At 41.9% G+C, this 72,089-nt stretch overlaps 2 protein-coding genes across 4 annotated transcripts in view; one reads left to right on the forward strand and one right to left on the reverse strand.

The window, feature by feature from the left end:
• The window catches only part of LOC140186944 (uncharacterized), a 132,940-nt gene extending 122,152 nt beyond the window's left edge, over positions 1-10,788 (forward strand). For all 3 annotated transcript variants that reach the window (XM_072241756.1, XM_072241758.1, XM_072241757.1), the window contains 2 exons: positions 7,313-7,435; positions 9,517-10,788. In XM_072241756.1, the coding sequence (XP_072097857.1) occupies positions 7,313-7,435; positions 9,517-9,620 (227 nt within the window). In that variant the 3' untranslated portion in view covers positions 9,621-10,788. The remainder of the gene's footprint in view (positions 1-7,312; positions 7,436-9,516) is intronic.
• A 7,483-nt stretch (positions 10,789-18,271) lies between these two features.
• On the reverse strand, positions 18,272-49,129 carry LOC140186900 (rab GDP dissociation inhibitor beta). The gene is made up of 11 exons (XM_072241658.1): positions 48,993-49,129; positions 35,889-35,996; positions 34,010-34,109; positions 31,520-31,654; positions 30,062-30,260; positions 26,353-26,484; positions 22,989-23,088; positions 21,826-21,997; positions 21,284-21,428; positions 19,672-19,726; positions 18,272-18,908 (listed from the first exon to the last, which is right to left on the reverse strand). Exons 1-11 carry the CDS (start codon positions 49,035-49,037, stop codon positions 18,744-18,746), a joined length of 1,356 nt encoding a protein of 451 aa, XP_072097759.1. The 5' UTR covers positions 49,038-49,129; the 3' UTR covers positions 18,272-18,743.
• Positions 49,130-72,089: the final 22,960 nt, after the last annotated feature.

Raw genomic sequence — 72,089 nt, forward strand, 5'->3', positions numbered from 1 at the left:
TTAATTATGTCTAGTTTTACGCTAAGTGTAACGCCCTTACGAGCTCTTTCAGGCTTTTCCGATACCTTAGAACTCATCTTGCTAACGGCTGCTCACAGGCACGTGTTTAAGCAATGCCGACTAGAATGCAGTTCCGGGGGAGGAGTGGCTGCTCGGGGCGTGTGCTGCCTTTTTTTCGTAACAGTGAAAACACCTTCTGTTAGCGAAAACAGGTAACTAATGTAGTCCTTCCGTAACGGCGAGGTTTCGTAAAGCAAGCGTTCAAAAAGTGCGGGACACCTGTACTATGCTGCATTGCTCTATGTATGTATGACTCTGGGTCTGCAGGAAGTGGTTCTGGTGGCTCAGGGCATCTTTCTTCTGGACGTGTTGGCATCCCGTGCAGTGCATGGAGAGCTGCTCGATCTGCTGATCTATCCCAGGCCACCAGACAAAGCTTTGAGCCAACACTTTCACTTTGACCACGCCTAGATGACTGGCATGTAGCTCCTCCAACACTTTAGCTGTCAGTTTATAGGTACAACAACTCTCAATCCCCACATAAGGCAACCCCCGTCAAGGGCAAGTTCATCCTGAAGCTGGTCAAAATGGATGAACTGGAATTTCTGCTGCACATTCCAGCCACTTTGGGTGGCCATATAGGCCTGAGAGAGTATGGGGTCTTTTCTGGTTTCCCTTCGGATCATCTCTGATGTATTAGAGAGACCTTCTATTTGCATTAGGGAGAATACATCAAGAGAAGTGTCCTCTTGTAAATTGTTCAGGTATTTCCTTTTCCAAGGGTGAATGGGACAATTCATTGACTTTTCCATAATTATTTGTCCTCTTGAATTCAACCTTGTAATTGTGTCCTCCAAGACACAAAATCCATCTCTACATTTGTGCTGTGGTTGTTAGTGGTACACTCTTCTGTAGATTGAAAATGGACATCAGTGGTTGATGATCAGTAATGAGGGTAAACTCTCCCATTCAAGTAGTAGTTGAAACGTTTTATATCCAAACCCAGACTCAAGGCCTCTCTTCCAATCTGTGCATAACTTTTCTCTGCAGCGGTAAGGGAACATGATGCAAAGACTATGGGCGGTTCACTTCCATCACTCATAACATGTGACAAGACTGTCGCTATACCATAAGGTGAGGCATCTCAGGCAAGCTTCACTGGGTGATGTGGACCATAGTGTGTGAGAACAGTGTCTGACGTCACCAATTCCTTTACCTTTTGGAAAGCCACCTCACACAGCTTTGTCCATTGCCATTTCTTCCCGATCTGTAGTAATGAATTCAAGGGGTGGAGCACAGTAGCCAGGTTTGTCAGGAACCTGTTATAATAATTGATGAATCCTGAAAATAATCGCAACTTTGACACTTTCTTTGGCCTTGGGTCATCCACCACTGCTTGGATTTTCTCAGCGCAGTTGAGTATCAATGGTGTGACCATAGTAGTGATACTTGGTTTAAAGAATTCACACTTGTTGCATCATGCTCCGAGCTCATAATCTTCTAATTTTTTTAACACTGTCTTAAGAGTTTGGAGATGTTCCTTGTCATCCTTAATGGTAACAACAATGTCATTGAAGTAACACTGAGTGTCTGGGCAGCCTTGCAGTACCTGGTCCATAGTTTTTGGCCTGAATACAGATGTTACTCCAAAAATAAGCCTGTTATAGCGATAAAGCCCTTTGTGAGTGTTTATGGTGAGAAACACTGAACTTCTCTTTCATCTCCATCTGTATGCAGGTCTCAGCTAAGTCCAGGAAGGTTTGCAAAGATATCCTCCATCCTGGGCAGAGGGTATTGACCTTAAAATCAACCCCAGATCCTGACCGACACATTCTTCTTAGCTATTTTGGCATTTCCCATGGGCTCCACTCAACCTTGGAAAGAATTCCTTCAGCTCCCTGCAATCTAGCTCACTGGTAACTTTGTCACAGATGGTGTACAGAAGTAGATGGGCTTTGAAAACCTTTGGTGTGGCATTTTCATTTAACACAATTTCACACTTGATATGTTTGAGTTTTCCAATGCTATCCTTGATCACTGGTGTGGCATCATCCAGTATCTTTCTTAATTCACTTTCAGTAGACTCAATTACAGGTGATGTTGCATGCAAATGGTGGCTGGATCTCCAAACAAGTCATAGTTGTCTCAGCCAATTATGGCCCCACAATGCTTTCCCTCCTGTTTTTACCACATACAAGCCCAATGTGGCTTGTTGATTGTTGTATTTCACTGTTGTGAATGTCATTTGCACAGGAGTTATCTTTTCTCCAGTATAAGTTTTGAGTTGGATATCTACAGGCTTCAGCTCAGAATCTTTGAAATGCTGTTCAAACCCATTTTGAGACCACTTCTATTTTAATTACAAGTACTGTGCAAAAAGTCTTAGGTACATATAGACAGCTGAACTTTTGCACATTACTGTACTTGTCAACGTGGAGCAGAGAGTGAGTTTGTAAATCTGGCGGGAACAGAAGATGTTGGGAATGGTGAGGGTGGAGAACCACGGGAGGGGTGTGGGACAGCTGGCAGAGAAGGAGCACTAGTGGTGGGGATGGCGTGGGTGCAGACACACCCAGCCCTCAGACTCTTGACAAGGCCATTTGATTCCATGCAATTTGTTTATTGATTATTACAGAATGTCTCTCTGGTGCTTTCTGCTCTCTCTTCCTCCTTTCCCGACCGTGATTCCCCTCTCCCTGTCCCCTTCCCACTCTCAGTCCACAATACAGACCCATGCCAGAATCAGGTTTATCATCACACACATACGTCATGAAATTTTGTGGGTTTTTTTTGCAGCAGTACAGTACAATACATAAAATTACTACAGTACTGTGCAAATGTCTTAGGCACCCCAGCTATGGTATATATGTGCCTAAGACTTTTGCACAGTACAGCGCAGTAATTTGCCATTCACATCTGCTGTAAGCCATATTTCTTATCTCCTGTTGATAGTTTTCACATTGTAAAATTAAAGCTACACAGTCCTGTGTCACTGTCATCATAATCAGATTTTTCATCAACAGTAATGCTCTTTTTAAAACTGCACTTGACTCTTTATATTTTTCTCTTCCCTGTGCAGTCTGTTTATTTTTGTCTGCCGACATGCTCTTTGTATTTGTCTTACTTTGTTGCATTTTCTGCAAGTTTTGCCTTTAAACCTGCACTGGTCTGATTAAGTGAGCCCATGCCACTACAGTAGCACAGTTAGTTCAGCCAGAAACAGTTTCTGTTTAGATGTTGTAATTTTGTTCACTCTCGCTTTCGTTCCGGACAGCAACTCATTTGCATCTCTGGCTGCTGTTTCCATTGATGCAGCAGTTTCAGCGACACTTTTAAATGTGAGTTGTGCTTCAGTTTGGAGCGGTTTCCTTGTAAGATTCCATAAAGGATATGATCTCTCAGAGCATCACTAAGCCCATTACTGAACTGACAGTGCTCGGGCAATTTCTTCAATTCAGCCACGTAAGCTGAAGTGGACCTTCTTCCTTTTGACTCCATTTATGAAATCTGAAGTGTTTTGCAGTTGTCCATGCTATTATTTCCTTCGAATCAATTTTAGCAATTAATTCTATCATATTATGATCACTGCACCGGCTGGTGGCGTAGTGGCATCAGTGCCAGTCTTTGGAGCGAAGGGTCTCGAGTTCAAATCCAACCGGCTCCCTTGCACGCTTTCTATCCGTGCTGGGTTGAGCGTCGAGCTAGCAACTCGGCCTCGTAAAAATAAGAAAGTCTGCTAAAAAAAAGGACGGCATCGTGATGGTGTCCCGATGACTTTACTTGGAGTTAAGGGCTTTCTTCTTCTTCTTCATGATCACTGACCCCTAAAGGTTTCTTTACTTAAGCTCCCTAATTAATTCCGGATCATTGCACAACACCCAATCCAGAATAGTTTATCCCCAGTGGACTCAACTTCGAGCTGCTCTGAAAAGCTTTCTCATAGAATGTAGTATGTTCAAACATAGAATAATACAGAGGAACAGGCCCTTCAGCCCACAATGTTGTGCCAAACCAGCTAAAAAGTAAATCAAAACACCCCAAAAACTAAACCCTTATCCCAGCACAGTGTCCATATTCACTTATCTCCCTCACATTCATGTGCCTATCTAAATGTCTTTTAAAAGCCTCTAATGTATTTGTCTCTGCCACCATACCAGGCATCCACCACTCCCTGAGTAAAAAAAAACTTAGCCACATTCCCTTTGAACCTACCTCCTCTCAGCTTCAATGCATGCCCTCTGGTACTAGACATTTCTACCCTGGGAAAGCTGTCACTGTCTGCTGTATCTATGTCTGTCATAATCTTATAAATCTCTACTAGATCTCCCTTCAGCCTCTGCTGTTCCAAAAAAAAACAACCCAAGTTTGTCCAGACTTTCATGTTAGCACATCCCCTCTAACCTTGGCAGTATCCTGGTAAACCTCTTCTGCAACCCTCTCCAAAGTCTCAACATCCTTTCTATAGTGGGGTGGCCAGAACTGTATGAAGTACTCTAGATGTGGCCTAACGAGAGTTTTATAAAGTTGCAACATAACCTCCTGACTTTTGAACTGAATGCCTTAATGAAAGCAAGCATTCCATAAGTTGCCTTAACCACCGTATCGACCTGTGTAGCTACTTTCATGGAACAATGAACTTGGACCCCAAGATCTCTCTGCTCAGCAGGATTTTGCCATTAACAGTGTACTGTCTCCTTGCATTTTCCCTACTGAGGTGCAACATTTCACATTTATCTAGGTTAAACTCCATCTGCCATTTCCCTGTCCATATCTTCAACTGATCTGTATCATGTTGTATTCTTTGCCAGTCTTCTATACTATCAACAGCTCCAGCAATCTAGATACCATCTGCAAAGTTACTAACCCACCCATCTACATTTTCATCCAGGTCATTTATAGACATCACAAACAGCAGAGGCCCCATCACAGATCCCTGCAGAACACCACTAATTACAAACCTCCAGCTGAAATACATCCCTCTGAGCACTACTCTGTGTCTTCTATGTGCTGAATCCAAACAGCCAATTTGCTGCGGACCCTATGCATCTTAATCTTCTGGATTAGTCTCTCATGAGGGACTTACAAAAAATCCACGTAGACAACATCCACTGCCCTAACTTCATCAATCTCTCTCGTCACCTTGTCAAAAACCTTAAGTTGGTAAGACACGACCTGCCCCGCACAAGGCGATGCTGGCTCTACCTAATTAGGCGATGGGTTTCCAAATGGTCTATATCCTATCCCAAAGAATTTTTTCCAGCAATTTTCCTGCAACTGATGTAAGACTCAAGATTTCCCGGGATTTTCCCTTGTTCCCTTCTTAATTATAGATGCAACATTAGCTACTCACCAGTCCTCCGGGATGTCACCTGTGCCTCAACAAGACTCGAAGACACAAGTCAAGTTGCAAGCAGTCTTACCTCTTGCCCCCTTCAGTAACCAGGGGTAATTCCTATGAGGCCATGGGGACTTAACCACCTTAATACTCATTAGGACACCCACCACTTCATCCTCCTTGATCTCGTAGGCTGAAATCACCCATGACTATCATAACATTGCCCTTTTGACATGCATTTTCTATCTCCGTTGTAAATTGTAGACCACATCTTTACTACTGTTTGGGGGTCTGTATACAACTCCCATCAGGGTGTTTTTACCCTTACAGTTTCTTAGCTCTATTCCCAATGATTCTACACCTTCAGATCCTATGTCATCTCTAATGATTTGATTTCATTTTTTTTTAAACTAACAGAGCCACCCCTACCCTCTCCTTCCTGTCTGTCCTTTTGATACAATGTGTATCCTTGGACATTAAACTCCCAGCTATAATCCTCCTTCAACCACAATTCAGTCATTCCCACAATGTCATATATGCCAACCTGTAACTGTGCTACAAGTTCATCTACCTTATTCTATATACTGCGCGTCTATACTTGCCCCATTTGTCTGCATTAAGCCTGTATCCCTCTAATCCTTTCCTGTCCAAATACTTTTTAAATGTCTTGTATTTATTTTGTTTCGCCACTTCCTCTGGCAGCTCATTCTATATAAATACCACGCACTGTGTGGAAGAACGCCCCCTCAGAACACTGCCTCACCATTCCTTATTTGCACTTCTATTTATTTTGTAATTTATAATATTGTATGACTCTAGTGCAAAAGAAAAAAATTTGAGTCTTGTAAGATGATGCGAATAATAAATTGGATTCTGAAATAGTGACTGTGCATCAGGTAATGAAGTGTCAGGTCATGCAGCAGAAGCAGGCCCTTCAGCCCGACCAGTCTTTGCTAAGATGCCCCATCTGTCTTTTAAAAGTTGAACCTGCTCAATCGTTTCCTCTAGCAGCTGATTCCACAGACACCACTTTTGTATACAAAAGCTGTCCCTGAAATTCCTTTTAAAGTTCTCCCCTTTCACTTCAAACTTAAGCCCTCTAGTTTTTGATTCCTGAATGCTGCTGAAAAAGAAAAACTGAGTGCATTTACTCTATGCCCCTCATGATTTTCTATCTCTCACTCAGTCTCCTGCGCCCTAGGGAATAAAGTCCTATTTCTTCTTATAACTCAGTCCCTTAAGTCCTGGCAGCATCCTTGTTAATCAGTTCAATAATCTTTCCAGTTTAATAACTTTTTAAAAGAGTTTTGACAAATAAATTAATATTTTGTTTAACTAACATGCTTAAGTTGCAGGATGAAGCTATCAAGGGTCAGGTAATAAGGTTAAAGTAAATATGGGTTCTCACAAGAGGTTTGATAAAGTATCACAATAACAATGCAATTACTAAGAATTAAAGGGACAAAAAAACTTTGGAAATTTCCTGAAGGTGCAGTAGTCTCAATAATCTGTAATTTCAAAGTATTGCTATAATTTCAAAAGAGAGATTAAATTGTTTTATTGTTGAGAGGGAATATTAAGGGCATGCTTGTTCTTGCAGAAACCTGGCTCCAGGACAAGCTATATACCATCAGTCTTCAGGCCGTGCAACTTAGAGATTTGTGCTAATATTACTTTAGTGACCGTACAGTATGTGCTGTGTGTGACTGTATGTACTGTGCTTTGCACCTTGGCCCTCGATGAACAATGTTTCATTTGGCTGTATACATTGAATAATCTTGAAGTACAGAACTTGTATGAACTATAGAAACAGGCAAAGGAGGACTTTAAATATAAAGTTGCAACCTAAACCTGTAGGAATTGCTCCTGTTCCTACATCAATGTGTTTCTTGCACATCTCCAGAATTTGCAAACTTTTCAAATTTATAATAATTTGTTTTTACTCATTACATTTCTCATTCTTGGCAATTTTTCCAGGTAAACCTGAAAACAAAGAAGTCTTCACCCAAAATGGAATTATAGTTTTGGATATAAATAATTTCACCAAGGAGTTAAGAAACCTGACCACTCCTTTACAGAGTACCTATGTTACAGAAAATGGTAAGATATTTATTTACTTTTTTGTCATAAGTATATGGATCTCCTTTTACAGAAGGCATTAGTCCAAAAGTGACCAATGAGTAAATTGAATACATTTAACTATTTGAAAAGTATTTGAATATTTAAATAATAAACCAATGAGCCCAGCGAAAACTAATTCACTTGTAAATATTAACTCTAATTCTCTCTCCACAGATGCTGCCTGACCTGCTGAGTATTTCTAGCATCTTCTGTTTTCAGATTTCCAGCATTTACAATCTTCTGCTTTTCATAGTAAGGGACACCAGAAATCTGAGGGTCCAGCAATTTTTTTTTATATATACAAAAATATTTTATGCTGGACATCTGAAATGTAGAAAGTAATGGTCAGCATCGCATATGTCTTTTGATCACGTTTTCTAAGTATGTTGCCACTTCAAGGGAGTTATATGCTTGTATTCTAGGTCTCATTGTTCTGCAACACTCTGCAGGGCTGGCCATTTACTTTGTATGTCATGACCTGCTTTAACTCCTCGAAAATAAATACCTCTGAGTTAACTGCTGTCTGCCATTCCATGGCCCACATTTCCAATTATAGAAACATAGAAACATAGAAAATAGGTGCAGGAGTAGGCCATTCGGCCCTTCGAGCCTGCACCGCCATTCAGTATGATCATGGCTGATCATCCAACTCAGAACCCTTTACCAGCCTTCCCTCCATACCCCCTGATCCCTTTAGCCACAAGGGCCATATCTAACTCCCTCTTAAATATAGCCAATGAACTGGCCTCAACTGTTTCCTGTGGCAGAGAATTCCACAGATTCACCACTCTCTGTGTGAAGAAGTTTTTCCTAATCTCGGTCCTAAAAGGCTTCCCCTTTATCCTCAAACTGTGACCCCTCGTTCCGGACTTCCCCAACATCAGGAACAATCTTCCTGCATCTAGCCTGTCCAATCCCTTTAGGATTTTATACGTTTCAATCAGATCCCCCCTCAATCTTCTAAATTCCAACGAGTATAAGCCTAGTTCATCCAGTCTTTCATCATATGAAAGTCCTGCCATCCCAGGAATCAATCTGGTGAACCTTCTTTGTACTCCCTCTATGGCAAGGATGTCTTTCCTCAGATTAGGGGACCAAAACTGCACACAATACTCCAGGTGTGGTCTCATCAAGGCCTTGTACAACTGCAGTAGTACCTCCCTGCTCCTGTATTGACCTAGATCATGTTGTAGCCTTAGAAGCCTTCTCCACTGTCCGCCACACCACCAGTTTTAGTGACATCCAAAAATTTACTAACTTTCTCATCCAAGTTGTTGATATGTATGACTGACAACAGGGTATTCAGCACCAACCCCTGTAGTCACAGACAAACAGCACTCCCCTACCATCCTGTGCTCCTCTCACCAAGCCAGTTTTGTATCCAGCTGGCTAACTCGCTCTAGATCCCATTGTGTTATAACCTTCCACACCAGCACACTTTTGCAGGATCTTGTCAAAGGCCTTGCTAAAGAATTGTGGAATCTCATATTTGTCATGGCAGCATTGTGGTTAGCGTGACACTATTACAGCTCAGGGTGTTAGAGTTCGGAGTGCAACTCTGACACTGAGTGTGAGGAGCTTGTATGCCCTTCCCTTCCATGCATGGGTTTCCTTCGGGTGCTCCGGTTTCCTCCCACGTTCCAAAGTAGGTTAAATGGCCATTGTAAATTGTTCTGTGATTAGTCTAGGATTAAATAGATGGGTTGTTGGGTGGTGCGGCTAGGTTAGCTGGGAGGATCTGTTCCATACTGTCTCTGAATAAATAAATAAAGTGTTCGCACCAACCCGTGAAACCAACATCAGGGTTTTTTTTCTTTTGTAGAGTGAGTTACATTTTCTTTGGGATATTCAGCTTGAGATCACTAGATTTTGTGACAAGTTATTCGAGTAAGAATCATCACTGCACTAACAATAGCTTGTTTTATTTGCCTATGTTTCTATGTGTATATCCTTCCCACATAGAAATCCTATATGTGTCAGAATGCCTTATGTGTTTCTACTATGTACCTAATAGAACATAAATCTAAACACAGGCAATATTATTTTTTGTTTTTTTTTAGCTATTCGGGCTAAAGAGCATCACGCTACTGAGACCCAGTTGGGATTGTTCTTTGGGAAAAGCACAAGAACTCAAAATTCAGAAATGGATCAAGACATGTTCTAAGTTGTAATTTAAAATTGGGATGCCAAAGCTTTAGTTGGGTGTGTGGAGGTGAGGTTGGGGGTTGGGTAAGTCTTTTTGGTCATTCCTTTTTGGTTTTTTGGAAAACCAGAGAAAAATATGTAGTCATCTTTGTTCAATTTCCCTGTATCTTGTCCATGCTTGTGTATTTTCATGTCTTTATCTTTTCAATGTCCATTGCCTTAAATGGGTTATTTTTCAGGATCTTTGCCTGATCATAGCAAACGTTTAGCTGAACAATCTTTAACAAAACTTTGCAAATACTTGTTCTGTTGTTTTGGGTACTTCACAGAAAAAATATTCCTGTTCCAAGGGTAAGAGGATTGTCTATCCATCTATCAAACTTCAGATTTCTCGATTTATCGGTTTCCCACTTGGGCAAGTATAGTTGGGGGTTCAGAGTTCAAAGTAAACCCACAATGACTTCAGATGCAAATGACAGGAGGTTCTTGGATATACAGAAATATGTTTCCATCTTCTCAGCAGGGATTTAGACGGGACTTGTCAAACTACCTGATTACAGTATTTTGATTTATTGACATTCGGTATAATATAATCCTCTGCTGATGAATAATCCACTCATTATCAAACTGCAAAACATTAGAAAAATATGCAATTGTTGAAATATTTGAAAAATATTTCGGTAAATGCTATTTGTTTTGTTTATGTTTAATACTGGTTTTAAAAAAATATTTATAATAGTGTTTTTCCTTTTGTTATCCCTGCATCAGGCAGTTTTTACGACCTAATGGTGAACTCCATGAGTTCAGTGTCCATTTATTCTTCTCTCCCCTTCTGTTAAAAATGAAATAAAGTTGGATATGTTAATTAGAAATCACTAAACTAAAACCTACTTCAGATTTCTTAACTGATTGTTGAAAAGCCTTGTCAAGAATAGAAGTAGAAAAGTAATCAATATTCTTTGGTGTTTGGTGGAAAGTACCACATTCAATCAGCTTTATTTATCAGCTGGATGTGCTTTTTTTTAACCCTTATTGGTTCACACTAATTTTACCATCACCTAAATGGCTGAATGTATTTTTATATTTATTTGTAAACATGTACATATTTAATGGGCGTCAGAATAAAAAAACTGTATTTCAAAAGTGGGAACATTGCATTTTTAGTAAATTTTGTTAAAATAAAATTCTGAACAACTAACTTTTGGAGTATTCTGCTTTGTGGAAGAGATTTCTCTGTATACAAAAGAATTCTCTGATTGTAGGTTGGATGGGAGGCCAGTCAGAATTATATTCTTCACAAATAGATCACATGAACAATCTTCTATGCAATTAAACTACTAGAATCTGCTTCCTCTCTGCGGAGTTCGCATGTTATATTTTTAGCTTCTTTCCTTCTCTGTCAATAAAATTGGGTGCCATAGCGGTTAGCACGATTCCATTGTAGGTTTTTGCAAAGGAAATGATGTGAAGCATTTTATGTTTAAGAAAAATTCTAGCGACTCATTTATTGCAATCCAAACACTGAACACAAAGTGTTTTTCACATAATTAAGTCATTACATCAGACCAGCCTCTTAAAGTGTACTCCAAAACAATGTTGGTGGCTGAGAATTATGTACGTTTCCACCAGTTACATTACTCTACACTGTTACAGCTCAGGCTGTTGGAGTTCGGAGTCCAATCCTGTCGTCCTCTGTAAGGTGTTAGTATGTCCTCCACACGGAATGTGTGGATTTCCTCTGAATACTGCAGTTTCCTCCCACAGTTCAAAGACTCACCAGTTAGTAGGTTAATTGATCATTGTAAATTGTCCTGTGATTACGCTAGGTTTAAAACGGGTTGTTGGCAGTGCGGCTCAAAGGGCCGATTCTGCACTATATCTCTAAATAAAATAAAAATAAATAGCATTTTAAAAGTTGACAGCATAAAAGAATGTCACAGTGTCATTAATAAAGGTCCATGTAACATGATTATTGCTCTGAACAAGTCCAAAATATTTCCAAGGTGACACACAAAATGCTGAAGGAACTCAACAGGTCGGAGCAGCGCCAATGGAGAGGAATAAGGAGTTGACATTTCAGGCCAAGTCCTTTTGTCAGGAAGGGTCAACTATTTATTCCTCTTCATAGATGCTGCCTGATCTGCTGAGTTTCTCCAGTATTTTCAGAGTGTTTCCAGCAACTGCAGAATCTCTTGTATTAATATTTCTGAGATGAGGTGTTTGGTCTTCAGATAATATATTTAAGTTTTGTTTTGGCTCAGCAGATCTGTACAGCTTTAGTTATGGGTATGTAATGATCCTAGAAGCAATCAAGCAGTATGTTTGTCACCGAATTAAATGGTAGAAATAGCCATCCAAGTCCAAACACTTTTGCAGTAACTTTTGGAAGCCATTCTCCAAGATACTTAGCTCAGATATAACAACTATGTGAAAAAGTGGTTAAGGCTGATAAGATCTCAGTTTTTTTTAATAGGACTGAAGGATCCTGCCCACCAAACAGGGTATACAAAGGATCTATCACCATGCAGGCAGAGATTGTATGGTACCTTCTGTATGGTGAGGTTTAAGAAATAATCTGAAGCAAAGGCTCCAGAACACATTATCTGAATTAGTACACTGCTTGGATACAAGTTTAATTCACACCAGTTTGTTTTAGTAAATTGTACGGTTCATCTAACTGTTCCTGAACAAGGCGAGATCCCTTAAATGCTTTACATATTGCAACTAAAGTATTAATTTTTAACATTTTGTAGCAATTGTAAGAACATCTGGGTTAGTGAACATGCAAGACCAAAACGCCTGAGGTGATTCATCTTTTGACAAACATTTCATGTTGAATTAATGGAATAAATATGAGTAGAATTAATGCCAAGAACAACTCTGAATTAGTGTTCAGTGTGGAAAATGTGTAATATGTGAAAAGTCATGGATAGTACTGAGCAAACGTAATAACATGGATACATGGCTAGGATAATCCAAATTAAACATTGTGCCTTTATGTAAATGTTTAAGTACAGTTTACATTACAGGCCCTCCCAGGTTCAGTTTCTGGGAACTGTTTTAAAACAATAGTTTGGGAGTCACAAATGTGGCTGTGAACCAAGTTGCAACACTGTGGAAGACCTGGAGACCCACAGCAGCCAACGAACACCCATCCCACTGATCTGGAGGGCAGTTGAATGTGTGGGTTTTACTTAAGTCGTAAATTGGGGATGACTTAAAATATAGTTGTCATTCTCATAGTTAGAGGTACCAAATTGCTCAGGAGGTTTCTGGATTATCATTTTGCTCAAATCTCTGCAATGCCAAGATTATGAAATAAAATAAATTGATTGCAAATTCAATTATTATTTAAATTGTTTAATTAGGGGCATGTTCACATTTAAGTGTAGAGCCCAGTCAGATGGCCAGACGTTTTACCCAGTGCCACAGTGAGTGCTTGACACAGTTTCAGAGCACGCATTCAAAGGATTTGTGAAGTACTTATATTTAACCAGGGATAACAACTGGTTAAATGTCAAATATTAAACATTGCTTGGAATAGGCCATTGGAGGGTTACTCTTGATCAACCACCTACATCATCAGAAAAAGAGAGGTTTAACCGTGACTGGTTAAGGGCAAATTAGGAAAGATTGCTACATCTAGCTGCCTTTGAATTAATTAGAATAATGAAAGTTGTTAGCATATAGAAGTCAAACTGAAGGCTTCGTAGTTCAGTGTGCAATGCTGTTGTGGTTCACAATCAGCCAAGCTGTCTCAGTATAGCCATAGCACTGATATTTAACACATGCGGAAAACAACTCATGTATTTAGAACATAAATGAAAGGAACAAGCCATAATGTTGAACTGAACTAATTAAACTAACAATGCCTAATTACATTAATCCCTTCATTGTCTGCATATTTGTGTGCCTAAGAAAGTCTAAAATATCGCCAGTATGTCAGTCTCCACCCCCATCCACTGTGTTAAAATAAACTTGCTTACATTTCTCTTCTGAACATTGCTCTTTTCATCTCAAATGCATGCTCTCTAGCATTAAATATTTTATCATGGAAAAGATAGACTCCCATTGCAGCTTAGCTTGTGCCCTAGCTTACTGAAGTGGATGTACTATCAAATACTGGTAATACAAATACAGCTTTAGTAAAGTTGAGGAATTTACATCTTATACTGAAAATTAATTGTTTGATCAGTTCAGCCCCATAAAATTGAGGCAGGCATTTTCCTGTCCTCCAATAGGAGCAGAAACAAGAATATTTGCTGATGATTGTATTAATTTGCAGGAGAAGGTGAGAGATGGAACATCAAGCACAATTACACTGATGAAACAGGCTCAGAAAGCACTGAGTTCCCCTTCTGATAGCACATCATGGTGACAACTACCATTTTCAAGTACCCTGCACCAAAGCTGCTTGATAATCTCTACCAAATTTACCACCGAGGATTCTGTTTCAAACCTCACTTTTCCAGCTTAAGAATGTATCACTGAATCCTAGAATCAAATAGTGAAAGCACGAGGCCAGAATAGAGTGGATGTGGAGAGGATGTTTCCTATAGTGGAAGAGTCTTAAGACCAGAGTGCACAGTCTCAGAATGTCAACACAAGGACTCACAAGGACCTTTAAAACAGATGAGGAAGAATTTCATTAGCCAGGAGTGGTGAATCTGTGGAATTCATTCACACAGATGGGTGTAGAGGCCTATCATTGGGTATATTTAAAGCAGAGATTGATAAGTTCTTGATTAGTAAGTGTGTCAAAGGCTATGGGGAGAAGGCAGGAGAATGGAGTTGAGAAGGATAATAAATCAGCCATGATGGAATGGCCTAATTCAGCTCCATTAGGTAACTTGGAAGACTTGCAATTTAGTTCTGAAACTAGCTCATTTGGCTAAATTGCTTTTATCATCTACAGCTTGAGATTTGTTTTTGAAATGTGATTTATCCTAAGTACAAGGCCTTAAGTCCTAGGAGCAGAATTGGCCCATTCAACCCATTGAGTCTACTCTGCCATTCCATTATGGCTGATTTATTATCCCTCTCAACCTCATTCTCCTGCCTTCTTCCTGAAACCTTTGATGTCCTGATTACACAAGAACCTATCAACACCTGCCTTAAATTAACCCAATGACTTGGTCCACAGATTCACCACCTTCTGGCTAACAAAATTTTTCATTATCTCTGTTCTAAATGGACATTTCTCTTTTCTGAGGCTATGCCCTCTGGTGCTAGACTCCCCAATATCTTCTCCACATCCATTCAATCCAGACCTCTCAATATTTGGTAAGTTTCAGTGAGATTCCACCCCCCACCCTTCTTCTAAACTCCAGTGAGTACAGAACCAGATACACCCTCATACATTAACCCATTCATTCCTGGGATCATTTTCATGAGCCTCCTCTCGACCCTCTCCAATGCCAGCACATCCTTCCTTTGATATGGGATCCACAACTCCTCACAATACTGCTAACTGTGGTCTAACCAATGCCTTATAAAGCCCTAGCATTACATCCTCAGTTTTGTATCCAAGTCCTCTCAATATGAATGCTAGCATCACATTTGACTTCCTTGCCAACTCAATCTGCAAGCTAACCTTTAGGGAATCTCGTTTAAGGACTCCCAAGTCCCTCTACATTCGATTTTTAAATTTCTCCCATATACAAAATAGTCCACTTCTTTATTCCTTCTGACGAAGTGCATGACCATGCACTTCCCTAGATTACATTCCATCTGTGACTTCTTTGCCCATTCCAATTGTCTTAAGCCCTTCAGCAGACACCAGATTCCTCAACACTACCTGCCCTTCCATCTATCTTCATATTATCCACAAATTCAGCTACAAAGCCATATCAATTCCTTCATCCAAATCATTGACATACAATGTGAAAAGAAGCGGTCCCAACACTGACCCTCTGACACATATTAGTCATTGGCAGCCAACCAAAAAAAGGCCCCCTTTATTCCCATTCTTTGCTGCCTGCTATTCAGTCTACTCCAGTATCTGTCTCGTAAAATCATGGGCTCTCATATTGCTAAGCAGCCACATGTGCGGCACATTGTCAAAAGCCTTCTGATAATCCAAATAAGCACCACCACTGACTCTCCTTTATCTATCCTGCCTGTTATTTTCCCAAAATTCCAACAGATTTGTCAGGCAAGGTTTCCCCTTTAGAAACTACTTTATCATGTACCTCCAAGTACCCTGAAACCTCATCCTTTATGGACTCTAACATCTTTCCAACACTGAAGTCAGGCTAACTGGCCTCTAATTTCCTTTCTTCTGCTCCCTCCCTTCTTAAAAAGTGTACAGCCATTTGCAGTTTTCCAATCCTCAGGAAACATTCTCAAATCTATTGGTTCTTGAAAGATTATTAATAATGGCTCATCAATTTCCTCAGCTACCTCTTTCAGAACCTTGGGGTGTAGTCCATCTGGTCCAGATGACTTGTCTACCTTCAAACTTTTCAACTTCCCAAGGGCCTTCTCCTTATTAATATCAACTTCTGCCCCCTGCCATTCTTGCATTTCTGGCAGTCTGCTAGTGTCTTCCACAATGAAGACTGAAGCAAAATACTTAGTAATGGCAGTGAAACTCCAGTGTCATTTTCTAGCAGTCTGATTATCTATTCTCATCTCTTTTACTGTTTATATTTCTCAAAAATCCTTATAGACTACCTTATAGACTAGCTTAACTTCATATTTCATCTTTTCTCTCTTTATGGCTTTTCTAGCTGCCTTCTGTTTGTTCTTAAAAGCTTCCTGATCATCTTACTTACACAGTAGTTTTTGCTATGTTATATAACCTCTTTTCCTTTTATTGACTTTGACTTCCCTTGTCAGCCAAAATTGCCTCAAACTCTCTCTAGAATACTTCATTTTTGGAATGCATCTTTCCTGCACCTTCCAAATTTTCCCGAGGAACACCAGCCATTGCTGGTCTGCCATCGTCCCTGCTAGTGGCCCCTTCCAAACAACTTTTGCCAGCTCCTCTCTCATTTCTCTGTAATTCCCTTTACTCCACGTAATACTGATACATCCAATTTTAGCATATCCTTCTCAAACTGCAGGGTGAATTCTATCAGATTAAGACTACTCCCTCCCAAGGGTTCAAGTTCCCTAATCAAATCTGGGTCATTACATAACATGTAATTCAGAATTGCCATGCCCTAGGCGGCTCAACAAGATGCTCTAAAAAAAAAAAAAACATTTTATGGGTATTCTACAAATTCCCTCTTGGGATCCAGCATCACTGTGAATTTCCCAATCTACCTGCACATTGAAGTCCCCCATGATTACTGCAACATTGCCTTTTTACATCATCCCATTGTAATCTGTAGCCCACGTCTTGGCTACTGTTCAGACACTTGTATACAAATCCCATCAGGCTCCTTTTACTCTTGCAGTTCAACTTTACCCATAAGGTAGATCCAATCTTATGTCACTTATAAGGATTTGATTTTTTTTAAATCAGAGCCACCCCACGCCATCCCTCTGCCTGTCCTTTCAATAAGGTGTGTACCCATGGATGTTAAGCTCCCAACTATAATATTCTTACAGCCATGATTTAGAGATGCACACATCTTAACTGCCAATCTCTTAACTACAAGTGCATCTACCTTAATGCGTATACTGTGCAGATTCAAATAAAACACCTTCAGTCCTGTATTCCCTACCCTTTTTGATTTTGGCCCCTATTATACTAAGTCATCTCACTCACATTTTGTCCTATCACCTGTCTGTCCCTCCTGACAGTCTCACTATAGATGACCTCTGCTGGTAAACTAACAGCCCTATCACTGCTGTGCCAATTTAGTTTAAATGCCCCCGAACAGCTCCAGCAAATCTGCCTGCAAGGATATAGGTCCCCGAGGTTCATGTGTAACCCGACCTTTTTGTATAGTTCATACCTTCCCAATCTAAAACCATGACCCCTGCACCAACTCTTCCGCCACACATCTACCGCCAAATCAGCCTATTCTTACTCACTGGCAAAGGCTGCAATCCAGAGATTAATACCCCGAAGGTCCTTCTTTTCAGCTTTCTACCTAACTCCATATATTCTCCCTTCAGGACCTCCTCTCCTTTTCTACCCATGTCACTAATACTAATAAGTAATATGACTTCAGGCTGTTCACCATCCTCCTTTAGACTGTTGTGGACTCAATCCAAGACATCCCTGAACCTGGCACCTGGGAGGCAAACATACCATCCAGGTGTCTCTTTCACATCTACAGAATCTGATTTCTGCTCTGCTAGCTATGGAATCTCCTACCACTACTGCTCCCCTCATCTCCCCCCTTCCCTTCTGAGCCAGAGATAGACTCAGTGCCAGAGACCTGGTTGCTGTGGCTTCCCCTGATAGGGTGCCCCCCATCCACCCCAACAGTATCAAAAGCACTATACTTATTATTGAGGGGTAACAGTCACAGAGATATTCTGCACCGGCTGCCTAGTGCCTTTTACTCTCCTGCCAGTCACCTACCCCCTGCAACTTAGGGGTGACTACCTTCCTCTGGCTCCTCATTCCCCCGTATGAGCTGAAGATCATCAAGCTGCAACTCCAGTTCCTTATATAGTCTCTAGGGAGCTGCATGTACCCCAAATTATTTGAATCCAAGAAGTGAAAATGATGAACAATCATACAAGGTTCTATAATATTTAGAAATGGCAGGTGGTACATACAACTTTATTGTGAAGTCGCAGTTCTAAACAGAATCAATCCATCATGAACAGTTAGTCAATTATGTAAGTGAAATTTTAAACCATTACATGTTCCAGCTGATGTTAAAGCAAGTGGCAGTAAATACTTCCACATACAGTTATGGAATATCAATTTAGCATTTTTACACCTTTCCATTTTACAGTAAAGAATGCATCCAAATTTAGTCACTACTTTGCCCTCAGCAACCCTTCTCCAAAACCTTTGATCAGAACAAGAGACACAAGCTAACTGTCATCTTTTTGAATAGCACCCCTTAGATATCAGCAAAATTTACACATGATGCCAAAGACAAATGATGGGGTTACCATCTACAATCAGTGCAATACTTGTCAGGATCTTGAAGATGCAATTTAAAATTAAGCAGCCCCCACATTACAAACTTTGCCTGCAGACCTCCTCGACACCAGCTGATCATCAGGTTTAGTTTGATTCTTTCTGCTCATCTTCTCCAAAGATGTCATTCTGCTTGCGCTTCATTTCTTCAAAGTCAAAATCGACCCCCGTCATCCTCCTGTAAATATCCTTGATATCATCACAGGTGGTCTCAAAGTGGGTGGTTGCATCATAAGTTCTTGAAATGAAGATCTATTAAAAACCAAAAGTAACCATTAGTAGAAACAAGAATGCTTCAGCACTTTAATGACAGATTAGCAGAAAACAATCTACTTCCCCCAAACTAGTGAGCTCCTCTGGTTCAGTGTGCTTTCAGTTATCGTGATCAGCACCAGAACATTCTGTACCATTACCTGAAATCCACCTCGCAAGAACCTAAACAAAGAGCCCCCATCCTGATTATTAGCCTAACAGCTTGTAGAATATGACTACTAGTCTACTTGCTTGAACCATTCCCGCATATAAATGATCAACTACTCATGATATTTGACCATCATTGGCAAATCTAACATTTGTCATTCATCAAAACATACAAAATGCTGGAGGAACTCAGTAGGTCAGGCAGCACCCATGGAAATGAACAGTTGATATTTCAGGCCAAGATCCTCCTTCAGGACTGCAAAGGAAGGGGGAAGATGCCAGAAGAAAAAAAAAGTGAAGGGAGGAGGAGGACAGCTAGAAGATGATAGATGAAGTCATCCTCCTTCCCCTCTGTTCTGGTGTTTGAACTGTGGGAGGAAACCGGACCACCCAGAGAAAACCCACACATTCCACGGGGAGGACATACTCCTTACCAAAGACTTTGGGATTGAACTCTAAACTGTTTAACAACCCAAGCTACAAGTGTCACAATAACCACTATGCTATCATGGCACCCAATTGTTATGATTCAAATGACAGTTCCATTGATAGAATTTTCAAGAATGATCAGTAACTTACAGCAACACCCTCTTACCTGTGTTTCAGTACCCAAATCAACTGGAACATACATATCACTGATGCAAACAAATCTGAAAGAGATTAAAAATTTTGTTTCATATGAATGATCCCAGAAAGAATACGCAGACCAGTGCAATCCAGTCTAAAGGCTCAAGGACATTATTTAAAAAGAGACAAGGCTACATAGTTGTGCATCTAATAATAAAACCATCTTAACTGTCTAAATTATTTTGCAATTTTAACATCTCTTCAGACACAAAGCCTACAGACGACGTGCATGTTATTAGACATTGCCCCTAATTCTCCTCCTCACCCTCTTCTCAAAATAAAGGAAATGGCTTGCCAGCAAAGAGGCAACACAACTACAAGACCTACCTCATCTGTCTTTTCAAAGATTCGATAAAAATAAATATTTAGGTTCAACACCTGAACATCAGGCCAAGGTACTGATGCACCATTCAACTCCAGCATCTGATAAAAGTAATTATGTACCATGAAATCAGTGATACAGATCTGATGGGTGGAAGAAACCATCTCATGGGTACATCATTCATTCAGGTGCCTTGCCGTTCGGCGTGGGCGATCATGTCTCTCCATCCATCACGGTCCCTGATCCTCTGAATTGTAGTTGTTGCCTCCCCTGTTTCTAACCATGATGTTATTCCATCTATCATTTTCATTCTCTGTCTGCCTCTGCTTCTTTTTCCTTCCAGCTTTCCAGTTGTAACTAAATGTTCTAATGTCTCTCTTTGCATGATGTGTCCAAAGAATTTTGATTGCCGTTTTCTGATTTTTTAAAATAATGTACATTTTGTTTTCCTTCTCTGTCGAACTTCTTTGTTAGTTATCCTGTCCATATATGATATGCATAGCATTCTTCTGAGGAACCACATCTCTGCTGCATTGATTCTTTTTCCCCATTGCATTTGTGATGGTCCATGACTCGCGGCCATACATCAATATAGGAAGAATGTAGCAGCTGAGAGTTCTAAGGCAGATGTCAATTGCTATTTTCTTGTTCGTTAGGATGCTTCTCATTTCTGTAAGTGCTGTTCTTGCCATTGCTATTCTTGTTTTTATGTCTGTTTCGTGCCATCAGATGTTACCCATGATCCAAGGTACTTGAAGTTGTGAACTTGTGTACATGGGTACATGCTGTTTGCAATTTAAAGTGTAGATTCCACAATTTGACAAAGTTTCAATTCAAGTGTTCCAATGGGTGTGCTGATTTAGTGATTTTAATGCTAATTATCTCTGAATTTTATCATAATAGTCTTTTTTTTTGTGCCCTAATCATGACAGCTCAAGCAAGTTTTTGATATTATGTAACAGCCTAATAGTTAGACATGCATATGTAAATAAAATAACTCTACACATCCCACAGTAGACGTTCTACAGTGCTTCTGTATAATTTGAGTCTCATCATTATATTAAGACCAACAAAGAGTGGCAAAATAAACTCGAGGTTATGAAAAGAATTTTGTGCCATATTTGGAGTTGGCCTCTTTACTGAATCAGATCATTAAAAGTGAATGAAAGATCCTTCCTTCAAACTACTTGCCATATATTTTTAATCAAGATTTATAAACATTTTTCCCAGGTTTAAGAGCAAAATATTATAAACTTACTTTTGATCCACAGGCTCCAAAAGATCCAATGCTGGTTGAATTTCATTTTCAGGATCACTGGTCTCCACTGTTGTGCTAATGATGGCAATGAACTTTCCTTGAGCAGCCACATTGTGTGCATGGGATATCATGCAGATGTAGATGTCTAGGGAATGTTTGAAAGATTGAGACCAAACAAATTAATGTAACTTGTAACATTTCAAACTCTTCAATTGATTACAAAGTATTACTGCTCTAGAAATCTCAGTCTTTACATTTTCTAGTCCTGATATTTAATGGCCATTAATACCGCAAAAATCTTCTGCTGGTAATGAGAACCCCACCGATACTGTAAACCAGGTAAAGGGGCATAAATGTATTATAATTCCAAGACCAAGAAAAAACCTTTTTAATTGGCTTGTTCAGTGAACTACTGCAGCTGTAAGGTGTTGGCACAGACTTTCCTTGGGAGGACAAATACACAAACAAAATTGTCCACTGCAGGCCTTTGCACTCGCTTCCCAAACTGCAGATTGAAATGCAGATTTGTGCAAACTACTCACCAGATTTTCTGTTGACCTGATTTTGTGGAATGATGATCTGACAGGAATTTACATCTGCTATGGTCTTAATGGGGTGGTTCAAGATACAGATGATTCGAATCACCTGGCCAATTTTCTTCACACGGTCAGGCACATAACTTGGGTCACAGATCAGTTGCTTACAGCGTGCAATCTGTAAACAGAATCTATTTTAATCAAGTCTGTTTTACAGAAAATGGTCTCAGCCAGCAAGCAGTGGTTTATGGACAACTTCCAAAATAAGGATTTCTTGTAGAAAAGCACCAATTTCTCAAAATGCACTAAAAAAAAATCCCTAAATACTCAAAAGATTTCATGCATTCTAGATGGAGGACTGATCTTTTACTTATTGGTAACCAATCACAGCATCTCAAATAAAATTATGTTGGTTAAGGTGTGCACTTTATTCAAATTGGCTTTGTTGGAATTCAAAGTTTTAAACACCTTTGAGAGGCAATGTCAAATGCCAACAAAGGTGAAGCTTCAAGATCAAAGCATCAGATTTTTTTAAAAAACTCATTTGAACTCATTTCAGCTATGATTGGAATGATGAAAGTAATTTCTTCTGAAGTCAACACCAACTTCTGAAACTTGCACATGCTTGGTTAAAAGTAGAAATTCAGATGTTGCTCTGAAGAACGGGTGATTCTTTGGTAAAATAGGTTGATGGAGTGAGGATTATAATCTGTGGCATGCTTGCTTTCATAGGTGAAGGCTTAGACTATAAAAATCAGGACATTATGCTAAAACCACAAGTTGGAACAAATTTATAGAATTTGGGTTTGGAGGAGGGAGTTCATGGAGAGAATGGAATTGCTCTGTGAGGTAGCAGAAGTGGCCACTTCCGCCTATTAAACCTACAGCAAATCAAAAATTTAGCCAGCCAGCACTGGATTTGAGGCAAATGGTCCCGAGTTTGAATCCGGCCGGCTCCTTAAATACTTTTCAGTGTCGAGCTAGCAACTCTGCCTCGTTTAAAAAAAATCAAGCACTACAAAAAAGGCAAAAAAATGCTGCTCCATGTGTGCAAGGAACAACATCTCAAAATTGTGCTAAAACAAATATCCAAACTAGTTGAACTCAAGTTTTAGTATTTGGGAGTCCTGATTAAACCAGATTTAAGCTAGCAAAGCTTAAGTTCTCACCTCTCCTTCAGACTTCACTCCAACCACACGCCCATTTTCCATTACGATCTCTTCAATAGGCTTGTTTAACATATAGGTCCCACCGTAAATGGCACTCAACCTAGGAAAGGAAAACCTTGTTTTCAACAAGTCTTCTCAATACGCATGTATCTAGAGGCAGTATCAAGCTCTTAATAGCAATCCTTAAGTGATCACTGTTCTACCTCAGCAAAAAAATTGAGAAATAATGTAGATTTGAACATTTTAATCCAAGCATACAAATTAAATTAATTTCATTATGATTAATGAATTTTATAAGTCATTATCATTTCCTGACACTCAGCTTGGGCCTACACAGGCAAAACCATTAGTGTTTCTCTTATACTCATTGTGTATTTAGATACTTGAGAAATGTTTCCTCCATCTTAAAAATAACTAAGCATAGAATCCAAAACTTGCAGAGAAACCTATAAGCAGAATAAATATTGAATACACGCGATTCTGCAGATGCTGGAAATCCAGAGCAACATTAACTTTAACTCCAATCCCCATTCATAGTCTGACATGTCAGTCCATGGCCTTCTCCACTGCCATGATGAGGCCACTCTCAGGTTGGGGGAAAAACACCTCATACTCTGTCTAGGTAGCCTCCAACCTGATGGCATGAACATCAATTTCTCTTTCTGGTAATTTTCCTTCTTTGCCCCTCCCCCTTCTATTTCCCACATTGGCCTCTTATCTCTTCTCCTCACCTACCTATCACCTCCCCCAGTGCCCCTCCTCCTTCCCTTTCTCCCATGGTCCACTCTCCCCTCCTATCAGATTCCTCCTTCACTCGCCCTTTACCATCCACCACTTCTCACCTTCTTGGTGCATCCCCCACCCCCACACACCTGGCTTCATCCATCACCACCTAGCTGGTGGTACTTCCCCTCCCCCACCTTCTTATTCTGGCTTATTCCCCCTTCCCTTCCCATCCTGAGGAAGGGTCTTGGCCCAAAACATTGATTGTTTATTCATTTTCATAGATGCTGCCTGACCTGCTGAGTTCCCCTAGCATTGTGTGCGCTACTCTGGTAAATAACTGAAATTTCATTATGTAATTACACTACTGAAAGCTTCATTTCACACTACTGGGACGTAAACAAAATGTGACACAGCTGTCATATGCAAAGTAAAATTTAAAATGCTACCATAAGTATAATATGAATCAAAGGTAATTAGTACAATACCACCAGACTTCTGTCACATATTTTACTTAACCAAAGTCCTGGAGAAATTTTCCTCAATTCCACAAAGAATCTTTTAACATTAATATTGCTATAATGAAAGACCATTCATATTTTGCTAAGCTATTAATATTGTGGTAGCTTAGCAAAGCATGGTGGGTCCTAAAAATCATCTAATCATATGGCATTTGAAAACAACTAATCTTTCCGTTTATTGGTTTCTGGGATACAGGTATTGTTGGTAAAGCCACCCTTTATTGTTCATTCCTGGTTCTCCTCTCCAGAGTTGTATGCAAAACAATTTCAGAAGGCAGTGTTACATAAATGCCAGACGGTCTCTCTGTAGACGACACACAGGAATTATATACGTATACAGTACCTTCATTTGTTTGGGCAGTTTTGTAAATGTTACGCAAAGATTAAGGGATACAACCAACAAGCAAGACTAGCTGGAAGACAAGGAATGGGTGAAATGTTTGAAAGGAACAAAGATCTATACATTGGGCACCAGGCTGCAGTGGCAAAACTATTAACCTGAGTATTGGAAGCAGCCAGAGATGCAGACACCAAAAGACAAAAGGCACTTGAGCACTTGCCTGACAATGTGTTAGAGTTCTTCAAGGAAGTAACAAGCAGGGTGGACAAAGAAGAGGCAATGGATGCCATTTACTTGGATCTTCAGAAGGCATTTGATAAGGTACCACATGAGGCTGCTTAAAAAGATAAAGCCCTTTGGTGTTTCAGGAAAGAAATCAGCGTGGATAGAGGAATGGTTGACAGCCAGGAAGCAACGAGTGGGAATAAAAGGGGCCTTTTCTGGTTGGTTGCCAGTGACTAGTGCTGTTCCTTGGGAGTCAGTAATGGACCACTACTTTTCATATTGTTTGTCTATGATTTGGATAATGGAATTGATGGCTTTGTGGCAAAGTTTGCAGATGAAATGAAGATAGGTCGAGGGTAGGTAGTGCTGAGGAAGCAATGTGATTGCAGCAGGACTTAAACAAATTGGAAGAATGGGCAAAAAGATGGCAGATGGAATACAGTGCTGGGAAATACACAATAATGCATTTTGGTAAAATAACAAAATTACAGACTATTAGCTAAACAGGGAGAAGGTTCAGACATCAGGTGCAGAGGAACTTAAGAGTCCTCATGCAAGATTCCCAGAAGGTTAATTTACAGGTTAAGTCTGTGGTAAAGGAGGCAAATGCAATGTTGGCATTTATTTTAAGGGGAATAGAATGTAAAAGCAAAGAATTAATGCTGAGCCTTTATAAGACAATAGGCCAGCCGAATTTGCAGCATTGTCAAAAGTTTTGAAACCCATATCTTAGAAATAATGTGTTGTCATTGGAGAGAGTCCAGAGGAGGCTCATGAGGATGATTCTGGGAATGAAGGGGTTGACATACAAGGAGCATTTGGTACCTTTGAGCCTGTACTTACTGGAATTTAGAAGAATGTGGGGGGGGGGGGGATCTCATTGAAACCTACGGAATGTTGAATGGATTAGGTAGGGTGGATATGGAGAGGATGTTTCCTAGGGCAAGGGTATCCAGAACTAGAGGGCACAGCCTCAAAACTGAGAAGGCAGGTATACGGGGTGGAGTGGAATCTGAGATCAGCCATGATGGAATAGCCCAATACTGCTCTTATGTTTTATAGTCTCCAATCCAGTAAAAAAAATTATGTGGAAGTATTCTCTGAAGTGGATTTCTTTTGTTTTGGGATACAGGGACAAGAAAAAAATATTAAGATGGTATAAGCTACTTAGATAACTCTTCAAAGAGGTGGTGTTTACTTTGTTTCTCAAACAGGAATGGGCCATACAAAAAAAAAGGTACCAAAATTTGCAACCCTCAAGTGTATCTATTGAAGCAAAACCTTTAGAAGTCACTATAGGCTAGTGTGGACTTGGCACTGTACATAAGCCTCTAGTAGATGCTTAGTATCTTCCAAGTGGCAAAGAAAAATGTTTGAGATTGGGCTACAATTCAATGCTCATTATTACAGTATAAAGACAATACTCAAATTACCTATAAATGCATTTACTGTGGCCTTTCTAGAGTACTTCACAGAATGTTCCACTTTGCTAAAGATGACAATTAATAGTTCATTTATTAATTTCATAGACAAACAGCTCAGTTAGAATTCTCACCTGGCAAAACCTTGAGGCAACTCTCCAAGGCCATAAAGTGGATAAAGGTATGGACTTTTCCCATAGCGAGCTAGCGATTCACTATAAAGTTTAATCCTGTTTATCGTCTCAAGGCAAGGCTGGTCAAGGTAACTGAAAAAGGGATGAAAATTATTTTCAGAAAACATTAAAAAATAATCACAGGGTCAGAGTATAACAGGTGTCAGACAACACCAGCAGATTTACAACCTCACTCACAGGAAGTGGCAGCAGCATTGAAGCCTGCTTCTCCCAAAGGGCAGAGATTAAAATACATATTCCTAATATGGCAGATGTCTCACAGTAATTAAGTAAATGATGCACAGAGTCTAAACCACAGAACTGTAGCTTCGGTAGGCATTGGTAAATGAAAAATTCCCAAACCACCAGATTAAGTCGAAGAGATGGACATTGTTCAATCAAGAAAAATTGAATAGATGTAGAAAAAAGCAAAGACATCAAATACAAATCGGAAACTTGCACTGAATACAATCAAATGGGGGAGGAAAGAAAAAGCACAAATGCTTCAAAACCGACTGCACTCACTGGAGACAGGGATTGTCCTGGCCAGGGCTTTGGTAATGTTCAGGACTGAGACACCTTATCCCAGCATGAAATTTAACCAATCTGGGAATATAATCCTGCAAATTCAAAATGGACCAAATTTAATGAAAACACTTTGGTAGTCAAGTAGAAGACAATCCCAAGCCTGGAAGACAATGGCACCCCTTCGTGGCATTTTGTGCTACGTTTCACAAGTCCAGTTACTGGGATGGTGGGTCTATTATAGACAAACTGGTCATCTAGGTCTGCTTTCATTAAAACAAATTGGAGAGACAATATTTAAATAACATTCTGACAGCTTTAAAGGCCAGATGCCATGAGGAGATTTCTTTTGGCAAAAGGGGGATTTAAAACTAGAGTCAAGAGTCTCAAGATACAAGGCAAAACATTTAGGGCAGAAGGAGGTGAATTTGTGGAATTCACTTGTGCAAGCCATAATATTCAATATAACTAGAGGCACAGATTTCAAAATACATCAATGTTTATGGGAAGAGAGCAGGTACTTGGTATGCAGGCAGATGTTCAGCCACAATCATAAGGAAACGTGCATCAGCTTTTTTTGCTACTATTAACTGCTAAAATGATAAAGCACGAGACTAAATTAGATCAATTAGGAATAACATACAGGGCTTGTACAGTGTCTATAAAAAGTTCACCCTCCAGAAGTTTTCATTATTTATTGCTTTACAACATTGAATCAGTTGAATAATTTAAATGTTTTTTTCCAGTTGATCAGTGTCAAAAAAAAGACTTGTCAAAGTGAAACAGATCTCTACAAAGTGATCTAAATTAATTACAAATTATAATACAAAATAATTGATTGCATAAGTATTCAGCCTCTTTAATGTGACATACCAATCACCACCAGTGCAGCTAACTGGTTTTAGAAGTCACATAATTAGTGAAATGGAGATCACTGTGTGCAGTCAAGGTGTTTCAACTGACTGCAGTAAAAATACACCTGCATCTGGAAGGTCCAACTGCTGGTGAGTCAGTATCCTGGCAAAAATTACACCATGAAGACAAAAGAACCTCCAAGTAACTCTGCAAAAAGGTTATTGAAAACCACAGGTCAGGAAACGGATACAAGAAAATTTCTAAGACACTGAATATCCTTTGGAGTAAAGTTAAGTCAGTCATTAAGAAATGGAAAGAATATGGCGCAGCTGTACATCTGCCTAGAGCAGGCCATCCTCAAACACTGAGTGACCATGCAAGAAGGGGACTAGTGAGGGAGGCCACCTAGAGACTTATGACAGCTCTGGAGCAGTTACAAGCTTCAGTGGCCGAGGTGGGAAAGACTGCCCATACAACAACTGTTGCCCAGGTGCTTCAGTCGCAGCTTTATGGGAGAGTGGCAATGAGAAAGCCACTGTTGGAAAAAAAAACAAATCTCAGCTAGAGTTTTCCAGAAAACACGTGGGAAAGTCTGAAGTCAGCTGGAAGAAGGTCCTATGAGCTTTTTGGCCATCAAACTAAATGCTATGTTTGGCATAAGCCAAACACTGCACATCATCAAAAACACACCAGCACTACTGTGAAGCATGGTGGTGGCTGCATCATGCTGTGGGAGTGCTTCATTGTAGCAGGCCCTGGAAAGCTTGTGAAGGTGGCGGATAAAATGAATGCACAAAATACAGGGAAATCTTGGAGGAAAACCTGATGCAGCCTGCAAGAGAACTGTAACTTGAGATTTGTTTTCCAACAAGACGATGAACCCAAGCAAAAAGCCAAAGCTACACAGGAATGGCTTAAAAACAAAGTTAATGTCCTGGAGTGGCCATGTCAGAGTCCAGACCTCAATCCAATTGAGAATTTGCAGCTGGACTTGAAAAGGACTGTTCAGTCACGATCCCCATTCAATCTGACAGAGCTTGAGCAGTTTTATAAAGAATGGTGAAAAACTGCAGTGTCCAGATGTGCAAAACTGATAGACCTATCCATACAGACTCAAGGCTATAATTGTTGCCAAAGGCGCATCTACTAAATACTGACTTGAAGGGAATGAGTAATTATGCAATTATTTTGTATTTGACAATTGCCACGAGCCTCACCCAGGGGCCGTACACTTGGCAGCATAACCAAGTTCTCAGACAGCTGGTATCAATCTTGGAACAGAGGCGAATCACCACAAATGCTCTCCCACAAACATCGGCAAGAAATGTCCACATCACACAATTTGTACCAGCAGGCCAACCTCCAGAGCACCATATAACATAAAAAGATGTTGCATTCTGCAAGTTGCTCGAGATTGGAAAATGGACATGGACTTGGAAAAAAAGCTCGTGTTTCCCCCAGACATTGCGGCTACAACACTCCGGCCAGACATGGTCCTGTGGTCCACAACAGCCAAGATGGCATATGTTGTGGAATTGACAGTACCATGGGAAGATGGTGTCAAAGAAGCTGATGAGAGGAAAAAGACCAAGTACTCTGAATTGGCAACTGAAGCTGCCCAGAATGGCTGGAAGACCAAGATTTTCCCTGTAGAAGTGGGATGCAGGGGATTCGTTGCTACATCTATGACCAGTCTATTGAAGAAGATGGGGGTGAGGGGTCACTCCCTCCAACAAGCAATCAAGTCCTTGTCAAATGCAGCAGAAGAAAGCAGCAATTGGATTTGGATTAAAAGGAAAGCCAACAACTGGGCTGCAAGATGAAGACAGGAGGGTATGGAACTGAGGGGGGTTATCTAGATGCCAGGTAGCACCGTTGAGCCCTCTGGAGACGTCATAGGCTTATCAACGAAACATCAAAGGAGGGTGCCCACCTGATGACCCCGATGACATACCTATCCTCCCACCTTGTCGCCACTCCAAGCCCACTGCCAACATCGAGAGTGCCAACTTACCATAGAGTTTGAAACATCGTCCTGGTAACTCTACTGTAGTAAATTTAGACTAATTTGCAATCTGTTTTCACTTTGACACAAAAGAGTATTTTCTGTTGATCAGTGTTAAAAAGTCAAATTAAATCCACTGTGATCCAATGTTGTAAAACAATAAAACATGAAAACTTCCGAAGATAATACATTTTATAGGCACTGTATGTCAAACAAGTTACATTGCAGTAGTTAAATCAATCAGAAATAACAAGATAGACAGAATCATTCATGTTTAACACTTACTCATCAGTCCTATATAAAGCCAGGGCATGGCCCGTGAAATCCATGACATCTTTCCCCAAATTACATTTCTCAAATACGCTTCTCATGGTTGTCTCTTTGGGGTGATAACCATCCCAAGTTGAGGGGTCATTTTCATCATAAAGAAAAACACGCTGTAAAAACTTCCTATATCTATTCTTGTCCATAAGGCCAAGCATACCTACAGAACAAAAAGTTCACATTTCAGCCAAATATATTGTGGAGACAATTCTACAGCTCAGAAACGCTAAACAATGGTAACACCCTTTGCCACCATTCAAAAAGATTAGAAACCAAATACCTACTCAATTGTTATTGCTGCTGCACTATAAATTTTGCTGAGCCAGTGGGAAAGTTATCAGTGGAATAGACAGGAAGCAGCAGTATATTAATACATATTAAGCATTAATATCTAGGTTACTGAGACTCAGAATTAATGCCTTAGTGGAGTTTCATTACATAAGCAAAGTTGTTAATTCACTGGTTAAAAAGTAACAGCAATTCACTGAATTTAAAAACTTTGATTAAACTTCTAACAATTGAAAATAGTTTTTCAGTTTGTCATGTGTTAGAATCAGTAAATCTGCAATCAAGCGTGGCTCATTTTAAAAGATGCAGACCAATAAACAACCCTATCCAAAAACAGAAAATGAGCTATCTTTTAAGATTAATACACACAAAATGCTGAAGGAGCTCAGCAGGTCAGGCAGCATCTATGGAATGATGCTATCTTCACTAACATTAAGGTCAACTGATATCTAACTTTAAGGTTAACTTTTTGCTATCTTCACTAACATTAAGGTCAACTGATATCTAACTTTAAGGTTAACTTTTTGCAGGACACATTTTAGTCTATGTTGGCTCTCAAAACACCCCAATCAGTTCATTCCCATATCCTGTTCTCTATAACCTTTTCGCTTACCATCAACACCCACATACAGATTCTCCTGCATCAACATTAGGGATATTTTACAGTAACCAATTAACCCAAGGCACATTAAGCATCTAAAGAAATATACACAGTCAGCACAAGGCCTGGATGGAACTTGCATCACTAGAGCTGCATAGCAGCAGCTCCAACTCCTGTGCTAATTTACCGACCTAAGACACAACTACTTGTATTTCCCTTGTCACAGATACCAACTGACCTGCTCAGAGCTTTTCATTTCAGGTTTCAAGTTTTCATTTATCATTTACAAAATGATGCAATTTATCCACAATTATGGCCAATAGTCCCAAAGCTGATTTGCAAAACTAAAGCGTTAATTCATTCTCTGGTAACACCAAGATTCCACACTCCATCCCACAAAGAAGTTTCTGAACAAAACAAAACATGATTTTCAATTGGGTCAAGTGTTCTGCAGAAACTAACTTTCTGAATTATATCGACAACATACGCCAGTTATCCCCCATATTCTTTAACAATTTTTTTTTACTCACTGGAACCCACAGCTTCTTTCTCAGTGGATGGGACTTTGTAGATTTTGCCTTTTTTGTAAACATAGCTGCCTTCAACAACCTTAAAATCAAGGTAACGGGTGACCTCTGTATACAGCAGCATCTTCACAAGTTGACCTGCAAAGAGAACATTATATATTTTGAATCCATGTCAAATTTTAGTAAAAAAAAAAGGGAAAAAAAGAAAAGAAATGGAGAAAATTGAGCTCTTTGCTTTTCCTTTAGACAGGGTTGAACCCAGGATTACAGAACACCTAGTCATGGTTAATATGCCAGTCATTCAGCTGCTTGTGTATTATTAGTGGTGTAACAATCTGCACCCAAGTTACAATCTGCCCTACGAAGATTTAAAGATTAGCTTTGTCACATGTACTTCAAAACATACGAGTTGTTTCCGTCAAATCAAATCAGCCAAGATTGTGCTGAGTAGCGTGCATGTGTCGCCAAATATCAACACCAACACAATTTATCCACAACTCACTAACCTAAATATACATCTTTAGAATGTGGGAGAAGCTGAAGCACCCAGAGGAAATGTGCCTGGTCACGGACAGAATGTACAAACTCCTTACAAATAGCAGTGGGAATCGAACCCCGATCGGTGATTACTGTTACAAGATTGCGCTAAGTGCTAGGTTACCATGCTGCCCTATGCAACATGGCAATTTATAGGGGTCAAGAATAATTTGCATCCACACTAGTTCTATGGTTTCAGAAGAGGCTGTACGAGACCTGCCCCCAAGAGATACTTTTCAGGGCAAAGTGTTTAATTAGGAATATTGCATGCTAAACTTGCACATGGCCTTCATGTGCTTTAGTCATATAGACAGACTCATGATCCTAAGTGCTTTATTGAAGTCAAGGACCTGGAATGTCAGTGAATCTGTGAGGATGTTATATTTCTCTGCCCCACCCCCACCATCCAACACCCCTCATTCACAAAAGAGACCGAACACCTTATGAAAAAATGTTGTTAAATCAGTACTAATTTCACAATTAATTAATATCAGGTATTTAGCATGCCAATAAAACAGACCATCCACTGCTTGGAGGTGTGTTATCGGAACTCTCAGGATGCAGATGCTGTACAGAGAGGAAGGACAATGATATTAGTCAATGTTCTGCCATTCCGTTGAAGGTTCTGGCAGATCATGGATGCCTCTGTTTGTCCATGTCGCCAATGTACATAAAAGCTGATCAACACACAGACTGGTGGAAATGTGAAGGCCTGGTCTTAGAATACTTTTTAGTAGGAAAAAGTGGTTATAAATTCTATCAATGATGTCTGTATTCACTACAAGTAGCTGCTGAGATTACAGGAGTGATCCTTGTTTGTATCGTTTTGCTACAGATTTTCATTGTTTTATCCTGTGAGAGGAGGGGGTAGTTAATGGCTGTATAATGAGATTGACTGGTATATAATCTGTGTTTTGGGTTGTTTATTTGCAAGATAGATCCTTCTAGTCATTTCACTGAATTCAAGTGGTTATGTGGAGTTGGATGCCAAACACGCACATCTGCAAGTGGTGTATCCGTATTGCTGGTCAAAGGCAGAGATTGGGACCATGTTGACCCTCAAGTGAAGAACTTCAGTAACAGTTTGGCTTTTAACCTGTAGATCAACTCCAGTCCAGTGTAAGCCTTGGAGGAGTACAATATTACAATCAGCAAGATGAGACAATGTAGTGAAACTTGTTCAGCTTGAGCCTGCAATGGGATTGGGGGCTGTTACAAGCCCACTGGCCAAGATCACAATTTGCACACTTTGCAGCAAGATTTAAAAGTAAAGAAAGTTCTACTGTTGTTGAGTGCCATCGAGTCATTGCCGCCTCATGGTGACCCTACAGATAGTGTAGTTGTTCGTAGGGTTTTCATAGCAAGATATGGAAGTAGATTGCCAGGCCTTTCCTCTGTGCAGAGATTGCTGCTGCCCAGGTTGGGACCAGGCTAAATTCAAACTCAGGACCATCCGCCTCAAAGTCCAGTGCTGATGACACTACACCACTGGCCAGTCCAATCAAATTCTAAAGCGATCTAAATATGAGATGCCCTTCTAAGCTGTGTTTGAATCAAAATTCTTAACCACATTGGAGAAGGCTAGGTACAGAAATTGGTGTTCTTGGATAGGACAATGCACCTTGATGTACCACAAAACCTGATAATAGCAATAGCAGACAAAATATAAATGCACTTGTGCACTCCTCAGGAAGCTCCTGCAAATTACTGAGCTTGGGACTAATGCAATTCTTAACAACTTAGTGGCACCACCTTACATTGTAATTAGAAGCACAGACTTCCATCCAAACTCAATGTCAATATGATCTGGAGAACAACGCCAGAGTTCAAATGTATATGGCCATGAGCTAGCACAAAATTACAGCTCTGCCTAACTGGTTGCTCCACCAGTTAGATGGAGCTGTAATTTTGTTTAAAACTGTTTTCAGTTAAACAATTTCAAATCATTCGTCCTACCATTTGCCATAAGAAACTTTGGGATCAGGTCCACATTCCAGTCTCTTCCCCTACCCATGGATTCTGGTGGCGAACCAGGGATGTTAAATCTTTTATATAGCTGAGGAAAAGAGTACAAATTTAGAATAGTCAAACAGAAAGTGTGGGCAATAAAGCAATTTCTTTCAATTGCATATGCAGACAAATAAACATTCAAACCATTGCAATCATAAGTAGCTCATTTTTTTCACCCAAGGACCAAAATTTTAAATCTTAATTTTTCCTTCATGAATGATTAAGGCAATTCTGACTAATGCAATAAAACAAAGCAATTGTTTTTTTTTTGTGGATACAACCCCACAGTAAAACCATGTTAAGATGTCATTGACTCAAAACTATTCTGGTTCAGGTAGAGAGAAAATCCTCATGAACACCACTAGGTGCAAATCTTTAAAACCTGATGCAATATCTCATTCTGAACAAAGTTAAAAATTTCCAAATGGATGCTTCAATGAGCCATCTGAAACAATTAGAATAGTGGTCTGATGCAGGGACTCAACTTACAACCAATCCAAAAGAAAACCTTCTACATCTTAATAGCAAAATACCAGCAACTGTTCCAAATTCAACCCAGTACCAGAACTGGTATTTCCTATACACCAAATTTGTTTTTTTAACCATCAATCATGGGAAGGCAAATCCCAGATATACCCAACTGTGGAAAATTTCTGACCCAACATTTTCTTCATTCCAAGCCAGAAAATGAAATTACAGACCAAAATATATGTTCTGAATTCTTGCTTGCAAAGATTCACAAGAGTAAAGCAAGCATTATATAATATTCCAATTCATCTAAGGATTTCAAAATCAAACATTCCAGCTTAGTTTAGTGTGGGCAACTGAATAAACCAATTAAGTCATAAAGCTTTTTGATCAAGAAATCAGGCCTAGGATCAAAAAGTTCATGATAATAATGCAGAATCTTAAGAATTGGAATATTTCCATTACTTTTATTTTGAACACAGAAAGTTAAAATTGTATCAGGACCTGGAAAACATTCAAGTATGGGTTGATGTGGCAAGCATGATAATTCCTAGCTTTACAAGTCTGCCAGTGATCCAGCAGGGCTTGTGTCTGACCGAGGGCTATTCATCATATAATGAATAGAGCACTATGTTCTGTACATAGATCAAAATGCCTTATGAAATTTCATTTAAACCTTTTCCAAAAATGTATTCTTTTCTCAATCTAGGAATGGCTGTAAACCTCACACCATATGGTACTACATGAAATCCAGATACTAACAGCAAGTAAAACCACATCTCCTTAATATTTAATGACATTAACACTACGAAGTCCCATCATCAATCAGAAACAGAAACAACCACAAAATACAGCAAAGACAGAGCAGGAGCTGGGCACCCTGCAATGAGCAACTCAGGCAGATATTAGCAATATGTCAGTATATTCTTTATTTCAGTTGTGAGGAGAGCCTCCAACAACACTGGCAGCTTGAAGTTTATTCAGCAGAAAGCAGCTTAATTTGCACACCATTCATCACCAGCAATGTATTGTGTATAAATTCCACTTCAGTTGCTTGTAAAGACTACATCAGCAGTACTTCCCAAACACATAGCCTTTATTAATCGGAATACAGGCAGCATACACTTGCCTTCCCTTCAAAGTTGCTTGTCATTTCACTGTAATAACCACCCCTTCATCATCTTTTGACAAACTTAACACTACAGTAGGAATTCCTTCATCTTAAAGACTCCAGCAGTTCACTGCTGCCTTCTGAAGGGCAATTAGGAATTCACATCATCTTTGCCAATAATAGCCATAATCCTGAAAAAAAGGTTTTGAATGCAAGGGAAGCAAGCAAACAATTTATTATACTTACATCTTCCAAAGGAGTTATAGATGCACTTTCACCCCCATAATAGGAGTTGCGATCCATGTGAAGGACTTTCTTGCCTTTTACCGACATTATTCCAGAAAGGATACATTCCTATGAAAAAGTAAATTAAAGTAAGGGACTGGACTGCTGGACCAAACTAAAAAATAATCATTTACTAAATCAATAGATATGTATAATTGAATTGTGTGATGCTCCCTCGTCCATCTTTTCCCAACATTTTCTGATCAAAAATCTCTGTTACATTGCACGATCCTGTGAATGGAACACTGCACTTTCTTCCAGTTTGAAAACATCGATCAGAACTAAACAAGTATGAACAGTAATCCAGATATAATCTTTAAAAAGCTATTCAGGGTAAGTTTTAGTATAATAAATACACAGAATGCATTAGGCCAAACCATATTCTCAAAACGCTACAATGGAAAAGCTATAATCCAAAGTTTTAAATATTTAAACTACAGTTCTTTACATGGCTACTATGCAAGGGAGAAATTGGTAGCACAGAAGCTAAATTTCCACTTGCAATCCATTGACCTGGATTTGCAATCCTAATATTTAAATTTAGATCCCATCATGTAATTGCAGGATTTTAGTCAAAGTACAAACAAAAACTACTGGACTATTGAAAAAGCCTCTTCTGGTTCACCAGTATCATTTAGGGGAGAATGTCTGGTCTGACCCATGCAAGATCTAAAAGTCTCGAGTTCACACACACAACACATATACTGTAGCTACGATAGCAGAAAAAATATTGCCCAGGCCCTTGAGTGTCATGGCGTGTATAATGATGATGCATGGGACGTTGTCCTGGTGTCACGTTTCTGCAAGAACAGGCATTCAGTTCTCATGCGCTACTGCAGCTATAGACAAGTGCAATCCAGCTTGTCTTCCACTGAGTGAACTCTGGAGACCAGCACCAACTGGTGACACCACAACATAGTGTCTGGTTCACGCAACAACTGAGGCCAAACAGCTCCCGTTATTGGTCTCGCCAATGAACCAGTTAACTGGACTCGCAGTATTCTACATTACCATGTCCAACAGGGGTTTGCAATTACAGACAATTATTTGCACTGTTTGTCAGACTACACACTGCCTCTGACACCTTCCTCCTTGGGTGCTCCAGCTTTACTCCTATCAACCAATTTGCCAGTGGGACAGACCTGCAGCACTTAAATGTTCTGAATATCCAGCAATGTTTTACAATCACACAAAAAATGCAAAAGACAAATAATTACAAATAATTGGTCCTAAAGAAACCACTGCAATCGAGCATGTCACCATCTGACCAGAAGAAGTTTTATTTAGAATTTATTTAAATCTTACACCCATCCCACAATGTGGGGGAGCAAAAATCTCTGTGTGATGACTCTGTCGCAATATATCAAGACCTGTGAATTAAATGTGAATTTAAAAGTCTAATGGCTTGTAGAAAGAAGCTATCCCGTAGTCTGCTGGCCCAGGCTTTAATGGTGAGGTACTGTTTGCCAGACAGAAACAGCTGAAATAGTTTATGGTTGGAGTGGTGTCCCCAATAATCTTCCAGGCCTTCTTTCTGCACCCGCTAGTATAAATGTCCTCAATGGAGGGAGATTCACATCCACAGATGCACTGGGCTCCACCACTCTCTACAGTGCCCAACGATTAAGGTTGATGCAGTTCCCGTACAAGGTGGTGATACAGCCAGTCAGTATGCTCTCAATGGTGCCCCTGTAGAAGGTCTTGAGGATTTGGGGGGCCATACTGAACTTCTTCAGTCATCTGAGGTGGAAGAGAGGCTGTTGTGCTTTTTTTTGCCACAAAGCCGGTGTGTACAGTCCGGGTGAGATCTCAAATAGCCTTAAATTAGTCATCAAATGCAGTAGAAGATGGACAATAAATGTTAGTCATGACACCCAGATTACCAAAATAAACAAGTTTCATTGCTCAACAGTGAAATGTTACACTTCACCATAATATCATACCTTGTGAACTATCTGCACTGCATTTGATGGAAAGTTTGGCATTAGATTGGGTCAGGATGTTTCATCAGGCCATGCCATTATTGATAAATCAGCATGACCTACATACAGTCACATACTACAGATCCTAGAACAGGTTTTCCCAGGTTACATCTGGGTTTGATCCCGAGAATTGGTCATAAGCTTAATTGATCAAAGTTGGAAATGAAGTCATCCAGCAGTATTTCAATAAAAACGTAACCCTACCAAGGGCACTAAGTGATTTAACCAGGGTGTTTTAACTTAACCACTCAGATATTGCCACGTACCGAGTTCCCACACAGCAGAAGATGTCTTCAGCAGATGGCAAATCTATCCCCCAAGTCATGCAAACACTTGTATGCACCAGCTTGCACCACAAATCAGTTGCTCATAATCTGGGAAAGATCTGCATGGGTTTTCACCAGGAGGGTAAAATATGGTTATTCTAGTATGATGTTTAAAGCTAACTTTAAGAATTATTTTTAAATCTATCAAGAAAATCCTCAAAATGAAACAGCAAATTTAGATACCAAATAAAAATTTTAAATTAAACTGCGGAACAAGTTGGTTAATAAAGCTGTACAATGTTTCAAACAATCCAGACTAACTTATTGCAAAACAATTTTGGAAAACACTTAATTTAATTCTGAAAATTCTGATCTGCAAATGCCAATGTCCTAATGCCAATGGGAGATCCTGCTTTGTGGCAGATGGTGTCAAGATGCTCGGTGAAGTGGTTTCCCAATCTATGTCGGGTCTCACCGATTTACAGGAGGCAACACCGGGAGCATCAGATACAGTAGATGACCCTAGCAGACTCACAGGTGAAGTGTCACTTCACTTGTAAGGACTGTTCGGGGCCCAGAATGGTGAGAGGGAGGTGTTCTAGGGGCAGGTGTGGTACTTGTTCTGCTTGTAAGGAGAGAGGGCTGAGGGGACAATGGAATCGCATAGGGAGCGATCCCTGCAGAAAGTGGGGGGTGGGCGGGGTGAGGGAAAGGTGGAGGATGGCTTGATGGTGGAATTAATCCAAAACTTCTTTCTGCACAGATGCTGCCTCAGATCTTTTCCCACAATTTTCCAATCACTAAACTACCCACATTGCATTGCATGCATTGTGTGAATAAAACACTGCACTTTTTTCCAGTTAGAAAGACTAATTAGAGCTGATTATGAACAAGAATACTTTGTTATGCACCAAGGACAGGACCACAGTGTCCATTAACTATGCAAGGCATACAAAGTGCAAGTCATAGTGGCCAGTCTGCAAAATGCAAAAATTAATAAAAAATTAGGATCAAGCAGAAACCAAATCCCATTTATAAAATAACTCCACAGAGAGCAAAATGCATGTCCTCTTCTCAGTGGTACCATGAGGGAGGAGGTACAGGAATCTGAAGGTGCACACTCAACGATTCAGGGACAGCTTCTTCCTCTCTACCATTAGATTTCTAAACGGACTTTGGGCCCGTGAACACTACCTCACTACTTTTTTTTGCACTACTTATTTAATATACACGCACACAGAGTGAATCAATTTTTATTACGTATTGCAATGTACTGCTGGGGCCTAACAACAAATTTCATGACCCATGCTGGTGATATTAAACCTGATTCTGAAATGAGCCTAAGAGTTTAAAGAGCTCATTTCTTGCAGTGTTCACCATTTTGTGTACAAGTGGTTACCCTCTCAAGCCTGACCTACTTTCTAACTATAATCAGTGACACCAAAGGAAGTAGATTGACTCTAGCAGTGGACTCGACTTCCTTAACAGAGACAAGAGCTGGTCAATTTTTAATTTTACTTCAATTCTGCATCCACCTGAGTTTGAAAATATTTTCCCTTATTAATGCTTGGTACATTGGTTTTTATTACAATACTTTTCAGCTTAGATCAATTTCTGCATCCTTTTAGAGTAAAATTAAAAAATCAAAATTTCAGAGTCAACAGTACAGCACAGGTAAAGGCCCTTTTGGCCAATAATGTGCTGAATCAATTGGCCAACTAATCTTTTGTGCTTACACAATGTCCGTATAGTTCCATTTCCCTCATATTCTTATACCCATCTAAATGACTATGTATTTGCCTCTAATACCACCCCAGCAGCGCATTCCAGGCACCCACCTCTGTAAAAAAAAACTGCCCCTCATCTCTTGAAATTACCCCCTCTCACCTTAAAAGCATGCCCTCTGGTACAAGATAGCTATCTTTTCCGTCCATCCAGATGATTCAGCAATAAGACCCTATAGTAGTATCATATTGAAGGCAAGATTCTCAAGGTGACAAATCTTCTATACAAAGATTGTTAGTAACATAGCCAGCTTTTAGTGATTTGAGAAATCCTTCCCATTAGCTGCAATACAAGCAATTAAATCTCAGTGTCAGTCAGTCTGTATAAACCTTGTTCTATACAGCAGTAGATATCTTACCTATAAGATACTGATTGTCCTGTGTCTCTAAACTCATTAGTAACTGATTAGCATTTTTTAAAAATTTTGCATATATCCAAACAGTGACAAATGCAGGTTTGAAACAATTTCATTAGGAATACATAAATCACAGCCTCAACTCACTAATTATCAAGGAAATTTTCTAAAGATGCTTAAGAATTAACTACCAATTAAAAGTGCACATTTCAATCTCAAACATGATAGACAAAACTGAAGAAAGTGATACCAATTAATTTGGTTATTTGACGTGTATCAGTGAATTTCAATGACATTCCCTCCCATCTCATGCTTGCACATTAGTCTTCCTAGTCCAAGATATCTCACTATATTCCTTACATAATCCAGATACACTGGCTTTTTAAGTCCAAATCTGAATGCAACTGCCAATATTTGATCTAGTAGCACAAGGGACGTTACAGGTATAGTCCCAGTCCTTTGGCTAAAATTCTGACTACAGTGCACAAGCTGAATGTGTAAACAACCTATAGAACAGAAAAATGCCCTCCAGCCCATCTAGTCCACGTTGAACTATTATTCTGCCTAGTTCCTCCATACCCCTCTCATCCACGTACCTGTCCAAACTTCCCTTGAAAGCTGAAAACAAACTCATTCACTGCCACTGGCAGCACATTTCACACTCAAAGGTTTATTTTACTGACTCATCACTTGAGTAAAGTTCCCCTTAAACAGTTCACCACTCACCCTTACCCATAACCTCAAGTTGTAGTCCCACCCATCTTAGTGGAAAAAGCCTGCTTACATTTACCCCATCTATACCCCTCAATTTTGCATACCTCTATCAAATTACTCATTTTAACACTCCAGAGAATAAAGTCCTAACCTACTCAACCTTTCCCTTTAACTCAGGCCTCAAAACCCAGCAACGTCCTTGTAAATTTTCTCTACTCTTTCAACCTCATTGATGTTTTATGGTTGGTACGTGACCAGAACTGCACATAATACTCCAAATTAGGGCTCACCAATGTTTCGCACAACTTCAACATTACATCCCAACTCCTGTATTCAATCTCATACTCTCAAGCTCCTATATAACTTCAAGTCCCCTGGACCTGACCATCTCATTTTCAACACGGAAGTTCAGTCCCTATATACTCTTATCCTCCCATCAAGAAGACCTCAAAGCTCCCCACTTCTTCCTTAACAAAAGAACCTACCAATTCTCCACTACCACCCTCCTCCATCAGGCAGAACTGCTCCTCACCCACAACAACTTTTCCTTCAGCTCCTTTCACTTCCTCCAGACTTGATGGGTAGCCATGGGCACCCACAAGGGGCCCAGCTATGCCTGCCTCTTTGTTGGCTATGTACTATATTATCCATCTGCAACCTTCCCCGATAATACTCTCTAAATCTATGTTGACGGCTGCACTGGTGCCATGCTGAGCTCGTCAATTTCATTAACAATGCCTCCAACTTTCACCCTGCCCTTAAATTCACTTGGACCATTTCGGACACCACCTTCCGCTTTCTTGACTCCTCTCACCTTCTCTGGAGGCAAACTGTCAACCGACATCTATAATAAACCTACCATTCCCATGGTTATGTTGACTATACCTCTTCCCACCCCTTCTCCCGTAAAATTGCTATTCCGTTTTCGCAGTTCCTTTGCCTCTGCTTCATCTGTTCCCAGGCTTTCCTTTCCACAATGTCAGAAATGTTTTCCTCTTTCAAGGAACAGGGTTTTCCCTTTCTACACTACTGATGTTGCCCTCACCCACATCTTCTCCATATCCCAAATACCTGTGCTCACCCCATCTTCTCACTTTAAAAGTGATAGATTTCCTCTTGACCTTACCTACCACCCATGAACCTTGGCATCCAACACATCTTACATAACTTCCTCCAACTCTAAAGAAATCCTACCACTAAATCACATCTTAACCCTGAAAGAGGTAGCAGTAGAGATTGTGGAGAAATTAGTAATGATCCTTGAAAAGCCACTGGACTCTGGCATGGTGCCTGAGGACTGGAAAATTGCAAATGTCACTCTACTTTAAGAAAAGAAGAAGGCAACAAAGAAAATTATAGACAGTTAGCCTGATCTCAGTGGTTGGGAAGATGTTGGAGTCAATTGTAAAGGATGAGATTATGGAGTACTTGGTGACACAGGACATGATAGGACAAAGACAGCATGGTTTCCTTGAGGGAAAATCTTGCTTGACGAACCCTTTGGAGTTCTTTGAGATTACAAGTATGTTAGATAAAGGGGAGCCAGTGAATGCTGTATATTTGGACTTTCAGAAGGCCTTTGATAAGGTATCACACGAGGCTGCTTACCAAGTTAAGAGCCCATGGTATTACAGTAAAGTTACCGGCATGATTAGAGCATTGGCTGATTGGTAGGAGGCAGCAAATGGGAATAAAAGGATCCATTTCTGGTTGGCTGCCAGTGACTAGTGGTGTTCTGCAGGGTTCAGTGTTGAGACCGCTTCTTTTTATGCTGTATATCAATTATTTATATGATGGAATAGATGGCTTTGTTGCCAAGTTTAAAGATGATGCAAAGATTGGTGGAGGAGCAGGTAGTGTTGAAGAAACAGGTAGGCTGCAGAAGGACAGACAAGATTAGGAGAATGGGCAAGAAAGTGGCAAATAAAGTACAATGCTGGAAAATGCATGGTCATGCACTTTGGTAAAGAAATAAATGTGCAGACTATTTTCTAAACATGGAGAAAATCCAAAAATCTGGGAGGCAAAGAGACTTGGGAGTCCTTGTGCAGAAAACACAAGGTTAACTTGCTGGTAGAGTCAGTAGTGAGTAAGGCAAATGCAATGTTAGCATTCATTTCAAGAGGTCTAGAATGTGAGGCCTCACCTTGAGTACCGTGAACAGTTTTGGACTCATCTAAGAAAAGATGTGCTGGCATTGGAGAAGGATCAGAGGAAGCTCACAAGGATGATTCCAGTAAAGAAAAGGTTATCAAATGTTCCTCGTATGATAGCTCTGGATCTGTACTCACACAAATTTAGAAGGGTGGGAGGGGGGGGAATCTTATTGAAACCTTTCGAATGTGAAAAGGCCTGACAGAGTAGATGTGGAAAGGATGTTTCCCATGGTGGGGGAGTCTAGGACAAGACTCAGGATAGAGGGGTGTCCATTTAAAACAGATGTGAAGAAATTTCTTTAGCCAGAGGGTGGTGAATTTGTTTCCACGGGTAGCTGTGGAGGCCAGGTCGTTGGGTGCATTTTAGGCAGAGCTTGATAGGTTCTTGATTGGGCATGGCATCACAGGGAGGAAACCGGGGAGAGGGGCTGAGGACGGGGGAAAAAAGAAATGATCAGCCATGACTGAATGGCAGAGCAGACTCGATGGGCCACATGGCCCAATTCTGATCCCACGGCTTATGGTCTACCCCCTCCCCCACAATTCCACTTTCCACAGGGATTGGTCCCTCCGCGCTTCCTACTAATCTACCTCCTGGCACTTACTCCTGCAATCAACCCATTCATCTGTCCATTCACCTCCTCCCTTACCTCCATTCAGGGCCCCAAACAGTCCTGTCAGGTGAGGCATCTGCTGGGGTTGTTTGTTGTATCTGGTGTTGCCTCCTCTGCACTGGCAAGCCCCAGCATAAATTGGGGGACCACTTGGCATCGAGCACCTCCTCTGCTCCATCCACCAAAAGTGGAACTTCCCAGTGGCCAAACTTTTCAACACCCCTTCCCACTCCAACATGTTAGTCCATGGGTTCCTCCTGTGCCAAGATGAGGCCACACTCAAGTCGGAGGAGCAACACCTATATTTCACCTGGGTAGCCTCTAACTTGGTAGCATGAATCTAGATTTCTCCTTCTGGTAAAAAAAACAAATTTCCCTGTGTATCCACTCTTCAAATCCTAATAAACGACCACTGGGTGTATAAACAAATGTTATGCTATACTCTCAGCTTACATTCTAAGCCATATGCTCAAAAATAATTACTAAAGAGCCAAAACAAAATACTAATTTAAAATCAAAGGCTCACCGTTTGCGGGGCAAACCATGGATGTCACATGCCAGCTGTCTGCATGATATGCAAGCCAGGGCAGTACAACATGGAGAGCAAGCTGTTGCCCATATAGCAAGCTCCCCGGCCCCCCCACACTGCTGATGAATCCAAACGAAAGGGAGAAACTGATACAGTTTGGCACCAGCAGCATCGCAGGAGTTGAACACAATGTAAGACACCCTTTGGTACTCCAGCTCCAGATTTTTCTCAGGGTTTACTTCCAAAGCATTCTCCATGAATGGGTATAGCCACAAGGAAACAGATTTGAGATCAATTTTCCTTTTCCTAGATTAACTGACAACCACAGCTAACAAGCCCTATCTACCCAAAGGACCAATTTTAAGGTGCCAGTAACCCACCTTTGACCCTTCTCCTGTCAGCAGAAACTGTTCCGCTGGGCTTAGGAACCAAGCAACGTGCGAAGGCCAGGAGCTAGGCTTAGTTGTCAGAGGTCATCTGAGATGCATGCCACTGGGAGTATTTAACAGATAGTAGGTGCTTACTGCACTATCCCCACTGGCAATAACAACTTTAAGGAACTGAATTTAAAATTAAAACATGCGATTTTACTACCACAATTTGGTATCTTTTCTATAAATGTACTGTCAACTAGCAACATATATCTATGTCCCACCAACATGCATTTCTCCCCCTCACTTTTCAAACCATCTATCTCCCTCAGGTCTTCCTCTTTACAAATGCCATATCTTTACTCCTATTCACCTAGCTGCAACTTGATTTTTGTAAGGCAGACTAATTTGACATACCTAGATGATAGCTTGCCCCTTAAAGTAAGCAGCACAGGCCCCTGATAAGGAAAGAATTTTAATAAATAACTGTCACAACCTTCTAATCATGTTCCTGTTGAATCACTTCATCCCTCATTAGTTTCAGAAAAACAACTTGCGCCTGATAGAGATGGTTACTAAAATTTTCATTTCAAAGCAGAACTGAGAAACTGGGGTCACACACTTCCACTTTAAACAGTGTACCATCTGTGACTATTTTTGCTCCTATCCAATGCTATGAATTGCTTCTCACTTCTGCTTACTGCAGATCCTCACTGACACCAAATTACTAACATACCAAAAGACTACAAGGAAAATTTAAAACAAACAATCTTTAGCTGTACAAGTTGCTCATTTAATTCGGTGGTCATGGGTCACACCTTCATCTGGAAGTTGAAAATAGGCAACATATGGAGAGAGAAAATTTTTCCGGATGACAAACTTCCATCAAAACACAATCTAGCCTGAAACTGTATATGGACAGATTTCTATGCTGACATTCCAGTTACACATCCATAAGAGACCACAACATATATGAGCAGAATTAGGCCATTTGGCCCATCGAGTCTGCTCTATATCCCTTCATGCCCTGACTAATCAAGAATCTATCAACCTCTGCTTTAAATAATCCCAATGACTTGGCCTCCACAGTTGCCTATGGCAACAAATACCACAGATTCACCACACAGGCTAAATAGTGTCTTCCTCATCTCCATTCTAAATGGACATCCCTCTATTCTGAGGCTGTATCCTCCGGTCTTAGACTCCCCCACCACAGGAAACATCCTCTCCACATCCACTCTATGAGGCCTTTCAACATTCAATAGGCTTCACTGAGATCCCTCACATTATTTTGAATTCCAGTGATTAAAGGCCCAGAGCCATCAGAACCTTCTCATAAGCTATAATATTTGTGAACCTCCTTTGAACACTCTCCAATGTTAGCGCATCCTTTTTTAGATAGGTGGCCCAAAACTGCTCACACTTCTCCAACTGCCTTACAAAGGCTCAATAATACATCTTGCTTTTACTAGAATGTCCTCTCAAAATAAGTGCTAACATTGCATTTGCACTCCTGACCACCGATTCAACCTGCAAACTAACCTTTAGGGAATCCTGCATGAGAACTCCTAAGTCCCTTTGCACCTCAGATTTTTAAATTTTCTTTCCATTTAGAAAATAGTCTACGCTTTTACTTCTTCGAAGTCCATGACCTTACAATTCCCAACACTGTATTCCACCTGCCACATCTTTGCCCATTCTCCTATCTGTCCAATTCCTTCCGTTGCATCTCTGCTTCCTCAAAACTACCTGCCCCTCAACCTATTCTTCATTTCAACAGCAAACTTGGCCATACAACCATCAATTCCATAATCCAAATCATTAACATGTAACATAAAAAGTGGACCCAACATAGTCCCCTATGGAACACCACTAGTCACCAGCAGCCAACGAGAAAAGGCTCCCTTTATTCCCACTCTGCCTTTTGCCAATCAGTGCTTTATCCATGCTCATAATTTTTCCTATAACATCACAGGCACTTAACTTGTTAAACAGCCTCATGCGTGGCACTTGTCAAAGGCTTTCTGAAAATCTAAGTACACATCTATCAATTCTCCTTTGTTTATTCTGCTTGCTATTTCTTCAAAGAATTCCAACAGATTTGTCAGGCAAATTTTTCCTGTAAAAAATAAACATGCTAACTATGGCTTATTTTATCGTGTGCCTCCAAGTACCCCAGAACCATGCCAAAATACATTGATTGCTTGAAAGATCATTACCAATGCCTCCAATCTCTTCAGTCATCTCTTTCAGAACCCTGGGTGTAGACCATCTGGTCCAGGTGACTTATCTACCCCAGACCATTAAGCACCTTCTCCCCAATAACGGCAACTTCGCTCACCTCTGTCCCCAAACTGCTAGTGTCTTCCACAGTAAAGCCTGATGTTAAGTACTTATTCAGTTCATCCGCCATTTCCTTGTCTCCTATTACTACCAGTATCATTTTCCAGCTACTCTTGCCTCCCTTTTACACTTTACACATCTGAAGAAACTTTTTGTATCCTCTATTATTGACTAGCTTACCTTCATATTCCACCTTTTCCTTATGATTTTTTTTTTAAGTTTCTTTCAGTTGTTTTTTTTAAAAGCTTCCCCAATCCTCTAACTTCCCACTAATTTCTGCGATATTATCTGCCCTCTCTTTGGCTTTGACTTCTCACCAGCCACAGTTGCATCATCCTGCCTTCAGAACACTACTTCTTTAGGGAGAGTCTGTTCTGCATCTTCCAAATTGCTTCCAGAAACTCCAGCCATTTTTACCCTGTTGTTCTCCCTGCTAATATTCCCTTCCAATCAATTTTGTCCAGCTCCTCCCTGATGCCTCTGGAATTCCTTTTACTGCACTGTAATACTGATTACAGTATCTGACTTTAGCTTCTTCTCAAAATGCAGGGTGAATTCTATACTACTGTGATCACTGATTCCCCCCCCCCCCAATCAATTCATCATGTGGCCAAAGGCTCCATATCAACTTTTCCAGAGGAATATGGGTACTTTCTTGGATGCCTTGGTCAGTATTTAGCCATCATCTAACAAATTGCTATTTAGAAAGCTTCTGTTACACAAACCATAACATTAAAGTAGTAATGGCATTGTAATTGTCTTTAATGTGCTTTCAGAAACAGGATTCATGAAAGCCACTTTACAAAACTGCTATGCTCCATTATGAATTTTCTCCATCAAATTTTACCTGCTAACAAAAGAGATGAAAGCAAAGCAGAACTTCTGCATCCAAAGGGGAAAGGGCGTGGTACAAGTATTTACTGACAGAACATGGGAAATGAAGTGAAGTAGTAACATTCCTGTATAGAACAGAGTTACATTAATCTGGGATACAGAAGGGCATGAGAACCAAGGCATGCGAAAATTTGTAGTTATTATATTTTAATTGTTTTACTAACTTGAATAATAGATGCATTTCTACTGCAAGATGGTAATGACACAACAGCTGCTCCTGACGTATAAACAACTTGCCTCAAATAAACTACTTAATGCAACAATTTACATTTCTTTGTAAAATCAAAAAAGTACAATAAAAACTCAGTTGAGAACAGTGCCATATATTCAACCCAAATTACGGACCTAAAAGGGATCTGGCTTAAGAATTTAATCTTAAACTCAACCATTCCGTCAATTGTTTCCACCTACAGGAATATACGTGGGGCGGGAGGCGGAATTGGAAGGATGAAGCGAATTACCATGATTGTAACACTACTACATTTAACTACGATTCACAATGCTATGCAGAGTGCCGCTTCGCCTCATGACGTGATGGGATTGCATTAAAATGCAGGAGGTGAAAGGAATCGCCATTGTATTGCTGCATAAAGCACTCATTTAAGGTCGACACGGTTGAATACACAGCCATTCTCCCTCACTAGCCAAACCAGCAGGAAAACACTGCACCGATGGAAGTTCTACTTCTAGCACTTCACTATAGCCCAGGTTGCTGGTGTTAAAGGTAAAACAACCAAGAATGTGAAACAGAAACCTACTGATGGGATGGGATGGGATGGGATGGGATGGGATGGGATGGGATGGGGGGGGGGGGAGCAAAAAGGGGCTGCACCGAACACGACGGAGGAATGCAGAAGACAGACAAAACGAGCGGGATGAAAATCACACCGGCCACTTTCGTGTGAGTGACTTTGAACGGTTGCAGCCGCCGAGCCGCAGGCTGACTCAGCTTCGCAGGCCAGATGCTGAGACGGAGGCCTCAACGAAGCGGGTGGGCGGTGGCTGCGGCGGCAACACCCATCCCCATCCCTATCCCTGTCGTTAACCCTAACCCACCGTGAGTCCGGTGCCCAGCACGATCACGTCATACTCCTCATCCATGATGATTATTGTTCTCGGTGCTCAGCGGCGAACTCGACCCGTCACTTCTCCCCCCTCCCGGGACTGCGCACGCGCACCACACCCCTCCACTCTTTTTGCCCGTTTGTTCAAAAAAATTCCTCCGCGGCCAGTACGCATGCGCCGAAAACCTCGCCACCCTCCACATCGCCTCCTCCCGCACATGCGCACTGGCCTTCGCTCCACGAAGCGCGCAGGCGTAGATAGGCGCCGGCGGGGCTTCTAACGCATGCGTAGGTATTTTTTCCCGATTGCTGCGTAGAAGCATTCCTCCGGAGGAACGTGCTGCGCTTGCGCGTTAAGGGCATGCATTCAACCAGCATTTTTTTTGCAGATTAAAGCTACCGAGGTTGGATTTCAGCTCTCAATATTAATGGGGTCATATTCATTATCATCTGTTATGAATGGGGAAAATGTTCGTAGTTTATTAAACAATTTTGTCTGTTTTTTTTTGGATTATCACATTCTAAAGACATGACGGCTCAATCCAGATTTTTTTTCAAATGCCCTGCAAACTCTACACCTGATTATGCACGGCATTTGTATACAAAACGGGCAACTGCAATTGACGCCGACATCAATGCCAGTGTGGTCTCATCTCGGGGCTATACGAAAGAGACTCTAGAACTGGGAAGCTCAGAATCAGATTTATTGTCACTGGCATTAGTCGTAAAAGTTGTTGTTTGTGGCAAGGCGGAAGTTATGGTAAGGCGAAGGGGAAAGACAACGCCCAGCCAAAGATACTCTGCACTGGAGTCGACCTTGCTTACTGCAGACAGACTCAGAATCAGGAACCATGTCGTGAAATTTGTCAACTTTACGGCAGCTGTACAATGAAATACATGATAAATAGAGAAAATCTGTTACATTGTATATATTGTCTATTAAATAGTTAAAATACATACTGCAAAAAAAACTGATCATGGGTTCAATGCCCATTCAGAAATCGGATGGATGGCAGAGGGGAAGAAGCTGTTCCCGAATCGCTGAGTGTGTGCCTTCAGGCTTCTGTATCTCCTTGTGAGGGTAACAGTGAGATGAGGCCATGCCCTGGGTGCTGGGGATCCTTAATGACGGACACCACCTTCCTGAGGCACTGCTCCTTGAAGATGTCTGGGATACTACGGACACTAGTTCCCAATGATAGAGCTGACTAATTTTACAAGTTGCTGCAACTTATTTCGATATTGTACAGTAGACCATCCCCACCCCCCAAACCAGACAGTGTTGCAGCCAGTCAGAATGCTCTGCGTGGTACATTTAGATTATGAAGACACGCAGTCCTCTTTTATTGTCATTTAGTAATGCATGCATTAAGAAATGATACAATATTTCCTCCGGTGTGATATCACAAAACACAGGACAGACCAAGGCCGAAAAAAACTAACAAAACCACATAATTATAACATATAGTTAGAACAGTGCAACAATACCATAACTTGATGAAGAAGTCCATGTTCTTCATCAGTAGCAAAAATCTGCTTCGTCAGAAGTAAAAAGTTCAAAGTCTCTCAAATGTCCCACATCTCACACAGACAGGAGAAGGAAGAAAAACTCTCCCTGCCATACTCGAGCACGGTCCGACTCTGAATCATCCGAAAACTTCGAGCTCTGATCAGCTGTCTGACACTGAGTACTGAGCGCCATCTCTATCCAAATGATTCGATCTCCATCTCGGTCGCCAACAGCAGGCAAAGCCGGGGATTTTGAGGCCTTCCTTCCGAAAGATTCCCGATCATGCAGTAACAACAGCAGCGAACGAGCGTTTCAGAAATTTTTCCAGATGTTCCTCTGTGCTTTCACATCCATCTCCATCAAATCAGAATTGTCCACAGCCCCTATTTAATGGATACGATATAATTTTTCACCGGAGGGCTGCGCATGCGCGGCGTGCTGCTCTCTCTCTTCCCGCCGTTATTTGTTGAATCTTCTCGAGCTCCCAATGAAATATGGCTGCTGTCTTGCCTTCTTTGTAGCTGCATCAATATATTGTATCCTGTTTAGGTCCTCAAAGATATTAACAGCCAAGAACTTGAAATTGCTCACTCTCCCCACTTTTGACTCCTCTATGGGGATTGGTTTGTGTTCCCTCGTCTTACCAATTATCGCAAGTTTGAGAAATTGATGTTCGTGCCATCGGGTTGGAGACTACCCAGATGGAATATAAGGCGTTGCTCCTCCAACCTGAGTGTGGCCTCACCACAGTAGTAGAGGAGGCCCTGGACTGATGCGTCGGAATGGGAATGGAAAGTAGAATTACAATGCTTGGCCACTGGGAGATCCCTCCTTTTGGGGCGGATGGAGTGAAGGTGCTCGGCAAAGTGGTCTTCCAGTCTTTGTTGGGTCTTAACTATATACAGGAGGCCTCACAGGTATGCACTGGATACAGTAGATGACCCCAACAGACTCACAGGTGAAGTGTCGCCTCTCCTGGAAGGACTGTTTGGGGCCCTGAATGGTAGTGAGAGAGGAGGTGTGAGGGCAGGCGTAGCACTTGCTCCATTTGCAAGGGTAAGTACCAGGAGGGAGATCACTGGGGAGGGCCGAGAAGACGGGAATCGTGATGGGAATGATTCCTGCAGAAAGTTGGGGGGAGGGAAAGACGTGCTTGGTGGTCGGATCCCATTGGAGATGGAAGTTTTGGAGAATTACGTGCTGGACGCGGAGGCTGGTGGGGTGGTAGGTGAGGACAAGAGGTACCCTATCCCTGGTGTGCCAGCAGGAGGATGGAGTGAGGGCAGACCTATGTGAAATGGAAGAGATGCGGGTGAGGGCAGCGTAGGTGTTACAGGAATGGAAGCCCCTTTCTTTGAAGAAGGGGGACACCTCCTTAGTTCTGCAATGAAAAGCCTCATCCTGAAAGTAATTGCGGCAGAGACGGAGGAACTGAGAGAAGGGGTTGGCATTTTTACAAGTGACAGGGTGGGTGATGTATAGTCCAGATGGCTGTGAGAGTCAGTGTGGTTTGTAAAAGATATCAGTAGATAAGCTGTCTCCAGAGATGGAGCCAAGAGAGATCGAGAAAGGGGAGGGAGGTGTCAGAAATGGACCAGGTAAATTTGGGGGCAGGGTGTAAGTTGGAGTCAAAGTTGATGAAATCGACGAGCTCAGCATGGGTGCAGGAAGCAGCACCAACGCAGTCATCGATATAGCATAGAAGTATCTACAAAGAGGCAGTCAGGATTAATGGAAGGATGTGAAACACACCCAACAACTAAGGGACAATTGCTTGACTAACTTCCAAGTGTCATCGGTTGTCAGCTTGTAGAATCTACTGACTTTTATTATTTCTGTTGTGAATGCCGATTATCTTGTGAGTACGGAATTCAAATATATACAATTTACTCAACGGTCATTATCCATAACTGATCAGCCACTTCTGTATAAAAACAGCAGTTTTCCCTCCTGGTTTCAGAGCAGTGTGGTAACAGGGGCCATGCTGTTCTTGTGCACAAGTCAGGTGGCATGGTAACGTAGTGGTTAGCCCATCGCTTTACAGTACCAGTGACACGGGTTCTAAGAGAACTGCTCTGCTCCAAAGAGCGCTATATGAGGTCATTCTTAGCTTTGGCCATTAGGATCTATAATGAGTCAACCTATAGCCAGGGAAGTGATGGCCCCCTCCTGTTAGACTGTTTGAAGTAACTTATTTTTATCCTTTCTATTTCTCTTCTAATATTTTTATCTGTGCACTTGTAATGCTACTGTGAAACTGTGATTTCGTTTGGGCACTATCCACCTCCTGGAGTGTAATAGTTCTATAAAATCCATCTGTGAATGCACGAACGGTCCATCAGAGGGTGGCTTGTGAGATCTTTCCACCTTCACTAGTTTCCCAGATTATGTAAAATACATATCATACATTGTTCAGAAACTTGATTTAAGCTTGCAATAAACCAGGGGCATACTGTGATTGATTTATGCAGTCTATTAATCCCCTCTTCAGCCTCTGGGGAAAGAGGATAATGTGCCCTGCGGGACAGTGGAGAACTTGGGTTGATGGTCACTTTATGTAGCTTAGCTGTGAGCATCTTACCTGTTTCATTTGGCTGGAGGGCCCAAAGTTGCAGTGAGAACTTGAAGATATAAAGTTTCCACGTCAACACTGAACAACAACTCTCCTACAAGTTCCTGTTCAAAGGTTGTCTCAGCTCCTAATGTACTAGGGAGCAATAAAAGAAAACCCTTATGTCCTTTCAATTGCTACAGACTCCATACAGACATTTCCAGGACCTTCTGTTATAGCAGTCCTCGCAGACCATTGACCATTGGTCCAAGGTCCTTTGCCACCTTACTCTGGAAACTGCTAGAGTTCTCCTGATCTTGTGTCATCCACTGGACCTCCACGGGAGGTTGCACTGCTGCCACAATATCGGAGCCACCCACAGATACTTCAGAAGTGTATAGACAAATTTCTTTACCACAATCGGGTTTCAATTTCTGATGCGTTGAATGGTCATTTCCAGCCGAGTTATAATAAGCTGTACAGTGAAGGTAACAGTGCCTCTTACTGAGTTATAGGTCTAAACAAAATCTAGAGAACTCTCCGAAGGCCTTCAAGGCACTCTCATAAAAATGTTCCAAACTCTTTGATAAGTGGGTAGTGAGTAACTGCCACTTATACTAATTAGGTAGAAGAAGAAGAAGAAAGCCCTTAACTCTGAGTGGAGTCATTGGGACGTTGTCATGACGGTGTTTTTTTAGCAGGCTTTCTTATTTTTACGAGGCCGTGTTGCTAGCTTGATGCTCAACTCGGCATGGATGGAAAGCATGCAAGGGAGCTGGCTGGATTCGAAATTGGGAGCCTTCTAAAGTCCGGCGCTGATGCCACTACGCCACCAGCCACAAATTATGTTGACTGCTACTGAAATAGTGTAGTCTACAATGGCTCTCTGGTCTACACACATTAAGTCCCTCAGGAGCACAGGTAATAGCAGGTATTTTACACAATAAATCTCTTCCACATAAGCTTATCCGGAGAAAGTAGAAAGCTATGATATAAATCCAGGTCTCCTATACCAGCTGGGTATGATGTCAGGACATTAGTAGCCTGTTCCCCCATTCCAATTACACAAGTATTTTATCCTTACCAGACCTTGGTGTATGGTCGTCCTCTTTCATCATAGAATAGGTGGCTCCTGTATCCACCAGAATCAATTTGTGTTGTTCATTTAACCCATCTGGGCAATTCTTTCCGTAATTATTAAACATTTTGTGTGCTGGTGTCCCCTTATTTGGGACAGGGAAAGACTCCCCTTGTCCCACCATTGCCAATATCTAGTGTCTCTTCCTCAACCCACTTACTGTATTTTCTTTTTCTTTTGTTCACTACAGCATCCTGTAGGGATTAAACTTATGATACCAATTTCCACAATCCCACTCTTACTTACTCTTCTTACTGGTGTGTCCCTGATGCCAGATTTTAGTTGTCCCTGACACTCTTAACCATTCAAATCTAATCATTGATACCTATATGTTTCTGCCTGCCATGCTCACGGAGAGAGAAACGGATCTACTCAGTAAACAGTAGCACAGATCGCAGTGTATAGAACGGTAGCAGGGCAGAACCCTGTATTTGCTGCTCGGCTGGAAAGCCAAACAGAGCCGAAAGCAAGCTTGCTTTTTGATGATCACTCCTCCGCTGGAGCTTTCCTGGGAGGAGGCAGTCACCAGAATCCCCCTTGGTCTGCTCGCGCACCTACACGTGCAGCCTTGGTGGAACCACCAAGTTCAGTTGAGCACCGTTTTGCTGCACCTCATAACAAGCAACTCAGAGCGATCAATCATAAGAGCATTTATTTTACTTGCAGTAAGGAGAGACCATCACTGAACAAACCCTGGTGATTGCCTTCAAAAATAAAGACAGCATGGCCACTCCTTCATATGCAAGTACAGCTGTCCATGCTTCAGTCATGGAAAGGGTGCATTTTGTCCTGATTAATCAGTGTACTTGGCATTTTTCCAGTAACGCATGTGCTGGTCTGCAGTTTGTCAAGGACTCAGGCTCTATGGCATAATGTGCACAAACAGTATTAGCAAAGCACTCTGGTACAATACAATTTTGTTACAGAGAAAAATGCCATTTTGTTACTACAAGTATGTTTCCACAATGGATTATAGAGGATTCATTTAAAAATGGGGGTCTAACAGGAAAGATCTGTTGAGTTCAAGCCTTAAATGGTGCAAGAACCTCAAAGGATTATCCTTTGCTTTATGTTCCTGTAATGTCCTTGGTCTTGCAATGGGCACTTAGCCTTCAATTTTACAAAAATAAACTGACCATGACGTCCTTGATTAAACAGAGACTCACACTTAGAATAGTCATTGCACAGTATCTATCATATGGGCTTGACGTGTGTTAATTAATCCTCAACAAAATGGAATCACTAACTTAAAACAAGATACTGGAATTAGGAGACATTGCTTGATTTTCCACTCTATGAGTGTCAGAGAGTATAAGCGCAAGAACATCTGCAGATGCTGGTAGTCCAAGCAACACACTCAAAATGCTGGAGGAACTCAGCTGGCCTGCCGAGTCCATCCAGCATTTTGTCAGAGAAAATATAAGATTGTGAGGCGAGCCTAATCACTATTTCTCCTCACAATAAAGAAATTGGCACCTACCACCACTATATTTGCTGTGACAATATAGCGGTCTTGTTCACCACAGTCAATACTATCAACCACGTAGAGCTTTTTACTTTTGACTGGCTAAGGTTTACATAAACAACAAGGGGAAAAGTGAAACTGTATTTACCATACTACAGTGTTGTGGGGATTGGTTATCAATAAGTGTGAGATAAGAGCCAAGCTCACACTCATGAAAGCCTTTGCTAATTTGACCTCTTCTGAATGAAAATCTGGATTTAGCTAGATTTCCCTTGTAAAGCCCTACTTTAAATTTATGATTGTTATTTTATTGTGCACAATGATCCCATTTTAGACTGATCCCATTTCACTTGGACATAAATTGCGTCACTGTGAAATGCATTGTTTCTCCAGTGTCAGTGATCACTTTTAACCTTTAGACTACCGCCCCACCCTTGTTTATTATTGTCAGGTGCACCAAAACATACAGCGAAAAGCTTTGCCTGCATGCCGTCCCGGCAGATCACGCCACCCCGGCAGATCACGCCACTCGAAAGTGCATAGAAGTAATAGAATGAAAACAGTGTTGTAGATACAAAGCAAGTGTGGTCCAGGGAAACAAATATCCTGCAAAGACTACAACAAGGAGACTGCGTCATAGGAGGTCATTCCCGCCTGTGGCCAACAAACTTTACAACTCCTCCCTTGGAGGGTCAGACACCCTGAGCCAATAGGCTGGTCCGGACTTATTTCCTGGCATAATTTACATGTTACTATTTAACTATTTATGGTTTTATTACTACTTAATTATCTATGGTGCAACTGTAACAAAAAACAATTTCCCCCGGGATCAATAAAGTATGACTATCACTATCACTATCACTATAACAAGGCAGATAAGGAGATCAAGAATTCATCTTTAGTGTGTGAGAGTTCAAGAATATAAACGGTAACCACAATACAGGTCCTTTGGTCCACAATGTTCTGTCTACCCTTGAACTAAGTTTAGTCTAACCTTTTCCGCCCATATAGCCCTCCATTTTTCTTTCATCCATGTGCCTAAGGGTCTCTTAAATGTCCCTGATGTACCACCATCCTTGAGCTGATAACAGTGGGATAGAAACTATCCTTGAGTCTGGTGGGACACACAGAACATGGTGGAGGCACTCAGCAAGTGAGGCAGCATCTCTTGAAAGGACACTTCAGGCCAAGATCGTTCATCGGAACGCTGACAGTTTACTCTTTCCCGTAGGTGCTGCCTGACCTGCTGAGCTCCTCCAGCATTTTGTGTGTGTTACTTTGGATTTCCAGCATCTGGTGTCACAACCATGGACTCTGCCTCGGGGTCTGCACGCCCTCGCTGGCAGGCTGCAAAATCGGTTCGGCAATCATGCTCATGAGTATGCACGTTCTCCAGCCAGTTAATGCTTCATTGCGGTTCACTCCCTTCCACTGGTTTTAGTCTTGTTGAACCTTGACCAAAAGCAGAGCAATGCCAATGCTTCCTGCTTACCATCGTACTGTTCCAGGAAAGAAGACTACCGATTAGACTGACACTGTTAAAGAGTGGTACTTATTTACTATCAACTACTGCTGAGCCACCGTATAAATGTTAGCTTTAGTTTGAAAGTAGTTAACGGCCCCATTGGCCTAGTGTTTATTGTTTTTTCTTTATTTCTGCACAGCTCCTAATAAAAGTCAGTGAACTGTTGATTGGTTTCAGTGTCTCTCTTTCAGCATTTGGGCCAAAACCACACAGCTCTGTCAGAAACTCTCAATCAAAAACAAAATGGAGCCAGCAGAAGGAGAACAGCTGACCTCAGCCCTGACATTCATTGACCAGATAGAAGTGAAATTACAGTCAGTTGAAGCTGCGTTTGGAGAAGCGACTCAAGCAGTGAAACAGACACTCTCAGAATGACAAGCCCAGTCCAGACTGAAGTTCGTCAAGGAAATCGAAAATCAGTAGAACCTGTGTTAGTCAATGAATCTCACACAGAGTGACAGCTACTTTTAGAATGGCAAGCCCAGTCCCAGCTGGAAGGACAGGTGCCAGCCCTCGCAGCAAGAGTTCTGCAACTCACCCCAGACAAGTCAGAATCAGGTGGCAGCGATTACGGCTCTCATGTCTGTGGTTCAGCAGTTTATTGCCAACAGACAGAATCAGGGACAGGCACTGCTGCTTTCTCTGCTGCAATTCAGCAGCCTTTAGTCATATCAGTCCATCTCCCAGACTCTTCTCTTCAACAGGCTCGGCATCCTTGGCCATTAACGCCCTGACTTCTGTAACTATGTCTGGACCAGAACCGAGTATACCTCCACCAGGCAGATACTCCAGTAACCCTGAAGGCTGCAGGAATTTTGTTACCCAGTGTGAGTTGACGTTCCAAGCCCAGTCTGGCTGGTTCAGTGATGATGTGCGTTAACTAGCTTACAGGGTGAATCTCTTAAATGGACCCCCACTCAGACTGTTCAATGCTCTATGGGAACAAGGCTCCCCCACAGCCCAGTCTTTTTGGCAATTTGTAGTCGAGTTCAAGAGAGATTTTGATCTTCCAGTACAGGGTCAGGAGGCTGCCCGCCGACTGCTCTACCTCTGCCAAGGTAGAGGGAGAGTGAGTGACTATGTGGTAAAGTTCCGCACACTAGTAGTGGAGACGGGGTGCAATTCAAACTGAAAATCAGGTAACTTTGTGGCGCAGAGAAAGAATATCCTGAGCTTCCTATGCCTTTGATCACCATTTCTCTGTACCCTGTCCTGCAGCACCCAATAGGCAGTTGACGGAGGAGCCTATGCAGGTGGGGCGCATGCACCTATCTCAGGTAGGACGAGATCGACAGCAGGAGAACAGGTTCCTGCCTCTACTGTGGCGATCCAGGATTGTTCTGGGATTCATCTCCCAAGTGCCCAGTAAAAGTGGATATCTGTCAGCAGGAAGGAGGTTCTCCCTGTAACCGTCTTCCCCTAACTGTGTGATGCTCCCAGCTTCCTTGTCATGAGGTCACAGACCCACAAGCTTCATGCATTTATTGACCCTGGGGCAGCCAGGAACCCCATGGATATCTCTCGGGCTCAAACAAGGAGAGTTCTGAGTCAGCAATTGAGAGAAAATATCAACATCAAGGCCTGGATGGTTAGCCCGTGGGCACCGGCAAGATTCCCCTTTCCACTGTACCCCTCCAACGTGAGCTAGAATGCAAACACAGGGAACAGCTGTCCTCCTGTCTTGTTGATTCACCTGGATTGCCACTGGTGCTTGGCCTTTCCTGGTTATCTCGACACAACCCAGGGATTGATTAGTCCCAGTGTAGTGACCACCACGACTGCCTCGCTGGCTGGGTCCTGCTCACGCCCTTGTCTGTGAATCCACTCTGGTGTTAAATGCAAATGTGGACCAGTCTGGCACTTACAACTGAATATGCTGACCTTCTTGTTAACCTCGGTCAAAAGAAGACAATCTCTCTGCCTCCACACCATCCATATGACTGTGCCATTGACCACTTGCCCAGTACTAGTTCTCCCCAAGGCCAACTCTTTCCCCTCTCTCGTCCTGAATGGTGGCTATGGAAGGGTACATCAAGGAGGCATTGGCCTTAGTGTTCAGCCGCCTATCAACTTTGTCAGCAGGGGCGGGCTTCTTTTTAATGAGCAAGAAGGATGGCAAGTTCCATCCCTGCATTGATTATCGGCCTCCCAACATCAAAGTGAAGAACCAGACCCTCTTCCCCTGCTTGCCTCCATGTTTGAACATCTCCAGGGTGCAACAATATTTTCCAAGATTGATCTGCGCAGTGCTTACAACCTGATTCATATCTGAGAAGGGGATGAGTGGAAGACAGACTTCAATGCCTCCCCTGGGCACTAGGACACTCATGATGCCCTTTAGTCTGGCCAATGTTCCTGCTGTTTTGCAGGCACTAGTCAACGATGTGCTCAGGGATATGTTGAATCTTTTTTTCTTGTGTATTTGGATGACATTTTGATCTATCCCTGCTTTTGCCAGCAACACATCCAGCATGCCCGGAGTGTTCCTAGACAGCTCCTCAATAATAACCATTACGCCAAGCCAGAGAAGTGTGAGTTCCATAAGGAACGGGTGTCACTTTTGAGCTATATCCTCTCCTCTTCCAGTGTTAAAATGGGCCCGTGTAAAGTTCAGGCAATCACAGAGTGGCCCAAACCAACTAGGGTCAAACTGGTGCAGCGCTTCACGGGGTTTGCAAATTTTTATCACTGCTCCTTCAGAACCCCCTGTTCCATTGTGGCTCATGTAGATGCACTCACCAAGAAGACCTCTTCAGGATTAGTCAAGTGTTGCAGACCAAATGTTCTCTGAACTAAAGAGATGCTTCACTACTACACCCAAACATATCCCATCCATTTGTTGTTGAGGCAGATGCATCAGACCTCAGCGTTGGAGTGTACTCTCCCAGGGCTCTGCTGCAGACACCCGGCTGCACCCCTGTGTCTTTCTTTCCTGTTGCTTGACTCCTGCCAAGTGTAACTACGAGAACTTCTGGCTGTACAGGAGGCTCTGGAGGCATGGCAACACTGGCTGGAGGGAGCAGGGCACCCTTTTTGATATGGACAGATAGTAAACCTTTCTTACATTCAGGACGCCAAGAGACTCAACTCCCATCGAGCCTATTGGGCTCCCTTATTCACTGGGTTTAATTTCACTCTTGTTTACCATTCTGGCAGCAAGAATACCAAGGCTAATACTCTCTCTCAGCAGTTCAATGTGTCTGAGGACAACACCAGTTCAGAGCCCATCCTTCCTTACTCGAGCATTGGTGCTCTGGCGATCTGGGGAATAGAGGCCCAGCAGTCAGATCCAGGTCCAGGTGGGATCCTCCCAACTGGCTGTTTGCCCCTGCCATGCTGCACCCCAGGGGGTTGGAATGAGGTCACTCCTCCCATCTGGTTGGACATCCTGGAATTTATCAAGCGACGATTTTGGTGGTCATCTGTGTCCCAGGACCTCCATGACTTTGTCTCTGCTTGTCCTACTTGTAGAGGCAGAGAGTCATAGAAAACTATAGCCAAGAAAAAATCCCTTCAGCCCATCCAGTCCATGTCAAACCATCTAAACAGTCTAGTCCCATCAACCTGCATCCGGACAATTGCCCTCCATACCCTGCCCATCCACGTACCTATCAAAACTTGTCTTGAGTGTTGAAATCAAAATTGCATCCACCAATGGTACTGGCAGATCGTTCCACACTCTCACCACTCTCTGAGTGAAGAAGTTTCCCCTCATGTTTCCCTTAAACACTTTACCTTCCACCCTTAACCTATTACCTCCAGTTGTGGTCTCTCCCAACCTCAGTGGAAAAAAACTCCTTGCATTTACCCTATCTAACTTTGAATATGTCTATCAAATCTTCCCCTCAATCTTCTATGTACTGGGGAATAAAGTTCTAACCTTTTAAATTTTTCCTTAAAACTCAGGTACTCCAGTCCTGGCAACATCCTTGTAGGTTTTCTCTGCACTCTTTCAATCTTATTTACATCTTTCCCATAAGTAGGTGACCAAAGCTGCACACAATACTCCAAATTAGGCCTCACCAACATCTATACAACTTCAACACAGCATCCCAACTCCTGCACCCAGTACTTTGATCTATGAAGGCTAATGTGCCAAAAGCTTTCTTTACAACCCTTTCTACCTGTGACACCACTTTCAAAGAAATATGGATCTGTCTTTCAGATCCCTTTATTGTACTGTACTGCATTCCTCAGTGCCCTATCGCTCACTGTAAGACCTACCCTATTTGGTCCTCCCAAAGTGCAACACCTCACACTTGTCTGCATTAAATTTCATCTGCCATTTTTCCAGCTGGTCCAGATCCCACTGCAAGCTTTGATAGTCTTCCTTGTTGCCCACTACACCCCCAATCTTGGTGTCACCTGCAAACTTGCTGATTCATTTAACTACATTATTATCCAAATCATTGATCTAAATGACAAACAACAACGGACTGAGCACCAGTCCCTACAGCACTTCACTAGTCACAGGCCTCTGGTCAGAGACACAACTGTCTACCACCACCCTCTGGTTTCTCCTGCAAAGCCAATGTCTATTGCAATTTACTACCTCATCTTGAATGCCAAGCGACGGAACTGTCTTGACCAATGTCCCATGTGGAACCTTGTTAAGTACCTTGCTGAAGTCCACGTAGATAACAAAGAGCTCAGTAAGATTGGTTAGGTACTCCTACAACACCCAAAGCCATGCTTACTATCCCTAATCAATCCCTATCTATCCAAATACTCATATATCCACTCTCTTAGAATACCTTCCAATAGCTTTCCCACGACTGATGTCAGACTCACCGACCTATAATTTCCTGGTTTATTCTTAAAGCCTTGTTTAAAAGGCGGAACAACATCAGCTTTTCTCAAATCCTACAGTTTCTCACCTGTTGCTGAGGATGATTTAAATATCTCTGCTACAGCCCCTGCAAGTTTGGCACTTTCCCCTCACAGGATTCAAGGGGACACCTTGTCAGGCGTTGGGGATTTGTCCACCCTGATTTGGCTCAAGACAATGATTGCCTCCTCCTCTGTAATCCCTATAGAGTCCATGACCTCACTGCTGCTTTGCCTAACTTCTATTGACTCTGTGTTCATCTCCCGAGTAAATACAGATGCAAGGAATCCATTTATGATCTCCCCCATCTCTTCTGGCTTCACCCACGGATTACCATTCTGATCTTCCAGAGGACCAATTTTGTTCCATGCAATCATTTTGCTCTTAACAAATCTATAGAACCCCTGAGGATTCTCCTTTATCTTGTCTGCTAGAACAACCTCATGCCTTCTTTTAGTCCTCTTAATTTCTTTCTTAAGTGTTCTCTTGGATTTCCTATACTTCTCAAATACCTCATTTATTCCTGCCTGCCTTTACCTACTGTGCACCTCCTTTTTTTCTTAACCGGGGTCTCAATAGCTCTCTCTGACACCAAGGTTCCATAAACCTGTTATCATTTCCTTTTATTCTGACAGGCACATACAACTGTGTATTCTCAAAATTTCACTTTTGAAGGCCTCCCACTTATCAAGTACATCTTTGTCAGAAAACAGACTGTCCCAATCCACCCTTGCCAGATCCATTCTGATACCATCAAAATTGGTTTTCCTCCAGTGTAGAATCTGAACCCAAGGACCAGACCTATCCTTTCCAATAATTACCTTGAAATTAATGGCATTATGATCACTAGATGCAAAGTGTTCCCCCACACAAACTTCCATCACCTGCCCTGTCTCATTCCTTAAAAGGAGATCAAATATTGCACACACTCTCATTGGGGCTTCTATGTACTGATTAAGGACACTTTCTTGAAGACATTTGACAAATTCTATCCCATCTAATCCTCTTACAATATGGGGATCCCAGTCAATATGTAGAAAGTTAAAATCACCTACTGTCACAACCGTATGTTGCTTGGAACAGTCTGCAATCTCTCCACAAATCTACAAATCCCATGACTGTTGGGTGGCTTATAATATAGCTCCATTAACATGGTCCTACCGTTCTTATTCCTAAGTTCCACCCATAAAGCCTCACTAGACAAGCTCTCCAGTTTGGCCTGACTGAGCCCTGCCATTTCATTTTCCCTGACTAGTAAAGCTATCCCTCCCCCTTTAATCCTTGCCTGTCTATCATGTCTAATACAACAGAACCCCGGATATTGAGCTGTAGTCCTGTCCTTCCTGCAACTAATGTAATACAATATCATAATTCCATGTGTTAATCCATGCCCTGAGCTCATCTGCCTTTCCTACTTCACTTCTTGCATTGAAATATACTTAACTCAAAACATCAGCCCCACCTTGCTTAACCTTTGCTTCCTGACTTTGTCTGAGATCTTAACAACATCTGTATACACAACCAATCTATGATCTGTTCTGGCATTCTGGTTCCCATCTCCCTGCATCTCTAGTTTAACACTCCCCCCCATCGCCGTGCAGTACTAGCTAACCCTCCCACTAGGATACTCGCCCCCCTCTAGTTTAGGTGCAAACTGTCTCTTCTGTGCAGGTCCCACCTTCCCTGGAAGAGAGCCCAATGATCCAAAAATCTTATCCCCCCTCTAGTACACCAACTCCTCAGCCATGTGCTAAACCATATAATCTTCCTATTTCTGACCTCACTAGCACGTGGTACAGGTAGTCATCCTGATATCACAACCCTGGAGGTCCTGTCCTTTAACTTAGCGCCTAACTCCCTGAACTCACTTTGCAGAACCTCATCCCTCTCCCTACCTATGTCATGGACCATGACCTCTGGTTGCTCACCCTTCCACTTAAGAATCCTGAAGATTTGATCCAAGAAATCCTGGACCCTAGCATCCTGGAGGAAACGTACCATCCGGGAGTGTTGTTCTCATCCACAGAACCTCCCTAACTAACAAATCCCCTATCACTTCAACTCCCCTCTTCTCCTCCTTTCCCTTCTGAGCCACAGCTCCACACTCAACCCCAGAGACCTGACCGCTGTGACTTTACTCTGCTGGATTTCAGCCCACAACACCCTGCACAAGTCTCTCATGCGAGGCTTCCAGCAGGCACAGGAGCCCTGTCACAACCATGGGCTCTGCCACAGGGTCTGTGTGCCTTCGCAGGCAGGCTACAGAACAGGTTCAGCATCACGCCCGTGAGTATGCATGTTCCAGCTAATCAGTGTTTCATTGTGGCGGTATTTAACTCCCTTCATCTTGTTTCTGTCTTGTCGAGGCTTGACCAAAAGCAGAGTAACATCAATGTTGTCCTCTTCCAGGAAAGAAGACTACCATTAAGACTGATGCTGTTAAGGAGTGGCATTTATGTTTTGGGCCAAGTCCCATCAACGGGACCTATGCGCTTCTGTAGCATTTTGTGTGTGTTGCAGAGAGATGGTTGATGTTTTGGGTTGAGACCCTGCATCGGGATCTTGTGTAAGGACATCTGAAATGAGAGCAGTAGTAGATAATTTGGTCCCTCAGGTATATTCCATCATCCAACACGATCAATGCTCATCTTGTACCTCAAGTCCATTTCCCTGTCCTACTCCCGCACCCATTAATTATTTTAATATCCAGACTTAACAACAACTTTGGACTTTAAGCGATAAGTGATGGTAAGATTGGGGTTTGTTTCCTGCCACTGTCAGTAATGAGTTATTATGTTCTCCCTGAGACTGTGTGGGTTTCCTTTGGATGCTCTCGTTTCCTTCCACGTTCAAAGGATGAATGGGTTAGAGTTGTGGGCATGCTAAGTTGGCACCAGAAGCATTCTGATACGAGCAGGCTGCCCCAGTACAACCTCGGATTGTTTTGGTCGTTGATGCAAACTGTACATTTCACTGTATGTGTCAGTGTTTCAGTGTACATGTGATAAACAAAGCTAACTTTTAGAACCTTTCCTAAAATTTCTAATTGCCTTCCTTCCCACCCTCATCGGTGGCATTGGCTTCATCTGCCAAATGCCTTCCCAAAATCTCTCCACTTTTCTTTCTTTGATACTGCTCTACACCTATTTCATTGTCCAAGTTTATGCTTTACTATTTAATATTCTTTATAAAGACTAGCATCAATATTTTGTTTGATAATTTTCTCTGAGATACTTTTTTGCCATTGAATATCTATCTCATCACTGTCTTATGCTGAGTTGGTTCTTCCCCTCAATCAGTAAGAGCGATCCAGAAGAGAAAAGTTTCAGTTGTTAAGACTAGCATCAATATTTTGTATGATAATTTTTCTATGGTCAGGGCATGAAGGGATACAGGGGAAAGGTAGGAAATTGGGGCTGAGAGGAAAAGCCATGATGAAATTTGATGGGCCAAATGGCCTAATTCTGCTCCTATATCTTATGCTCTAAATACTGTTCTGCTACCTTCACCAATGAGGATAGGTTGAGAAAGTTAGGGCTTTTCCTTCTGGAGTGAAGAAGGATGAGAGGTGATTTGATAGAGGTGCACAAGATGATAACAGGCATAGATAGAGTGGACAGCCAGAAACATTTCTACTAGGGCAGAAATGGCTAATATGAGGGGGCATAATTTTAAGGTGATTGGAGGAAAGTGTAGGAGGGATGACAGAGGTAAGTTTTTTACACAGAGGTTAGTGGCTGCCTGGAATGTGCTTCTGGACATGGTGGTAGAAGCAGATACATGAGGGGCATTTAAGTGACTCTTAGGTAGGTGCATGGATGACAGAAAAATGGAGGGCTATGTAGGAGAGAAGGGTTAAATTGATCATAGAGTAGGTTAAAAGATCGGCACAACATTATGGGTTGAGCCTGTAGTATGCTGTAGTTTTCTATGTTCTGTGTTTTCATTAACAGTGCTATGTCAACAGAAATGATTTTATTAATCGTCTGCCCTCTCTGCTTCTTTCTGAAGGTTGGACTTCAGGTGGGTCCCCTATGCAGTGACTGATCCTGACCTCCAGGCAAGAGCTCCACACAAATGTCTGAAGGTTGGTCTATAAACGCCATCATTGTTTCATCTGTCTGATCTCTTTTGGGGAAGGCATGGAGGGGAATACCTGAGATGGTTCTTTCCTTCAATCAGTAAGTCAAATGTTGCGGTCCAGTTGCTTTGCTTGTCTCATAACCACACAGGGCAACGCACTTACCAACAGGAAATCAGAGAGAACTTCCTTCAGTCTACTTCCACTGATGACAGGGTGCACCTTGCTTTAGTTAGAAACTTACAGGCTCTGCACACACTTGCTCATGCAGTAGGTCGCCCGTCTCCTCTTCTAAGACCAGGACCCCTCCTATCCATCTCACAATCTCTCTGACCTCCTACCCTGAGGTAGAATGTACCACCGTATGAGAACAAACTCTGTTAGGTTGGGTAACAACGTCTTCCCCCAGGCTGTGACTCTGCTGAACACCCAGTACACGTTATTTCTGACAGTGTGAGTAGCAGTATACTTCACTGTATGTCATCTATGCACTTCATGTCAACTTGTCAGTACATCTATGGAATTTTTAAAATATCTGATGATATTATTGTGTTAATACTGTTTTCTGTGCTGGATGTGATATAAGTACTGTGCTTTACACCTTGGTCCAAGATTGTTTAATGCCATTTCCAGTACTCAAGTGTAAAGATGAATGAAATAATTGTTACTCCAGATCCAATACAGCCCAAAAAAATACTAGATAAAAACACAATAAATATAAATACATGAGATAGCTTATATACATAGTGATTGTATGTCCGTGAAGTGTTGCTATGCACACGAGTGTCTGCACAGGTGACTGACAGGAAATGATAAAGTAGTGGTGGTTGGGGGTGTAGGTGTGGAGGGATGGGTTATTGGGTGGAGTTGTTGATAGCCTTATGGTTTGGGGACTCTTTCTGAGTCTGACCATCCTGGTGTGGATGCTATGTGGCCTCCTCCCTGATGGGAATTGGACCAACAGTCCATGGGCAAGTTGGAGGACCCTTTATGACCCTTTTCTGGCATCTTTCTGTACATAAACAATGGCAGAGGAACATTGCTTCATTGAGCTGTATACGTGTACGGTTGAACGACAATAAACTGGAACTTGAATTTAAATCACAGCAGCCTCATCTACATGCCATCGTTTATGGGGATAAGAAGGTTTTGCCTCTTTCTCTTCACAATGTTTCTCACTGAGCAGTGCACCTCCTGTAGCCATATCTTTCCAATTGATTCATATATGCATTATTATCGGGCAAGCTTGATCTGCCCAGGTTATGAACAGAAAGTGTTCTATGTGTGCCTTTTGTAGGGTCTGAGAGCAGGAACTCAGCGGGTCGAGGGGCGGGGGAGAGGAGTTACACAGTACAGGTCTTTTAACCCCCTGATATTGTGCAAGCACTTAACCTACTCCAAGATCCATCCGGTTCGTCCCTCCATTTTTCTTTCTTTCGTACGCTTCAGTTGAAAGCCTGCATTGGGACAACAGTGGAGCGGGGGCATAGCCAGTATAAAGAGGTGAGGGAGAAGGGGGGAGTGGGTAAGACTGAGGGGAATGGGTGAAGGATGAGAGGCAGATCGAGCCAGATGGGGGTAGGAGAGGACTGGAGCTAGGAGAAAGAGGCAAGAAGATGACAGATGGAGCCAATCGACAATTCCTTCCCCCGCTCCCCCATAGATTCTGCCCGACCCAACAAGTTCCTCCAGTAGATTGTTTGTCAGTGTAGATTCCAGTATCTGCAGTCTCTTTGCCTTCACTGCATTTCGCATTTCTGAAACCAGTCCTGTGAAGCACTCTACTCTGAGCTCTGTTTCAGCAAGAGGCTACCAAGTGGATAGATCAACAATTAGAGAATGTCAAATTAAGATTGAGATAGAATATGGAACATAAAGCCCAGGACCATGCCCTTTGACCCACAATCTCTATACCAACTTTGAATTTAAGTTGCACGTTGGCCTGACTACTTACAATAGGCATCTCAAAACATGGTAAAAATAGCCCCATTGAAGTCAGCATCCCCTCTATGGACTGTGTCTATACTTAACGCTACCTCAGTAAAACAGCCAGCGTCATTTAAGAACATTCTCTCGTCTCCCCTCGCCCATCAGGCAGAAGATTGAAAAGCCTGAAAGCATGTGCCAACAGGCTCAAGGACAACTCCTGCTCTGCTGTAATATGACTATTAAGTGGTTCCCTACTTGGATAAGATGGACTTTTGATCCTGTGTAATCTAATCTTGCACTTTAATGTTTGCCCTCACTGCACTTTCTCTGTGCATTTTACACTTTAACCTGCATTGTTATTGTTTTATTTTGTTCTGTCTTAATGCACTGTGTAATGATTTGATCTTTGCGAACAGTATTTGAGACAGTACTAAAATCCTCCAAAGGACAAGCAAATAAATATTAGTGTCTTCTCTGAGTCCAACGTCAGTAGCCCTGAGACCCAGGTTACTCCCAGTCATTCACATTGAACTAGCAATGTCACTCACATGTCTGACATGAAACTCCCAAAACTATACTGACAATGTATATTGTCAACAGTTTTGGGCCCCTTACCTCAGAAAGGATGTATTATCATTGGAGGGAAGTCCAGAGGATGATTCCAGGAATGAAGGGGTTAACATATGAGTAGCATTTGGCAGCTTTGGGTCTGTACTCACTGGAATTTAGAAGAATGCGGCCATGATGGAATAGTGGAGTGGACTCGATGGGCTGAATGGCCTAATTCTGCTCCTATGCCTTATGGTCTAATCTGAGTTCTGTTGGGAGAGCATGTTATTGGGCGTGGAGAGAAAATGATGTGCTCACAGCTTCCTTAAAGAAGTGCAGCATCCCTACTGACTACCGAGAACCTCAAGGCCATGCATTGGGACCACAAAGAAGACTTCTGTAACCAGCAGAATAGGCAAACTGCCCTCATGGCCATCTGTGGAAGAGGCTGCCATTTCAGAACGGAGTGGCAGCAAGCCATCATCAATCATTGGACTATAAGACACGGGAGAAGAATTAGGCCACTTATCTCGGCAAGCAGCCAAACCTGCCCATTCACCTCCTCCCTCACCTCCATTCAGGGCCCCAAACAGTCCTTCCAGGTGAGGCAACACTTCACTGGCAAAATCAGCTGAAGTCACCTGTTGTGTCCAGTGCACGTGATGTGGCCAGCTCTACATCTGTGAGGCTTGTTGTAAATTGTGAAACCCACTTCCTTGAGCACTTCTGCGCCATCCGCCAAAAGCAAAGCTTCCCGGAGGCCAAACATTTTAATTCCGATTCCCATTCCGGTTCCTCCTGGGCCAGGATGAGGCTAGCTTCAGAATGGAGGAACAACACCTTATATTGTGTCTGAGACCCTCCAATGTGATGGTACAGCACAGTGCACATTGGTTGTTTGTTAGTCTTTATCTGAACGTAGATTTTCATTGATTCTGTTATATTTCTTCTACTGCGAGAAAATTATTCTCAGGGTAGTATATGGTGACATATATGTAATTTGACAACATATTTACTTTGAACTTTGAACAAAGACTGACAAGCAATCAACGTTGCAAGAAAGGCAATCTGTGCAAATACAAAGTAAATGCAACCCTCTCATCGAGGCTCATAAACAAACTTGCTCATTAGCTAACTCTGTTAACAGCCACGTAACTCTGCGGTGAGAAGTCCACCTTTCAGAAGCAATATATGATTAGGGTCAGTGTGATCTGGGGTTCCAGCAAACAGGAAAGTTGGGATATTCCGGGGAGGAACATTGATTGTAGCGAATGCTTTGTAGATATTGCCCCATATACAGTTAGCATTCGCCAGAAAATGACAGATCGCACACCAACATAAAATTATAAAGAAAGTATATTTAACCAATATTTCAACTTCATCAAACAGTTAACATGAAAAAGAAAAGAAAAAAATAAAAGTGCCCATTACAGTCTAATGTGCACATAAACGTTGGAGCTCATTTCTGGAGTAGTCGGGTGTATCGCTTTACTCACATACTGAACCCATGTTCTGCATGAAGGACACCAGCCACAGTTCTACCTTCTCTCGAAGACCATCTCAAATGACCTGGTTACCTCAGGAGTATTGACACTTACTCCTTTGAACCATTCATCTGCACAAAGCACTTCTTAAAACGGGATCTTTCCTTTGAGTGGCATTCTGCGGCATCTTCCCTTGTGTCCTGCTCCGGAGCTTCTACTGAAAGACCCCAAACCAGGCTACTATCTTTCAGAACTCTGATCCCAACCAGCTCCCTAATCTTCCCACTCGGCAGAAAGTTACAACACATACCAAGACAATCCTTATTGGCTGACACGGCATTCCTAACTTGGATAACATGGCTCCTTATCTTTGGCTGAAGCCAAAACACTCTTACTAGCAGGACACACTGAATTCGGAGAAAATGGCTAAAATAAGAATACCTCACAGCACGGCAGTAGCAATTTTAACCAGTGCTTTACCTCAATAAATAATACTTACTTGTGCAATCCTTGAATGTGAGTCCATAAGTTGTGGAATCATTTCAGAGCTGAAGTGAATGAAGTTATCCACATTGCTTCAGGAGCTTGATGGTTGTACAGTAATAACTGTTCCTGAACCTGGTGCTGTAGGACTTAAGGCTCCTGTACCTCCTTCCTGATAGTGGCAGTGAGAGGAGAGCATAGCACACTTGGTGGGAGCCCTTGGTAATGAGTGCTGTTTTCTTGTGACAGTGCTCCTTGTAGATGTGGTCAATGGTGGAGTGGCTTTCCCTGTGATTGCCTGTGTTGGAAATATTTTTCTCTTCCTTAGGGGAAGATTGCAGGTGGAGCAGGGGCAGATGGTGAATAGCAGGGACAGTTCATTTCTCTTTGTTGAAAGTGACTGTGAACTCACTATTGCTACTCAATAAGTTCTCATGTAGGGGAGGCCACACGCACCATTATGCAGGAGTGTTGGTGTGTCAACTGTCGATATTGCTACAGACCTTGCTATTTCCTCACCCAGGAAGATTGCAAAATAAATGTTGCCGACACTGAATCTATTAGTGGTAATGTGATCACTCGAGTCGAGTATAATGTTTTTCTAAGGAGTTGGTGGGGCTTTGGGTAGAAGACAATCTGGGACCACATCCAGATGTCACAATCCTGCCTCCTTAGCCACTTGCTGATTGCCATTGGATTTAATCTGGGATGCTAGGGTGGATTCCCTTAATGGCGAATGCCTGTGTATGACTCTATCTAATGTGGGAGGCTGATGCACAAGTAGCTACCACATGCTCTTTGACTGATTGAGGTCAGGGTCGAGTGGCATGGAATATATGATGGTTGGACACCTTTCACTGCCCACCCTTCCTCCACCTTCACTGCCATTGTGATGTGTCATCATCTTCCGCCAGCTCCATCATAGACGTATTGGTTGGATCAATCTTTGTCTGGAACTTCCCCCCCTTGACCTTACTGCCACGAGTGATTCTACCGGAAGCTAAGTGCCAGATGGCTAAACTCCAGGCAGCATCGCTTTCGGGACCTCGGGAACTCACAAACCTCTCATCACACAGGGTGGCAGTCCTGAGTGGGAGCATCTGCAACTAAATAGAATATAGAACATAGAACAGTACAGCGCAGTACAGGCCCTTCAGCCCACATTGTTGTGCCGACTCTCAAACCCTGCCTCCTGTATAACCCCCCACCTTAAATTCCTCCATATACCTGTCTAGTAGACTCTTAAACTTCACTAGTGTATCTGCCTCCACCACTGACTCAGGCAGGGTATTCCATGCACCAACCACTCTCTGAGTAAAAAACCTTCCTCTAATATCCCCTTTGAACTTCCCACCCCTTACCTTAAAGCCATGTCCTCTTGTATTGGCAGTGGTGCCCTGGGGAAGAGGTGCTGGCTGTCCACTCTATCTATTCCTCTTAATATCTTGTACACCTCTATCATGTCTCCTCTCATCCTCCTTCTCTCCAAAGAGTAAGCCCTAACTCCTTTTATCTCTGATCATAATCCATACTCTCGAAACCTGGC

Source organism: Mobula birostris, chromosome 23, assembly GCF_030028105.1.
Source record: "Mobula birostris isolate sMobBir1 chromosome 23, sMobBir1.hap1, whole genome shotgun sequence".
Classification (NCBI taxonomy): domain Eukaryota; kingdom Metazoa; phylum Chordata; class Chondrichthyes; order Myliobatiformes; family Myliobatidae; genus Mobula; species Mobula birostris.

What these genes read in the sequence shown, in the direction of transcription:
- LOC140186900 (XM_072241658.1), bottom strand. Translation starts at nt 49,037, where the DNA reads ATGGATGAGGAGTATGACGTGATCGTGCTGGGCACCGGACTCACG. An exon ending in AAAGTTTCTTATGGCAAATG is followed by an intron (nt 31,655 to 34,009) that starts GTAGGACGAATG and finishes TTCTCTTTGCAG; the next exon opens with GTCAACTTGTGAAGATGCTG. An exon ending in TTGCCTCAAGGTTTTGCCAG is followed by an intron (nt 23,089 to 26,352) that starts GTGAGAATTCTA and finishes TTCCTTTCCTAG; the next exon opens with GTTGAGTGCCATTTACGGTG.